Source organism: Tursiops truncatus, chromosome 14 (assembly GCF_011762595.2).
Source record: "Tursiops truncatus isolate mTurTru1 chromosome 14, mTurTru1.mat.Y, whole genome shotgun sequence".
Taxonomy (NCBI): domain Eukaryota; kingdom Metazoa; phylum Chordata; class Mammalia; order Artiodactyla; family Delphinidae; genus Tursiops; species Tursiops truncatus.
The window spans coordinates 4,791,892-4,862,701 of record NC_047047.1 but is presented as its reverse complement, the minus strand read 5'-3'; the positions used below and the strand labels follow the sequence as shown (position 1 = coordinate 4,862,701).

The window sequence follows — 70,810 nt, the reverse complement described above, 5'->3', positions numbered from 1 at the left end:
TCTTGCCCAGGTAGGAGGGAGCCGCGTCCGCTTGCTCCACTAGGGGCGCCATCGAGGTCGCAGTGCCCGGGCTCCTCCTGCAGGACCCATGTTCCTCCGGGTCTCATTTGAGGTCCAAATGAGCACCTTACACGACGTGAGGAAGTAAAATACACGACCAGGTACCCATGGGTCCTGCCTTCAAGGGTGTGCTGATCCCCGCAGTGGGATTACAGTCTTGTTGAGGCCAGTGGGCTGCGTTGAATATTTGCATTTCTTTTTTTTTTTGCATTACGTGCAAAAGAGGCCACTGTTGTGGCCTCTCCCGTTGCGGAGCACAGGCTCCGGAGGCGCAGGCTTGGCGGCCATGGCTCACGGGCCCAGCCACTCCGCGGCATGTGGGATCTTCCCGGACCGGGGCACGAACCCGTGTCCCCTGCATCGGCAGGCGGACTCTCAACCACTGCGCCACCAGGGAAACCCAATATTTGCATTTCTATATAATCTTGGCACAATGCTAATTTGACAGTCAATAGATTCTTGTGGAATTGAAGAGTTTTTAGCCCCTGGTTTTCTCAGATCTGGCCCTATGGGAATCTAATAAAATAAAAAAAATAATAATAATAAAGAACTTCCTATAACTCAGACACCAGAGCTAACTGTGTTATCTATGAATTATCTCCTTTAACCCTCCCAACAATTTATAAGCAGGTACTATCACCTCTTAACCTACTGATGAGGAAATGGACGCTCATAGCAGTTAAATTAAGGGCCCAAAGTCATACAACTGCCGGTAATGGGGCTGGAACCAAACCCGTGTTAGTTCCTTCCTGGATTCTTTTTCCCCTGAATTAATAAATAGCCCTTTATAAAAATGCAAATACTGTAGTAATGGCCGCTCCCCTCATGCCCAAGCTCACCCAGAAGAATTATGGTAAGAAGGAAAACGATATTTCATTGGTAATAGTGTCTTCTGTGTGTACGACTTTGGTTTCAGTTATTTATTTATTCATATGTTTTGGGGGTTATTTTTTTAAACCATTTCAAATGACATTCACAAACTCCATGCTGTTTGATCGTCACATCAGCCTGGTGAGCCAGCTGGTCAGGGAAGGTATTGCTGTGTTTTCTTTGGGGAAGGAGACTCAGAGAGGCTGTGATTTGCTCAAGGACCACGTGCGGGGAAGTGACAGGCTTTTGCCTGAAACAGCAGACTGGTCACTCCCATCCCAGGAAAGCCCAGGGGAGCCAGAGCCCAGGGGGCACTTGTAGGGCTGGGGGGGGTCTCCAGATCTTGGGTTGGGGGCTCAAAGGCTGAGAGTAGCTTTAAGTCAGTCACAAAAGCTTCAGTCTCCTACTTGATAAGAGTCATGGTGTTTGGACCATTTGTTAATTGAGAAGATATACGCATATGGATACAAAAAGCCACGATGGGTTCACCAATGCTCTCAATGAATGTTTTAATTTTATGGGTCAATAACAGAATCTCTGTATCCTTGGTAAGTGGTAAATTATGCGCGTGAGAATGTAATGAATCTACCCTCCTGATAAGTCCCCGGGGGTGGGGGCATGGGGGAGGGTAAGGATTTCAGGACCTCTTGCAATTCCTGATTTCTCCATTCTCCATCCTTGTCCACCTCTGCCCCTCACCACCACCCTAGGTTTGTAAGAAAAGCTGCAGAGGATGATTCGTTTCAGGGCCACCTGCCAAAGTGTTGGAAATGAGGGTCTTCTGGGGTCTAAGGAGAGAGGGGGACCACCCTGAAGAAAGACCTCTTGGAATAGAGTCTGCGTTGCCGGCTATCTGACTCAAGGGGCAAAGTCAGCAACGGGACTGGCATTAGGCAGAGCTGCAGCGGCGACCCAGAGTGGGATTGGGAAAGGTGGTCTTGTGATGAGTTGCCAGGAGGAAGGGCTCAGACAGTGGGATTCTGCATAGGGTGCAGGTAGGTTTGGGAGGCACTGAGGTATTCAGGTGCTTTTTATTTTTATGGGTATACTATTCTATTGACATTTAGATTTCACCAGCAATGAGCTCACATATATGCTGGCCATACGTTCAGAGTTTTGAAATCAAGATAAATGCACGGACAGCTCTAAGGGTGCTGTGTATGTAACCCTGCACGATATAGTCAACAGTTAGACAGTCTAAGGGGTGGTAGAACTATACACTCAGGAACACTTAGGAGCACAAGTATAGGGACAAGCCCTGGCATTGGAGGAGAAAACCCGCCATTCGGGATGGAACAGAGCTCCTTGGTTGCCGACAGAATCTCCCCTTAACTTCAGACTTGAGACAAACCGAGGGAGTCTGTCACGATACAAAAACCCCTGAATTCAGGACAAACAGCCACAGGACAGATTGACCAGAGCCAGTTCGGATTGTGGGGACCAGTCTGAAGCGAGCAGGGTTGGCTGGAGGCTGGAAATGTTGCAGCTGAAGTGCAGGATCTGTAGATTAGAGCAACTGTCTGCTAAAAACTGCTTGTTTCCAAACAGGTTCCTAAGATGCTTTTCCCAAACAGGGCAGGTGCTTCTTACAGGAGTGTCGTGTCAGCTCTGCTGCAGCCCTCAGAGGCTAGGAAGGGATGGGGACTCAATGCGGATCACCTGTGTCCTTGCACTCTTCCTGGGGGACAGGAAGATGAGTGAAGTGTAGCTCTCTTATTTTTGCCTCTGTAGAGAATGAACAAGGTAGGTTTTCTCTGCTCTCCAGTACGTGTGGGCAGGCTGAGCCTTTGGAGTTTGAATTCTGGCGTCTCTTGTTATAGGGGGTAAACAAGTACTTTATAAGCTGTTGGACACAGTATGCCCTTGTGCAAATAAATGAAAACTGCCCACGTGAGAAAAGCGAAGACTATTTATGCAGAGCTGGTGAGAGCGAGGGAGTCAACCATCATCGTTTGTGTTTTGACAGAGACTCAAAGGCAAGCGGAGGAGTGGGAAAGCTTGATAGTGGAAGAGGGAAGGTTTCAGGGGTGCCCTGACTGGAGGTGGTTGACATGAGGAAGCTGGGGGGCGGCTCACTAGAAGCCGGGTGTCATATGAGATTGGCTAGGGGTGTGTATTTGGCTTTCTCTGGCTGGTCCTAAGTTAGAAGTGCTCAGGAGATGGGGACAAATATTAAGGCAACTGTCAGTTACTAACCAAGTCCCGGCCATTTGGGGCCAATTGTTACAGGGATTATCGTTTGGCTTCCCTGGTTGCCGGGCACGCTAGAGCAATACTCTAATTTCCTGGGCTGGTTACTATAGAAAATGGGTGGGCTTCCTGGCCTGGTTGCTGCAGATCGCGGGTCAGAATTCTGTTTGTGTATAGGGTCTGGCCATTGTCTGTCTGTCTGTTCAGCCTCTCAGCCCTTCCCCCTCCAGCAGATCTGAGCCCATTAAGTGGATTCGCCTGGGTTGACCCAGGCGAGCGAGGAATGGAGTAGCAAGGGTGGAGTTTGGTGAGATTTGGTTGAAGAAAAACAAGGTGTGATTCAATGGAAAACTATGCATGGTCTATAGTACACCCTTTGGGGTTGGGTTATCAGAGTCTAGCCCTGTTCATTACCTGGGGCTATTCTGCCACTCATTGTAAGTTGTAAGAAACTGAGAGGCATGGAAATTGGCTCCTGTCCTGTAGAGATGTGACTGGTTTCCCCCTACCCTCTTGGAAAAAACAGTTTTGTCTCCATTTGTAATTCATCCCAACATTGCTTTTTCCACACAAATTGTGCTGTTTTGCCTTTTCCTTTGATCCCGTTATAACATCTGCATGTATCCCTCATGCCTTTTAAATACATGTTTATTTGTATATTTGTATGAGAGTCATGGTTTTACCTTTTTCTCCAAAGTATCTTTTAATTCTATGTGTGTGTGTGTGTGTGTGTGTGTGTGTTTGTGGATGGATGGCCACAGGTGTCCCTGGGTACCAGGTATGAAGCAGCGTGACCTTGAGAGTGATGAAGGGCCTTGGGGCTGGGCTCGTCTGTCCAGAGAGGGTTTTTCGTGTGGCCCCTGGGCAGAGGGAAGATATTGGTGGTGAGGTCCTTCCTGTGGATTCTTGTATGACCCTGGACTTGACTGAGGTTGAATTTCTCACCAGCTCTGACTAAGGTATGTGTGTCTGTGTTTGGAAAGGGGCAGGCTCAGGGCCAGATTTAATTTGGTTTGGAAAAATTAAGAAGTTTGATGTTTCCTGCATCTAAGATGGATGGGGCCAGTGTCTTGGCTGCTGGATCTTGGAGGTTGGTCTGGGCTTGCTAAGAACTTTTGTGTAGCCATGTGTCTGCATAACAGACTCACTACAACTCCGGTGGGTTTGGAGACAAGGCGGGGTTTGGAGACGTTGTGTGCAGATGACTGGTACGGAGCTTCATTAGAAAACAAAAATAGAGCTACCATATGATCCTGCAATCCCACTCCTGGGCATATAGCCAGAGGAAAACATGGTCCAAAAGGATACATGCACCCCAGTGTTCATTGCAGCACTGTTTACAATAGCCAAGACATGGGAGCAATCTAAGTGCCCATCAACAGAGGAATGGATAAAGAAGATGTGGTACACATATACAGTGGAATATTACTCAGCCATAAAAAGAATGAAATAATGCCATTTGCAGCAACATGGATGGACCTAGAGATTATCATACTAAATGAAGTAAATCATACAAAGATAAATATCACATGATAGCGCTTATATGCAGAATCTAAAAAAATGATACAAATGAACTTATTTACAAAACAGAAACAGACTCATAGACTTAGAGAATGAATTTATGGTTACCGGGATGGGGGAAGGGTTGGGGGGAGGGATAGATTAGGAGTTTGGGATTGACATGTACACACTGCTATATTTAAAATGGATAACCAACAAGGACCTACTGTAGAGCACAGGGAACTCTGCTCAATATTCTGTAGTAACCTAAATGGGACAAGAATTTGAAAACAGAATAGATACACGGATATGTATAACTGAATTCCTTTGCTGTATACCTGAAACTAACACAACATTGTTAATCACTTATACTCCAATATAAAATAAAAAGTTAAATTCAAAAGTTATAAAAGATAAACAGTGAAAAATTAAAAAAAAAAAAGAAAGGGAGGGGCCTGGAAGGTGAGTGTGACGATCGCGTTTCATACTCTGAATGACTAAACGCAGCAGCCGTGACCATCACAGCACAGAAACTTTCCGCAGTAAGACAGAATCGAGCTCTGCATACCTGAACCACTTCCTGGAGAAAGAGCACGGCACTGTCATGAGTGAGCATTTGGTCATCCTTCCTGCCCAAGCCTGGGCCTGACTCCCGAGACCTGAGCCAATGCTGTGGGCAGGGAGTGGCCAGCTGGGCTTACAATGATGAGAACGGTGAGCTACCAGGAAGTGAGGGCGTTTTGGGGGGAAAACGTGCCACCTTGGGGAGGAGGCCTGGAACCTTGGCTCGACGGCTCAGCTGAGATGCTGGGGCTACAGCAGCTCTCGGAGGCCGAGAAATCATGTTGCTGAGGAAATGCCTGGGGCTCCCGGGGCTCACGCTCCAGTGTCTTTGGCTGGGTGACCTATCTGTGGGCGCCTTTCAGGGACCTGGTTGTTCTAGCTCCTTTTAAAAACCTTCCAGGTGGGGGTTGAAGTTTGGGATTTGAGATCACTGGGTACTGGCAGAGGTTTTTGGTCTTGGAAATGGAGAGACTGAATACACAAATGGACAACAGCCAGAAAATATATAAAAGCAGAACTCTGACCCACAATCTGCAGCAGCTTGCCCGGGAAGCCAGCCTGTCGTCTGTAAGTTAGGCTTGTCAAAAGTCAGAGTCCTGCTCTAGCGGCCGGCCCAGGAAGCCAGACCCTAACCCCTGCAACGATTGGTCCCAAATGGCCAGGACTTGATTCATAACTGACAACTGTTCGAGTTTTTTTGTTTTTTTTAAGTTTAAAAAAATTTTTTTTAATTAATTAATTTATTTATTTTTGGCTGCGTTGGGTCTTCGTTGCTGTGCGCGGGCTTTCTCTAGTTGCGGCCAGCGGGGGCTACTCTTCGTTGTGGTGCACGGGCTTCTCATTGTAGTGGCTTCTCTTGTTACAGAGCACGGGCTCTAGGCGCGCGGGCTTCAGTAGTTGTGGCTCGCGGGCTCTAGAGCTCAGGCTCAGTAGTTGTGGCTCAGTTGCTCCGCGGCATGTGGGATCTTCCCGGACCAGAGCTCGAACCCGTGTCCCCAGCATTGGCAGGTGGATTCTTTTTTTTTTTTTTTAAAGAAGATGTTGGGGGTAGGCGTTTATTAATTAATTAATTTATTTTTGCTGTGTTGGGTCTTCGTTTCTGTGCGAGGGCTTTCTCTACTTGTGGCGAGCGGGGGCCACTCTTCATCGCGGGGCGCGGGCCTCTCACTATCGCGGCCTCTCTTGTTGCGGAGCACAGGCTCCAGGCGCGCAGGCTCAGTAGTTGTGGCTCACGGGCCTAGTTGCTCTGCGGCATATGGGATCTTCCCAGACCAGGGCTCGAACCCATGTCCCCTGCATTAGCAGGCAGGTTCTTAACCACTGCACCACCAGGGAAGTCCCAAGTGCCCTAGTTTTTGTCCCTACTTCCAACTTAGGACCAACCAGAGAAAGGCAAACACGTATCCCTGACCAATCACATAGGATGCCCGGCTTCTCGTGAGCTGGCAACAGCCTCCAATCAGAGCACCCCTGGAGCCTTCCCTTTCTTCCATTATAGAGCTTTCCCACCCCTCCGCCTGCCTTTGTGTCTCTGCCGAAACCAAGTGACGGTGGATAACTCCCTTGCTATTGCCAGTTCTGAGTAAAGAGCTGTGACTGGTTCTCATCTGAGTGGTCTTTGTTTATGGAAACAAAAGCTTGGATCTGACCCATGGTGAAACCTATCACAACGTGGGCAGGGCCAGCTCAGAGGGCTCCTGACTCAGAGCCCCTCCCGGTTCCTGGAGTTGGAGCGAGATTGGGGTGGGGGGTGACACAAGGCTTGGGCAACAGTTTCAGTGGGTCCTTACTGGGCCCCGAGGGCAGGGAGACAGGAGGAGGTTTCACAAGAGTGGAGGTCCTGACTGCTGCTTTAGGCTCCTGGGAACTTCAGAGATCTGGGAGCCCCTGAAGGCCTGCTGCTGGGTCAAGGGGTCCCCAGAACCCAGCACAGGCCTTGGTGGCTGCCTGCAGTGGGGTGGCCCCTGGTATGTGCAGAAGGTCCGGGACTGTAGAAGGAGAGCCAGGCCCACGAGCAGGTGAGAAGACCAGCCAGGTGTGGATGGGGTTACAGGTGTTAAGTTTTTTGTTTTGTTTTTTTTGCGGTACACGGGCCTCCCACTGCTGTGGCCTCTCCCATTGCGGAGCACAGGCTCCGGATGCGCAGGCTCAGCGGCCATGGCTCACGGGCCCAGCCGCTCCGTGGCATGTGGGATCCTCCCGGACCGGGGCACGAACCCGCGTCCCCTGCATCGGCAGGCGGACTCTCAACCACTGCGCCACCAGGGAAGCCCTCAGGTGTTAAGTTTTAACTTAAAAAATTATTTGACATAATTTTACATTTAGAGAAAAGTTGCAAAAATAGTAAAAAGAATTCCCACAACATTCACCTAGTTTGCCAAATGTTAACATTTTAGTGTTTATTTTGTTCTTCTCCACTGCCTCCCCTACCCTGTGTGTGTGTGTGTGTGTGTGTGTGTGTTTATTTTTTCCTGAACCATTTAAGAGTAAGTTGTAGGCGTATGTTTTTATTCCTAAATACCTTAGGGTGTATTTCCTGAAAGCAAGGAATGCTTTTATGTAACTGCAGCACAGTGATCAAAATCAGGTCCTTTGCACGATATCCTTATCCAATTACAGACCTTGTACCAATTCTCCCGTTTGTCCCAACGATGCCCATTAGAGCCGAAGGCCATTCGTAGCATCTGGGTGTCCTCTCTCTTCAGCCTCCTTCCTCGGGACCAGGTCACTGTCTTTTCTGTGTTTCACACTGTTGACCCTTTAGAAGAGCGTGGGTGAGGCACTCTGTGGAAGGTCCCTGCTCTCTGTCCGGTGTTTGCTTGTGGTTGGATTCAGGTTTGCACCTTTGCTGGGAACCCTGGGGTCAGGCCGACCTCCTCTCATGCCTCACGTAACTGACTTTGAAACCACGTGGACGTCTGCGACTCCATGTGTGGTTCTGAGATGCAGCTGTGCCCCAGGGGCTACAAGAATTCCAGTCAGGAGACCATCTGGCCTTCTGGTAAAAAGCCCCTACCCCAGGGAAGGCTTCCTGCCATCTCTGTGGCGATCAACAACCAACAGAATGTCGGGATGGATTTTCCTGGCCGATAACAGTGACCTACTGACGTGTGTGATGTGATCGAGCCCCGCGCCCTCCTTGCTGAGATGAAAGGCCCATGTTGTAGAGAACGTTCTCCACGCCTGCGTGAACAGGACGTCAGGACTCTCCACAGGGACGATGCCCCACTCATCCTGAGTCCAGCCCAGGTCACAGGTGGGTTCCATCACCTGATGCCCGCCTGGCTTTGGCTCGAATGGATACTCTATGCCAGCTGTGGTCTGGAGCACACTGGCACTCTCTTGAGCCTGCCTAATAGGATGTACGAACGTCCTTTGTCCTTGCTGGCTAATAAACGAGATTAGTTCAACAACGCCTGTGTATGTATGAGGCAAAAGTTGGTCTTAGACTTGCTTTCATTGTAACCTGGTGGCCGGCTGTGGTGGGAGCTGCCGGTGTCACTGGCGACCTGGGAGTCGTCCCTGGCTGACGTCACCTTCTAGGAAGTTCCTTCAGTCCTGCCACAGAACGGCCTTCGTATACATCAGCTCCTTTCCCATGTCTCCTTTCATGGGAACCGGGGTGTGCAGTGGAGCGGATGGCAGGTCATCAGGGTCAGGGATCTGTGGGGAGGGACTGCTTCCTCAGGGCCCCATCCCCCAAGGCCGGGCCAGGCACCAGGGTCACTCTGGCAGGTGGGAGGTTATCTGTGGCAGGGCCAGTGGGGCTCGTTGCACCAGCTCTGACTTACCCCATCCCTCACCCTGCACCCCGTCTTCCGCAGAGGCACTGCCTTCCAAGCATCTGGCCCCGTTTCCCGGCCTCTGGCCTCTTTCCCCGCAGATGCCTGTGCACGGCCAGGAGGCAGGGCCTGCAGGTCCCGGCCTGACCTGGGAGAGGGTTCTGGAAGGAACTGGGTCAGAGGCCTGGCAAGGCTGACTCGACACTGAGCCAGGCGCCCAGGGCTCCCTAAATTCCCTCCGACGGCAGGAGGTAGGTCCCAGCCCCTGGGGTGGGGCTGTGCACGTCTGTGAGGCCAGGAGCCCTGGCAGCCAAGGCTGGGAGCGGGCAGGCCACTCCTCGACCCCCAGACACACACAGCGTTGTTTCCAGGGGGATTTCACCTCCCACCAGCTGTCTGTCTAGGTGCCTTGAGCCCCTGCACTTCAGGCTGGTTTCTCGTGCCCAGGGCGTTAATGAGTTGGGCTTAGTTTTGCTGAAGTCGCCAGCCTTTCCTGGTGCTTTGCTTGTGCTCGGCACTTTGCCGCATGCTGGTTTAGTCCTACAGCAACCCTGGATTGATACTGTTATTGCCTGATGTGCAGAGGAGGAAACAGGTCCAGAGAGATTAGGAGTTGTGCCCAGGCCACCAATGAGCAGAGAATCGTGGCCACCTTCGTCTCAGCTCCTTGAACTCTTAGTAAGTGTGTGTCAGACTCGGTGGGACTAGTGACTGTTACTGCTCCGGGGTTCCCCATCCTTGAACATCCTCACTTGATCTCTAAGGGCTGTTGAAGATCAGGGTGCAGACTCTACCCCCGGGGCAGGGCGGGGGCTGAGCTTCTGTCTGGCACCCAGCACTGTGCTGTGCTGAGCCTGGGACCCGGCGTCGACCCTGGAGGGCGACCAGGCGACCAGGCATGGGGGAGTGGGTTTGGAGAGAGCCTCTCACCTACCCGTCCTTGGAAGGCATTTTGCCTTTGGCCTCATTCCACCTTGGCAAGAGTAACAAAGCAGGTTGCTTCTTGATGGAACGTGATAGGCTCAACCATCAGTGTGAACTACGGGTTAGCAAAAGAAGATGGTAAACAGACACGTCCCATTTCTTCAGGGACATGACATTCTGGAGTGAAGGGTTCTGTTGCTACATGCTGGGAACTTAGAGGATGGTTTCAGTCTTGTTGGGGATGTTTGCCATCTTTCCTGGTGTATTTTAATCTTCTGAGGATGTGGGTGGCCATCGGACCCGCGTTGCCGATCCCCTCCCGGTGCAGTGCTGAGCTACCTCCTCCAGCCCCAGGCACGAGGACTCTGCCGTGTCCCTCCTGGCGCTGAACTGGCAGCTGCCCTTCCAGCCTCCCTGGGCGGTGGGGATGGGATCATGGGCTCCGGAACCACAGGGCCCAAGGTGGAGGTTCGGCTCCAACGTGAGCTACTACTCTCGGGTGGTTCAGAGCAACGGCATTGAGTGGTGTCACAATTCTGGTGGCTGGAAGTCGCAGGTCAAGGTGTCCACAGGCTCAGGCTCCCTCTGGTGACTCCAGGGAGCCTCCGTCTTTGCCTCTTCTGGCTTCTGGTGTCACCAGCCATCCTTGGCATCCCTCAGCTTGTAGGTGTGTCATTGAACTCACACAGCTGTCTCCTACTGGTGTGTCTTCACATTGTCATCCCTCTTGTGTGTCCATCTCTGTGTCCAAATTTCTCCTTTTTATAAGGACGCCAATCATATTGGATTAGGGTCCACCCTAAGGACCTCGTTTTAACTTGGTTGCCTTGGTAAAGATGCAGTTTTCGGCTCAGGTCACATTCTGAGGTGTTGGCGGAGGGAGTTGGGACTCCAACATGTCTTTTTGGAAAAAGAGAATTCGACTCCTAACCTGCGCTCTTTTGACAAGTTACTTGACGTCTGCATACCTCAGTTTCTTTATCTGCAGAACAGGGCGGCTAGTACATCATAATACTTACCTCATAGGACTGTTGGGATGATTAAGTAAGTGAATATGTAAATAAAGTGCTTGGAATAGAGTCAGGCGCTTAGGTGCTCTGGGAGAGAGAGTGGGTCTGATCATGACCCCTCTTCACACTCGCAGAGATGCAGGTGGTGTAGACGCTTACCAAGGGTGTGGTAAGTTGGATTAGGAACCAAAGTCAGTCTGGACCCAGGGATGGCTCCGGGGGAGGCCGGCGGGGAGACCAGCATCACCCTGGGTGGCTGATTGCACCCGGAGAGCACAGAGCCTGGTCTGGAAAATGACTTTCTCCTTCTGCTTTTTCAAAGAATTGTCGTCTAAGCTGGCGAGGCTTGGATACTCATCGGGGAGCAGGGGAGGGCTTCAGCCCTTAGTCTTTAACCGGGTGAAATCCCACCACCAGGGCTTCCTCATCTACAAAGGGAGGGGGTGCCCTGGGGGACCCCAAGCGTCTTCCCACTCCAACAACCTGTGGGTCCATGGATACCCAAGAACAAGGGCAAAACCCATGGTGTTCTGACCAAACAAGCCCCAATGCATAGTTTGCTTGGTTCTACTAGAATTTGGCCCAAGATGGCCCCAAAGCTTGGGCGGCTCCTCGGGCCTTGTTAGAATGGTCCAGCTGCCTCCTGTCTTTCAGGGTCTGGAGGAGACAGAACTTGGGACTGTGGAGCCCCTGGGGTTCTAAGATTCCCAGAGGATGAATAGCGGATTGATTGAATCCTACAGCACCCGGCGGATTCCTCTCCCCCCTCACCCGGGGCTGTCATAAAGTCTGGAGGTAGAATTCCTCTGCACCCCTTCCTGGGCTGACTTCTCTGGGTATAGGCCCAGGAGGGTAGGTCAGGGGGGCATGTCTGCCCGTGTGTGACCCTAACACTGTCTTCTTAGTCACTGGGAGAGTGGTCAGGACGCCTGTGGGTCATCTTCCTCTTGAGCCGTTGGTGGGGTGAGGGGTGCTTCCTTGGAGTATTTGGGAAGGGGGTCTTGCTTCTCCATTCAGACGCTGGAAAGAAAGGCATGAACCCGTGATTCAGGTAGGAGACCATTTACTGCCCTATTTGATTCTCAGTCATTGTTTTGAGAAAGACATGAGCTTGAAGTTGTGGGAGAAGGCAGGTATTTAACGCCGTGGCAAGTCTGTCAAGTCCACTCCGGAAGTGGACCCAGGCTAACAGAGTGTTCTGAATAGAGAAATAATTACGACTTGTTATCAATGCATCATCACTTTATGGTACATGACTAGTTTTCCTAAGTTAGTAACATGTATTTGCTGTAATTTTGTTTGTTTTTTACTTAGCAAGCCTTTTGGATACAGATGGGATCAGAACAAACGTCACCCTAGTCCTGTTTCAGTTGCCAGCACTACTGACGCCCCTACTTTTACTGCCTTAATGTAGCTGGATCAAGCCCGAGACATCGCAAGGTGAGGTGCCGCAGACTCTGTGGGCGGGGACTGAATCCAGCAAGAATTGACCTTTGACCCTACCTCGTGGAGGGAATTCCCCTGTGCGGAGGACCTTAGCATCGGTTACTGGTTCCTCAGCATCTCGCTTGTTGTAAATTGACACTCCTTTGTTTACTCCTTCATTTTTGTCATTTTCCTCCACTAGAATGTGAGTTCTTGGGGCAGGTTTTCAAAAATATATTAGAGACATGAATATGAATGAATGGGCTGCCGACCCAGACCTTGGTCTTTTCTGAGCTTGGTTGCTGTGAACTGAAGTCAGCTTCCCCTGGTTGACCTGAGTAGATGCTGGCCATTAGATCTGGAAGGTCAGTTGTCTGCGAGGCCCCTTTGATGAAGTCTGGCAAACCCAGGCCTCACCTGTGTCTTCCTTAGGGCCTGTCCTCAGTGAGTGAGCCTTGGAATTTTCTTACTTGTTTGTGTTTTCTCCCTGCGGCAGCCAAAGTCAGGGCCCTGGAGGAGGTGAGCGGCCCGAGGCCTCAGGCAGCAGCTCTCAGTGCTGGCAGCCGGCCCAGAGACCACAGGGGAACTTGAGAGTATCGCCTGAGCCAGCCCCATGGCTCCCACCTGCACTCCCCGGGTCTCATTGGTGAGAGAGTGGCCTGGCGTGGGTATTTGTCAGACGTCTCTCGTGGGCACTCAGAGGTGAGAGCCACTGGAATAGCCCTTCCCACATTTTGTCCACATCAGAATCATCTGGGGGTGGGGGGCTCGTCAGACCCGAGTTGTTTGCTTCCTCCTCTAGTTTCTGACTCAGTGCTCTGAGGTGGGAGCTTAGAATCTCTGTTTCTTCTTTTGGGGGGCAGATGTGCCACGTGGCTTGCGGGATCTTAGTTCCCCGACCAGGGATCGAACCCGTGCCCCCTGCGCTGGAAGCTCGGAGTCCTAACCACTGGACCGCCAGGGAAGTCCCAGAATCTGCATTTCTAACGAGCTGCCAGGAAGCGCTGCTTTTGTCCGGGCCGCACTTTGAGAACTGCTGCCCCAGGGCTCCGTCACAGCCACCCTGATTCTCGCTGACCCAGGGCTTTCTGCTTCCTGCCCCTGCTGCCCCGCCTCCCCCCTTTCTCCAGCTGGGGGGCTCTTGCTTTGCCTTCTTTACTGGTCTGCCCTTTGCTGAGCTCTGGGTTCGCCCCGACAGGATGTAGAAAAAATTGTTTTTATCCACTTCTGTCAAGCCAAAGGAGATGGGAATGCTTCTAAAGGCGTTCTAAGTGGGGGGGAAACGGACTCCCCAGATGGGGAACTGTACGCATGGAAGTGGACGCAGTTGAGGGAGGCTGGGGTGTGGGCTCCGGGCTGGTTGGTTTGTGTTTGAGAGGCACACTTACGGGTGAGTCGTTTGGTATCTCTAGGAACGGGCTAGTCCTTGGAGGGGTCAGCGAGGCCCCAGACGTCAAAGCTAGAACACAGACGTGCTTAATAAAAGACTTGGTTAATCCAGGGCGGTTTGCGGAGTAAAGGGGAGGTCTTGGCTCTGAACTTCAGATCCGTTTTACAGTGTCTTTCCTAAGAGCACTGTCCAGTCCATAAACTATGGATTGGTGTGTCACTGCCCCTTGTCCTCCAGATTCAGCCGGTCTCTCCCATGCCATGTTAGGGGCGACCGTCCCCTTCCTTTTCCTCTCCGGTGGGCTGTCCCTTGCTCACGGTTCATGAACTGAGGCCAGCTACAGCCGTGTGAGGTCACTGATCCCACACAGGCTCCCTGGGGCAAGTGTAATAGCTCCGGGAGCGCTGGGTGAGGTGGGGTGACCGGGAACCGCACGGAATGGTGCCTCCTGTGAAAGCTGGAGTGCCAGACCCTGACGGGACATTGAGGAACCCGCTTCCTCTTTGTGATTCGCTTCACCCGAGGTCCTCAGCCCAGCAGCCAAATGCTGTGGAGCCTGCCCTTGACGTCCTGCCCTGGGGGCCTGGAGTGTTCTGAAGATGACACATCGGAGTTGGCTCAGCCTGAAGTCTGCATGCCTGTCGGGAGGGTTGGCAGGCGCCCATGCCCAGGTGCGGTTTTTTACATGACATGACACACGGATGAGAAGGCCGTGGGTGCATCTGGGGCCTGGCGGGGTGATTCCGGAACCATCACTGCTTCCCAGAAGCATGGCGCTTGGGTGTCAGCTGAGCAAATGTTCTGTGTGTCACTGAGATTATTAGAAAGCAGAGAACCATCCCATGACTTAGTGGAAGCTGGGGGCAGGGGCTGTACATAAGCTGGAGGGTTATCAGGGCCGGAGGAGGTGGGAGGTGTGGGGAGGGCGGCCAGATCTGGAAACTTCGCTTCCCGTCTGGATAGACGGGAAGCCGCGGGGACTGTTGGCAGGCACGTCTTCCTGGCCACCCTCGGTGATGGGACACGCGGCTGGTTCTCTGCAGCAGAGTGATATCAGCATGAATAATCCTTGCGTTGCTTCTCATAGAAGTCAAATCTCTAGGACAAGGAAATGTTGCTGTTTCTCGTTCTAAAGGAATGGAATGTCTCTACACCCCTCCCACCCATGGATGGCATGGTCCCATCTCCACGCGTGGCCTGGCAGTGCCCTGGGAGGTTGGCTTCTAGGTTTGTTCTTCTGGATGGGCCACGTCCCCAGCACCGGCCCCATGTCCCCGGCCCAGAGGTGGAGGATGAGGCAGAGGGAAGCAGGGGCACAGAGAGGGACAGTGGACCTCGAATCAGAGCAGCCTTCTGGAGTCTCCGGAGCCCACGGCAGAGGGAGGGCTTGGTTTGTGGATGCAGGATGCAACGGTGCGTGTGTGTGGGGGGAATGGGGAGCTCTGCGGCCTTCAGTGGGGCTGGGTGCCCTGGGGACGGGGTGTAGGCACGACACGGGCCCAGCGTCCAGCTGGCCTCTGTCCACGCCCCGGGCCCTGTGGGCAGGATGGGGGAGAGTGGGCAGTGGCCGTTAGAGTTCTCATCCCTTCGGGTGTCTCTCACTGGAACCAGGGTTAGGAGGAGGAAAGCCAAGGAGGAGCTGGAAAGAACTGAATACTAAACAGAGTCTCTCCTGCAGCTCTGGAATCTCTGTGCACGCTCTCTACACCACGCCGTCTAGACAGCCTTGACCTTGAGGTGTGGCGGGCACTGCGCTCTTCCAGTCCACACTTATGCAGACCCATTCCCGACACTCTGTAGCATCGTCAGGCACAGGCTCTGAGAACGGGAAAGGAATCTTCGAGCTCGTCAAGGCTGAATATAACAGTCCCCTAAGCACACCAGGCTCCCCCCTGGAACCTGTGGTTTGGGTACCTTATACGGCAAAAGGGGTTTTACAGGCGTGATTAAGTTGTGGATTTTCAGGTGGGAAGACTATCCTGGATTATTTGGGGGGGCCCCACATAGAGTCACGAGAGTCCTCCTAGGAGGGAGGCAAGAAGGTCAAAGAAAAAAGGCCACGTGCTGATGGAAGCCCGGGGGAAAAAAGGGCAATGTGCTGGGGGCCGCAGTCAGGGCATTGAGGACAAACTCTAGGACGTGGAAAAGGTAAGAGAAGGATTGTCCCCTGGAGCCTTCAGAAGGACCTCAGCACTGCCAACACCTTGACTGTAGCCCCTTGAGACCATGTCGGACCTCTGACCTCCAGAACTGTAAGAGGATCCGGTGGTATTGTTTTAAGCCATTGTTGGTGGTAATTTGTTACAGCAGCAAAAGGAAACTAATACAGAACTCATTGACCTCAGCCCTCTCTTTTTACAGCTGAGGAGACTGAAGCCCATTTGTGGTAGATATTTTCCTTTTTAGTTTGCTAATTGGTAAGTCGTTTATGAGAAGGGAATGATTTTTCTCCTGCCTCCGTGAATAAGACCAAGTTTTTTTCTGTAATTGTCCTGTTGACGAGAGCAGGCCTTAGAATTCTCAGTTTTATGGGGTCTGATTGCTGTATTGATTCTGTAGGTTCGATGACCATATTTTCTTGAATCAAAATGAAAGAACTCTGATCTGATAAGTATGAGTGGGCTTGTGGGGATAATAAGACAGAGGTTATTCCATAAAACCAGGGACAAATAGCCCGCGCTGTAATACATGGCGTAGAGGCCAACCCACGCCGTCCTGGCCGCCAGCTCCCGTCTCACCTCCCACACCCTCTGCCTCCACAGCACAAGGAAGGAAAGGGGGTGGAAATCTTGACACGGGGTTTTCAGAGGATGCTGCTGCTGATTTCTGAACCAGGACAGACTTTGAAAAGTCCTCCTGAGTCTAAAAAACGAAGACTCATTGCTTCAACCCTTGCAATAGACATCCTGGGCGACCTTCACCTCAAACCTCAGAGGATTTCGAGATACTACGGAACATTCTGTGCTTTGTTTATTTCCCATCAGTTGGTGGAGAAATTGAACCAATGCACTGGTGACAGTGGGAACAGGTCAGTGTAGGCCCTGGAGGGGAAGGAGGGTGCAGAAAATGTAGCCCTGGAGATATTGCAGGATTGGTTCCAGGCCACCACAATAATGCGAATATCGCAATAAAGTGAGTCACATGGAGTTTTTGGTTTCCCCATGTATATAAAAGTAATGTTTACACTCTACTGTAACCTATCGAGCATGCAATAGCATTATGTGTAAAAAAGTACATACCTTAGTTAAAAAATACTTTATTGCTAAAAAATGCTAACCATCACCTGAGCCTTCAGTGTGTCATAACCTTTTTGCAATCATGTCAAAGGTCACAGATCATCATCACAAATACAGTAATAATGAAAATGGTTGAAGTATTTGGAGAATTACCAAAATGTGAAACAGACACGAAGTGAGCAAACGCTAATGGAAAAATGATGCCAATAGGCTTGCAAAGAGCTCGGTTGCCACAAACCTTCAATGTGTAATAAATGCAGTATCTGCAAATGGCAATAAAGCGAAGCCCAGTAAACCGAGGTCAGCCTGCACTGCTGCAGGCCGGGGGACTCGTTCTTGGGTGGCTGTGAGTCTGAGGCGTTAGTTATTGAAAGGACGATTCAAAGATTCGAACAATTCTCGCGGCTTGAGGATCAAGGTTTCCCACAGAAAAAGCTGAGGTTATGTAAATTCCTCTTCATGGATCACAAGATCAGCAGTTACCCTTCAGCAGGGCCAAAGGCACATGGCACGATTTCACTTCCTTTCTTTGGCTCTATTAATGTGGGCTGTCCTGTGCTATTTAGTGACGAGGATCTCAACCAAGGCAGGTCAGCTGGATTAATGTGTTTGGTGGACTACAGAGACCGTGTGGAGAGGACTCAGTTATTGACATGCCCTTCATCCTGGGATGACGATGGTATTTGGTGAGATTTACCTGCTCGGGTGAATTCACACCCTTGAAACTTCCTTGGCTTGACCCCAGATGTATAGCTCACTCTTCAGTCTTACCATGTCAAAATTATGGAACAGAAACAAATATTCCCCCTTCAACTGGTCCTTGGAAAAAGAATAAACACAGATACAAGGTAACATTTACTCTTTGCCCAATAAACTCCTTTTGGGGGTATTTCCAGCTTCCATAAGAACCCCATCATGAAGTTATACACACACTCAGTTAATCCAGTGAACTCACCTGTGGTCCCCCTATGTGCCTGGACCTCAGTTTCATCTCCTTGAAACTGGAGAATGGATTTGACCATCTCTAGGTTTCCATCTTGCTTCAGCATTGTTTCTCTCAGATATTATTTATCCATCTGAGTTGTGACCCTTGAAAGTTACCTTCCTTGTTAGCAAAAGGATAAAACTGATGCCGGCGGGCCCTTCTGACTGTGAGCCATTTGCTCTGGGTATGAAATTCCTAAGATTTCTCTAAAAGAGTTTCTGTATCTGCCTTTTCACCTGTAAGAGCCTCAGTATCTGAATAAATCAGACAGAAGATGTCATTAAGGTTGGTAACAGGGATTTTTAAGGACATTTGGAAAAGTCCTTCCTCTCCATCCAACAGCAGGGGTCCAGGCTCACCCCCTGGGGCTCTATCCTCTCTAGCTCCACGGGGAGCTCCCTGAGGGGGAGAGGCACATTCAGTGTCACCTTTGGGGCTGCTGGGTGGTTAGGAGACACTGGTTTTGTACAGACATGAATTTCCATCCCTAAACTATTCAGTTAGCCAAATCCCACACACTATAATAAATACTTAGAGAATCACCCCCTTCCTTTGCTAACAACTAAAACATCACGTAAGACTGGCAGTGGGGGTCTCCTAACCCTAGAAGGACTTCATGGGAGGGGGGGAAACGGCACCTACCTCGCTGGTTAAAGCCCCAGAGTCCTCCTTTTCTCTTTAATGGGGCCGTGGTTGGGCAAAATACACATCACTTTAAAACCACCTCACAGCTGGAAGTATGTAACTTCTAGCGAGTCACAAAAAATAGGGAAACTTACACAGGGTTTCTCTGGTCACTTCCCCATCTGAGTGATCACGCAGCCGGCGCTACAGCTGAGACGGCGCTCCCAGTGAGGAGGGGAAAGGTGTGTTCACAGCCACCCGGTTGGAGGAGTGACACAAGCCCGATTGGGAAATCCCTGGACGTATAAATTCCTGCCAGACCGCTGAGCTCCCACTGAAGGTGAAAGGCCTGGCAGCCATCCCAGGAGACAGCACCAGGCGAACGATGCAGAGCTGCAGGTAAGAGGGGACAAGGGCAGGGGGGGCGGTTGACCTGGGAGTCAGGACACCTGGGCTCCATCACTTGTGGAGGGCACCTCAGGAGGCTTTCCTGATGGCTCCAGACCCCCGGCGCCTCCTCCGTGTGACTTTCCTCATCTCTGTGACCTTCTTCACCTGTGTGAAAGTGACCTTGACCTTTGGGGGCTTCAGTTTCTCTGTCAAAAAAGGGGCTGGATTGGAGGATTTCTAGGGACCTTCTCTGATTGGAAGTGACCGGCACAACTGCTGTGGAATCAGTGAGAGGAAAGGAATTGCTGAGAGGGTCTGTGTCCAGCTCAGGGGAGGCTGTGCCTCTGAGACTTCCACTGAGTTTAGAAGCTTTCCTCTTTGGAAGGATCGTGGGACGCTCTCTAAAGTACGAGAAACACTTCCAATGCCTGAGCTCCCCGTGCTGGCTGGTCACCAACCCTCACAGCCGTCTTGGAGGAGCAGCAGGCAGAGTGTGGCTAAGTGTGAGTCCCAGAGGCTAAAGCGTCCGGGTTCCAGTCCAGCTGTGCCTGTTACTGGCTGTGTGATGTCACGCACCTGTTCCTATAGTAACTGTCTTTTAAAAATCCTGCTCTCCAGTGAAAAAGTATCACTGACTAGAGATGGTCCACCAGTAATCAACCACCAGGAAGTGTTAAGCTTATCTTTATCCCTTGCTTCATTCCTGTGAAGTAATAATACAACTGGGTGCGATTCTTTAAAGAAATCATTTTCACCGCGATTATAATTAAGTAACCCACGCAGTTTATCTTCACCCTCCCGGCGCCCCGGTCTCCCCGTCTGTAAACCGTGGTGCTGATGGCGAGGCTCACAGGTGGAGGGAAGGGCGTACGAATCCGAATCACACGGAGCTTTAGCGCAATGCTGGGCTCACGGGGTTGCTACCTAAATGGTCCAGCGGTTAAGACTCTGCGCTTCCAACGCAGGGGGTGTGGGTTCGATCCCTGGTCGGGGAACTAAGATCCCACATGCCGCACGGCACGACCGAGAGAAAAAAAGCTTGCTCTCTGTATTAGATGCCCTCCCTCTCGATTCCCACTCCCCTTTGGAGGCCTTGCCTCTTCCTGGCGCCCAGCTCCCTTGGGAGCCCCTGGTCCCATTCTGCCCTAATGCCGTGTGATGCTATTCGGGGCTTGTCATCCTTCTGAATTTCCTCTTCTGTAAACTGAGGCAGTTGAGTGACTTGACCTTCTGAGTCCCTCCGGCAGCTCGACGTCAGCGGTGGGATGCTGGGGCATCCCTCCCGGCAGCCCATCCTGCACCCCCACCCCCACCCCACTCACCCTTCCCTGAGCTCCCCCTCCCCAAGAGAGAGGGGGTCCCTCTTCACCAGCTCGAAAAGGGGGGCTCCTCCTACATGCATGGTAGAAGGGGCACTTCCCCTCAAACCTCATGACAGTTTGCCCATATTTTAATTGTATGTTCCACTTTCTAGCCTGTGTGGTTATCGTAACAGGCAAGAAAGGGAGCTTGGTCGGGGTCGTGGGACTGTGAGGATGGTCCCCGCACCATTTGTTGTCAGCCGGCCCGGGACGCCGCCCCACCTTTCCACACCTGCCACAGCCCTTCCCCTCAATATCCCCACTCCGACCGCACCCTCAAAGCCCAATTGTTTGACAGTCGACACCTGAGTGAGCAGGACGCACAGACCCTAGGGTGGCAGAGTCTAGTGACAGCACAGCTGGAGCAGTGCGAGTGTATAGTGTCGGGTGGTCTTTTTATGTCACCATCACCTGCTCTCTGTATGGGGACACTTGATCGTGACTGTCTCCAATCAGTGGTTCTCAGACGTCAGCCTGCGTCAGCATCACCTGAATGATTTACTAAAATGGATGGCTGAGCCCACTCGGAATTTTGGATTCAGTAGATGTAGGGCAGGAGGGGCTGAGGACTTGCCCTTCGAATGAGTTCCCAGGTGATGCTGAGGCTACCGGTCTGGGAGAAACACTCCCTTAGGAGATGAGAGGAGGTTTCATGTCCAGAAGCAAATCAGCAGGAATAAGTGAGTACCTCAGAGTCTGAAACTAGACCTCAGCTTCCCACCAATTTTGCTCTCTACCCATGAAGGACTGCTGCTTAAAGAAGGAAGGGAGAAGGCAGCAAAAAGATGAAAGGGACGTGGAAGCTTCTGTGACCAGCTGATGAGCCAGACCCGGTGGGGTCACAGGAAAAATAGTGATGGGGGCGATGTTGGTCTTCCAGAATCTTCGAGTCCCTGCTCCGGTGTTCTTAACCTGGTTGAGCATTAAAATCACCTGGAAAGCTTTAAAAACAATCTCCGTACCTGGGACCAATTACGTCAGGAACTTGGGGGTTTGGGGCCCAGGCAGCAGTCGTTTTTAAAGCTTCCCGGGCAATTCTGATGTGCAGCTAGGGCTGGGATCCACTGCTCTATTCTACCTCTTATACTCCTCCCTGTTCCACTTCTATAAACTATTTAGGGACTTCTTTCTCCCTGCAGAGCCTGTGTTCTAAACCTGTCATGTATCTGATGCTTCTCGTTAGATAAATGGGCATTTGATCAGTAGCGTGAGAGTCTGTATGAAACTCCATCTGAACGTTTCTGGAGCGTACGTTAGTTAAGAACCTCTGTTGCATTTTGAGCACAAATAATTCCCTAAACACACGAGGTAAGTTGTGGCACTTGATTGTGGGCCAAAGGAGGCCAGTTTAAAACCTGGATATTATCTTGCTATGTGACTTGGACATAGAAGTTTGTTTCTGGACGTTAGTTTCATTCATCTGATGAAATGGATGGACTAGAGAACAGGGGTTCTTTGCTATTTTAAAGAATTTCTGGGAAGTATTCCACTCAAATTTTATTTATTTATTTATTTATTTATTTTTTATATTTATTTTTGGCTGTGTTGGGTCTTCGTTTCTGTGCGAGGGCTTTCTCTAGTTGCGGCGAGCGGGGGCCGCTCTTCATCGCGGGGCGCGGGCCTCTCACTATCATGGCCTCTCTTGTTTCGGAGCACAGGCTCCAGACGCACAGGCTCAGTAGTTGTGGCTCACGGGCCCAGCCGCTCCGCAGCATGTGGGATCTTCCCGGACCGGGGCACGAACCCGTGTCCCCTGCATTGGCAGGCGGACTCTCAACCACTGTGCCACCAGGGAAGCCCTCAAATTTTTCATGAAATGTCAAGAGGAAATTTAAGAATGCTTGGACTTAACTGGGGATTGCTAACCTGAGTGTATTCAGGGGCCAGGCAGTAAGTCAAATGTGTGAGGCTGTGAGTGACAGGGCCTATGACCCGCTGGAATGAGTTTGTCCCTCGGAAAAGACATTCAGTGAAAAATAACACCACCACCCAAGCTGAAAAAATGCATATCCACAAGTTGAACAGGGCTGTGACCCCCAGTTTGTGATTCCCAGATTAGCTTTGACTCTTTGTGACAATCTGATCACATCACCCCTAAGTTAAAGGGATGAGGGCCGAGTCCTGGCCCCATCACTTCTATTTGTATTTCCTTGGAGGAGTTATTTAACTTCTGTGAGCTCAGTGTCTTTATCTCTAAAACAAAAATAATAATATCTAGTTTGTAAAGTATTGGGAAAATTAAAAGAAATCATGCATGTCAAGACTTTGCCCAGTGCCTGGCACATGGTGGATGTTCAATAAGTGTTAGTTATCCTCACCATCCTCACCATCCTCACCATCCTCACCATCATCCCCATCATCATCACCACCACCATCATCACCGTCATCATCATCACCATCACCACCACATCATCACCGTCATCACCATCATCATCACCATCACCATCATCACCATCATCACCATCATCATCACCATCACCATCATCACCATCACCATCATCATCATCACCATCACCACCACCATCATCACCATCACCATCACCATCATCATCAGATTATGAGGTTCTGACCTCAAAATTTCAGGAACCACCCTGAGAGGGCTGGGGTGATCCGGGTACAGGGATTTAATAGCGTCCCCGCTTTTAGTCCCCGTGGGTATCTGCCTACTTTATTTAAGAATGAGCCAGTCCTTACGATCAATGCTTCTCAAATCACCTGGGGGTCTTGTTAAAAAGCAGCTGTTCTGATTCCCTAGTTCTGGGGTGGGGCCTGAGATTTTGCATTTCTCGCAAGTGATGTCCATGGTTCTGGTCCAGGGACCACACTTTGAGTAGGAAGGCTTTAGAATATTCGAGACGAGGTTTTCTTACTTGGGAGCAAGGAAGTCAATGTATGGCTTTGGATGTGTCCTGAATTTTCTAGAGCTGGTATTCATCAGCATGTTTTCTTAACTGTCTGTGGTTGGCAGAATTCTAAGGTGCCCCCCACTGAGCATGCCTTGTGCAGCCCCTCCCCTTGAATGAGGGTGGGTAATATAAACAGGATGGGATGGCATTCCCATGATTAGGTTACCTTATACAGCAAAGGCGAGGGAATTTTGCAGATGTATTTTAGGTCCCCGGTCAGTTGATGTGAAGTTAATCAAAGGGAAGACCATCCTGGGTGTTCCTGGCACAACCAGCTGGGCTCTTTAAAAGAGGGTCCAGGGGTCAGAGTCAGGAGGTCAGAGAGATGTGAAGTAGGTGGTCGATTGGCCCTGAGGAAACAAACTGTCCCGTTTTATGGAGGGGGCCCCGGGGCAGGAAACAGTGGTGGCCTCTAGTTGCTGAGAGTGGCCTTGGCTGACAGCCAGCAAGAAAGTGGGCACCTCAGTTGTATAATACCTAAGAGATGAATTCTACCATGGCCCCAGGGACGTGGGACAGGACCCCAAGCTTTGATGTCCACCCGTGGGACCCGGAGCAGAGTCCATCCAAGCAGAGGCCGACCTTGGGCCCACAGTGATGGGAGCTAATAACGGGGCTTGGTTTCAAGTCACTGGGTTTGTGGTCCTTTGCTCCAGGGCAACAGAAAACGAACACAGTGTCCTTATTCTTCTCTTTGATTGCTGTGCATGTACGCTCCGGGTTCCACTGCAACGATAACCTACAACATCTCAGTAGCTTAATCCATCACCTCGCTCACGTCACATCACTGTCTCGGGGCAGCTGTGTCAGACCGTGACGGCCCCTCACAGCTACCTGAGGCCATTTTCAAAAGAGAATTTTGTAGACTACCTGTCTGCCTCAGATTGTTTTGACACAAGTGCTGGTGTGGAAAATCTGTGGAAGAGCAAAGCGTTTCTTAATGGGACTTTCTGGGTCTGTGGAAAACCCAGTCAGTCTGGGATGTCTTCAGGCTAATGACTGGGGTTTCCTGTGCCCAGGGATTTCCCCACACCCTATGACTCAAAATCGCTTGGGCTTCCTATCGTGGTTGGCTTTCTTGGTTTTTTAATCTGCTCTTGTGGCCATGTTGGGCCCAGGGCTGGGGAAAATTGTGCCTTCTGTGACCCTCAGAGGACGAGCCATTCCAGGTGGACATATTTTCCAGGGAGTGAAAGATGATCTTTCAAAGCATAAAAAGAAAATCTCATCTGTTCTGACAACTTAATTTTGGGAAGAACTATTTCTAAAATATATGTATCGTGGTGCAAATTTGTAGTCACTGCAACTCGATGTCACAAAAATTTGCCTTTAATAACTTCTCTAGTAAGAATCTCGTTTGGCTCCTGAGGCCTCCTTCCAGGAGGAAAGGGGGATTTAAGCTGCCGGCCCATGTCGTTCCAGTCTAGGCTGGTCCAGCTCTGCCTCTCTTGGATTTATTTGGTCTCTTTCGGGTAGATGCTCAGTCTCTTAGAGTTTCTGACTCTGCCACCTACTTCTAGCAAGGAGTCTGAGACCTGGGGAAGCCATGTCCCCAGGGCATGGTGGGGGGGGCGGCTGGCCCACACTCGCTGGCCTGGGGGGGTCTTCACGGGTTTCCATGGAGGTGTCCCTGGACCTGGCTGGTCACGCAGTGTCCTGCTACATCGGCTGCTGCGGTTCCTGGCTGGGAAAGCCGGGGTCTGGTCTTTCAGGGGAGGCAGAGCCGGTGCAATGGCTGATGTGGCCCCACTATGCCCCTTGCTGGCTCCACGGTCCTCTGCATCCCTTGGCCACGGCCTCACTTCTCCCCTGGCTTAGACTGGCCACGTGTGCAGGTGGTAGCCCAAATATTTACCAACCCGCACGGCAGGAGTACCAGCCAGTCAGAACAGGTGCTACCCTACGTTGCTAGACCATGAGGATCTCAGGGGAGCCCCTGGAAAGGTAGAGGGTGGAGAGTTCAGGGCTTAAGTGGGTGGTTATTTGCCAACTGGTAAAGACATGTTTCCACAGTTGGCCACACTGCTCCTTAGGGACTGGATGTCCTGCATCCTCTAGGTCACCTGTCCATCATGGCAGCCCCATATCAGCTCAGATCTCAGTTTAGCCCCCCCTTCTCCACTGGAAGCACAGGGGAGATCTGAATCTCCTCCCAATCAGCAAAGAACTGAGGCCAGCAGGGAGCTAACCCTAGCATCCCTCTACCTGAATAGGCCATGCCATTATCTCCATCCTTCCCCAGAGCCCCCATCTGGGCAATGGCTCCTTACTTTACCCTGGTGGGATTCCTCTAGGGACCTAATTTGAAAGCAGAGGAAAAGCCCCTCAGCTTTCAGCTTCCCCCTCTCTCTACCCTCTGTCTCTTTGCACTCAGGTTTTGAGCCCAGAAGTGGGGGCAGAACGCGTTTTCCCTACTTAGACGTCCCCTATGTCACATCCACTTCCTTCTCTCCTTTCCAAGGAGGCCTTTGCTCTTCCCCTTTCTTGGGGCCATAGTGGCTGAAGACTCAGAGGCAATGAGCAGGGAAATACACTGGAAGGTAATTAGCATGTTAGCCTCATCACATACATTACTCACTGTCGCATCCTCGAGAAAGAAGATCCTGTGCAAAATTTCAACTGTTCTTCACGATTCAGGGAGATCATTACGGACATCACCTGTTTTGTGCTGGAACACCTGGATACCCTCAGTAGGACACAGAGAGGTGGAGGGGACCGTTTGTGTCTGCTCTTAAAGGCCTCTGATGGCTGTGCTCTTTGGTTCTTGCATCTGTCTCAGTAGTTTTTCTTCTCTGTTATTGGGTAATTGGCTGCCACGTCTTTGTGGGTGTGTTTTCCCACATCAGCTCTCTCCCTCTTTCTGATTTGCTACCTCTTCTCTGCTTCTGATAGAACATTCTGGTCACCTATCACTGCGTAACAAACTGCCCCGGAATTGAGTGGCTTACGACAAACATTTTATTGTAACTCACATACTCCACAGGTCATGAATTTGAGAGGGGCTTAGCTAGGCAGTTCTTTTGCTCCATGTGTTTCACTTGAGATCAATCAGTGGTACTCAGCTGGTGAGTGGACTCATCTGGGGAGCCTAAGATGCTTCACTCTGGGGAGCCTAAGATGCTTCACTCATATGGCTGGGGCTGGGCTGGGACGGTCGGCCTGACCCCCTACATGTAGCCTCCCTCCCAGCAGGTCTCAGGGCAGTTGGACAATTCACACGGTGACTGGCGTCTCCCAGAGCCAGCGTCCCAAGGAAGCCGGGTGGAAGCTGCGTGGCCTTTTCTGACTTAGCTTCAGTGTTCGCTCAGCACCATTCTGTTGGTTAGACTTAAGTCACAGTTGGCCCACATTCAAGGGACCCCTTGACAAGTTGGACTCCACCTTTTAAAAAAAATATTTATTTATTTATTTTGGCTGCGTCAGGTCTTACTTGTGGCACGTGGGATCTTTCATTGCGGTGCACAGGCTCTTCCTTGCAGCGCACGGGCTTCTCTCTAGTTGTGGCACGCCGGTTCAGTGCTTGCAGTGCGTGGGCTCTCTAGCTGTGGCACGTGGGCGCCAGAGCGCGCGGGCTTAGTTGCCCCACGGTATGCGGGATCCAGTTCCCTGACCAGGGATTGAACCCGTGTCCCCTGCATTGGAAGGCAGATTCTTAACTACTGCACCACCAGGGAAGTCCCTGGACTCCACTTTTGATGGCAGAGTAGCCTGGTCACATAACAGAAAACAGTAGGGAGATATTGTTGTGGCCATCTTTACAAAATACGATCTGCCCCTCTGAGAAGCAATAGTCACATTCATGTGAATAAAGAGACAGGTTCTGCAAGAGAGCTTCACATTTCTTCTGTGAGTCAAATAGACATGACTTGGTGCCAGGATCAAATGGACTATCTTTCAGCCGTTCAGGATTTTTTTGTCCTGGTTTCTTTTATCTGTGTTATATTTTAGATGGTCATGTTTTCTGGATAACTGATCATTTCAATGTCTGCGACATTTATTACTCTCAGATTACAAGGGTTGAAAGCAACATTCATTTCAAAGGGTGTGCATCTGCTCATAACCAGTCTCCTGTCCTACGCCAGCACGGGGCGTCCAGATACTAGTTAACATTCCCCGGTGAGCAGCCCCACAGAGCTGAAACTCCAGTACCCAGGACAACTCGGGAGTCTTGAGTCCTGGTTTGGCCAGTTGCTAGCTATGGGACCTTAAGCTGGTGGGTTGATCCAATTCAGGGGTTATCTGACTGAGCCCCTGACTTGGTGCTTTAGAAATTAAAGGTGTGCCCAGGAATGAAGCCTAAACTCAAGTTCAGACTGACCTTGACCCTAGGATTTTACACCTGGGAGGGACCTGGGAGTTTCTGGCAGCCCAAAGCGTTATTTTGGAGATGAAGAAACTGTGACCCAGGTTGGGTAAGTGGCTCAGTGGTTTGCCTACGATCACATAGCAATAGCTGATGGTCAAGTGAGGACAGGAATCCAGCTTCAATCTCCCGTTCTGTGTGTGCTTAAAAACTCTTGTGCTAAGATGTCTGAATGAAAGCATTAGCATCCCATAATAGGCCTCGAATGTGTGTGTGTGTTTATGACTGTGTGTTTGCAATTTAAGCACACTTCTATAATATGGGCGTACGCACACGGGCTCATTGATTCCTTTAGGTGAAGTTGCACACCTCTCTAGAATAGCACCTGGTGAGCTATTAGCTGTGCTGTTGACTAGGACACCAGAACATTCTCTGGCTGTGTGATGGACCTTTAGCTGTAGTGAGGCAGAATGCAGACTGTGGAAGCTCTGACTTCTCACTCAGGTCTGCCAGATGTGTGCGCCTGAGCAAGTTACTTGCCTCCCCAAGATTCTGGGTCTACTTCTGGAAGATGCTGAAGAGAGCGACCTGTTGTCGAGGGCTTTCTCCGCGTCAGCACTGTGCTGCCCTCTTTATATAGCAGATGCCCTCCTGTGATGCACGTCACGCTGCAGCCACTTTACAGACTAGCAGACTGAGCCTCACGGAGGCACTGAACCCTCCGCCTAGCCCAGAAGGAAGGGAGGATTGACACTCGCTCTGCCAGACTCTGAGGGCCATGTTGTTCCCTCGGCGCTCTCCTGTGTAGACTCCCTAACCCTCAGGACCCTTGGAAGATGCAGAAGGACTTCTTCTGAGCTGTCCCCAGGGGGGAATCTGGCCAGTGAGTGGAACTTAGGGGGAGGAGAAGCTGCATCCTAAAATGACAGAAGTTTCTGATCATGAGTGGTTTCCAAGACTACAAGTGTCCATCTTACAAGGGGCAAGCGTGGCCGTCTATGGAGGATGCTGGTTTGGGTGGGCTGCTAAACTTAATGGCTCCTGGAGTCCCCTCTAGGTCCAGGTACTGATGCTCCTGCAGGGCTGAGGACCAGTACCGAGAATGTGGACTGCGTAAACTCAGGCTTACATCCTACTTGACGATTCCATTAGCTCTGCGACCTTGGGTGACCTACTGAATGTGTCTGAGTTGGTTTCCGTTGCTTCATGTTTATGATGGGGTTGACACGCTCTACCAGACCCACGGCCTTTGCCCTCTGGAGTTGTTCAGAGCGATGAATCCCTGTCACACAAACATCAGGCTGGGAGAATTTGAAGCTTGGTGGATTCGTACCGTGGCTGCCGAGGGTCTCACGCATCGAGCTTCCCTGTCTGTCCTGTTGGGGAAGGACGGCGACTGTTCTGAGCTAGAGGAGTGGTCTTGTTGGGGGTTGGCCTGCGGGAGGGGCTGATGCAGGAGGAAGGTGACGGAAGGGTCTTTGCTTGATGGTCCAACCCGCCGGGGGCTCTGAATGACTTGGGCTCGCTGGGAATGCAAGGTGTGACTGGAGGATCTGACGGAGACGGAGCGTGAGCTGGGCTTATTTGCTGAATCTCTTGGTTAAGGGTTCCTGGGGCAGAAGCTGGTCAAGTTCAAAAGGTTTGACAGCAAAAGGGTGATTTTATTTATTTTTTATTTAAAAAAATTATTATTGATGTAGAGTTGATTTACAATGTTGATTTAGTTTCAGGTGTACAGCAAAGTGAATCAGTTATACATATACATGTATCCCCTCTTTTTTAGATTTTGTTCCCTGAGAGGTCATTACAGAGTACTGAGCAGAGCTCCCTGCGCTGTACAGCAGGTCCTTATTAGTTATCTATTTTGTATATAGTAGTGTGTGTCAATCCCAATCTCCCAATTTATCCCTCCCGTCTCCTGATAACCATAAGTTTGTTTTCTACATCTGTGACTCTATTTCTGTTTTATAGATAAGTTCATTGGGAAAGGGTGATTTTTTTTTTAACATCCTTATTGGAGTAAAATTGCTTTACAGTGGTGTGTTAGTTTCTGCTGTATAACAAAGTGAATCAGTTATACATATACATATATCCCCATATCTCTTCCCTCTTGCGTCTCCCTCCCACCCTCCCTATCCCACCCCTCTAGGTGGTCACAAAGCACCGAGCTGACCTCCCTGTGCTATGCGGCTGCTTCCCACTAGCTACCTATTTTACATTTGGTAGTGTATATATGTCCATGCCACTTTCTCACCTCATCCCAACTTCCCCTTCCCCCTCCCTGTGTCCTCAAGTCCATTCTCTACGTCTGTGTCTTTATTCCTGTCCTGCCCCTAGGTTCTTCATGACCTTTTTTTTTTTTTAGATTCCATATATATGTGTTAGCATACGGTATTTGTTTCTCTCTTTCTGACTTACTTCACTCTGTATGACAGTCTCTAGGTCCATCCACCTCACCACAAATAACTCAGTTTCATTCCTTTTTATGGCTGAGTAATATTCCATTGTATATATGTGCCACACCTTCTTTACCCATTCATCTATCGATGGACACTTAGGTTGCTTCCATGTCCTGGCTGTTGTAAATAGAGCTGCAATGAACATTGTGGTATATGACACTTTTTGAATTATGGTTTTCTCAGGGTATATGCCCAGTAGTGGAATTGCTGGGTCACAAGATAATTCTATTTTTAGTTTTTTAAGGAACCTCCATACTGTTCTCCATAGTGGCTGTATCAATTTACATTCCCACCAACAGTGCAGAAGGGTTCCCTTTTCTCCACACCCTCTCCAGCATTTGTTGTTTGTAGATTTGGAAAGGGTGATTTTAAAGAGAAAGATACTTGTTGGCAGAAAGTAAAATAGAAAGAGAGTGCATAGCCCTTGGTGGACCCAAGTCTGAACCTTACCAGGTTCTCCCTGGTCAGACATTCAGCCCAAGTGGCCCAGTGCCTGGTTCTGCTAAAGATGGATCTTCCTGTGCCATGGGTTCCGGTAAGCGACTCTGTTCCCACCCCCCCGCCAACCCCCCGGCCCCATCAGGGTCAAGGACATGCAGGTGCTGTCCTTATGACACAGCCATGCAGACCAGAAACAGTCCCACCGTGCTGCCCCTAATTCCTTTAATTCTGGGGGGAAAGCGCTAGCTTCTCTCTTTTCTGTAGAACAAAAATAGTTTGTGGACTTCTCTCAAGCATTCTGCTTTTGCTTTGAGCCAGTACATTTTTCAACAAAATCTGCCTCAAACCTGGTCATGTATTTCCCTGTATCTGAAGCTAGAGGATCTTCCCTACCCCTCAAATGCCTAACTTCCTGTGCTTCCCAGAGACTTAGTTCCAAATACTTTTTATTTTGCTTCAGCTTTGAATTAAAAAAAATATCCAAGCTTAATTTTGATGTAAATATTTATTTCGCCATAGGTTCCAGAAGGTTTTATACCACACGCCTGAAACAACATGTTCAGTTTTTTAGGAATCTATTTTGCAAACTGAATGTGACTCAGCAGTTGGTATAAGCCTGGAGAGTTATTTGTCTTCCTTAATAGTCGAGATCTGTCACCTTGCTTTTGTGTTTTGGATGACTGCCTGACTCAGAGATGGACAGTTGCCTGAAACCTTCTGGGAACAAGGTGAAGATAGAAATAAAGAAAAGTTTCATCTTCTGGGTGAATGAAGAGAGAGACTCAAATATACTAGAGAATCAAATTTTTACTCCTTTTAAATGCCTGAAGATTTATTTCTGGAGCTATCGTTTACTTATTTACTCTCAGTAAACTTTCAGGTGTTCAGGGGAAAGTGTGTGTGTGTGTGTGTGTGTGTGTGTGTGTGTGTGTGTGTGTGTGTGTGTGTGTGGCCCAGGTGGGGCTGGGATCCAGGCAGGTGGTTGGGAGGCCCAAGCCCCACTTCTTGAACTTAGGGGGAAGTTACTATTTACATCAAACTTAAGCTTGGAAATTTTTTTTTAATTCAAAGGTGAAGCAAAGTAAAAAGCATTTGGAACAAAGTTTCTGGGAAGCACAGGGATGGGGGACAACAAGGGTGTCCGGGGCCCAGAGAGAGAGAGAGAAACAGACAGACAGAAAGAAAGAAACAGAGAGAGAAAATGAGAATAAAGCAAAATGTTAAAAATTGGTGAACCGAGGTAAGACTCATACTCGTGTTATTATACTATTCCTGCAATCTTTTAGTCTGTTGGAATTGTTCAGAATTAAACTAAAAGGTGAAGTAAACACCTACACACCCTTAGGCTCCATGTGCCACCCTTGAGCAGGAGGCAGACCCAGGGTCACAGGCAGGTACTGTCACCTGGGCCTTAGCGAGGGCCAAGGGGGATGCTGCTCAGGTGCTCTCCCCCTCCCCTCCCCTCCCCTCCCCTCCCCTCCCCTCCCCCTCCCCTCCCCTCCCCTCCCCTTCCCTCCCCTCCCCTCCCCTCCCCTCCCCTCCCCCTCCCCTCCCCTCCCCCTCCCCTCCCCCTCCCCCTGCCACTGGCGCCCCTGGCTCAGGCTGGGCCATCAGCAGTTTCCACCTTACTGCATTATTTTTCTTCAATTCTTCACACATTTTTCGGGTCATTTTCTTATGCCTGGCCCTGCTTCGCCTCCTATTCTTCTGTGCGTTTACACTGAGTACTGGGAAACACGGTTATCTGACAAAGGAAAACATAAAGCCAGAATTGTAACTCAGATGCTTGGAACGAGCTACCTTTAAAACTTCTTTCTTCCAGTAAGAAGGTCACCTCAGATTCAAGCAGAAATGTCAAATTGCCTGTCATTTAAAGACACGTTTAAAGAAAATAGGGCAGGAAAATAGCATTTTGCTTGCAAACTTCTGCAAAACGAACTTTTCCCTCTGGGCCTGCAAAGACCGACCGTCTCCCTCACTATGGCAGTTCTGGGTACAGCCCGCTGCTGAGGTTTCAGTTGTTGAAAACGATCACTGCTATGTGCTTGTGGTTTAATCCTCTGAAGCCACTTCCTGGAGAGGTTGCAGTAAAGCGGCTACTGTGCCAAGGTTCACAGAGAAGAACCGAGAAAACCGCCTCGGCCTGGGATCTGGCGCGGGGCGGGGGGCGGGGGGGTGTTGGGAAGCCCGGGCGGGGCTTGGGGGTCCAGGTGGGGCTGGGGGTCCAGGTGGGACTTGGGGGTCCAGGGCTGGGGGTTGGGAAGCCCAGGCGGGGCTTGGGGGTCCAGGCGGGGGTGTTGGGAAGCCCAGGTGGGACTTGAGGGTCCAGGTGGGGCTGGGGGTCCAGGTGGGACTTGGGGGTCCAGGGCTGGGGTTTGGGAAGCCCAGGCGGGGCTTGGGGGTCCAGGCGGGGGTGTTGGGAAGCCCAGGCGGGGCTGGGGGTCCAGGCGGGGCTGGGGGTCCAGGGCTGGGGGTCGGGAAGCCCAGGCGGGGCTGGGGGTCCAGGCGGGGCTGGGGGTCCAGGCCAGGGGGTTGGGAAGCCCAGGAGGGGCTGGGGGTCCAGGTGGGGCTTGTGGGTCCAGACCGGGGTGTTGGGAAGCCCAAGTGGGGCTGGGGGTCCAGGTGAGACTTGTGGGCGGGGGTCCAGGACGCAGCTCTGAGCTCCTGTCTTCTGATGGTTCCCCATTGATGGGGAGGGGGGTTTCTAGAGTGCAAGGGTTACTTCCTCTGTCTGCCAACCCTGCCCTGGCCAGTTAAGAGCCATGTGGTTTTACTAGGAGACATTCAGAACTGCATCTGTGCCAGGAACAGGGAAAATGTCAGACTCCTTCAAGGATGTGGGGAGGAGGTACAGGTAAGGATGTTTTTTCTGGATTCACTCATCACTCCCAACTCCCTGGTAGACTTTCAATCGTACACATTCCCTGGTAACTTCTGGAACTGGGCACTGTGTAGTCCACAAAGGCTGTGAATAAGACCCAGCCTCTGTCCTCAAGGCCGTCCCCACCCGTGGGATCCAGACAAGCCACAGGTGTGCTGGATGGCCTGATGGCTCCCACTTCATCCCCCTCCTGGTGTAACTTTGCAGCTCCTCCCACTCCAGGTGGGGGTATTTCCTGGTCCCACAAATGGCAGTTTGGCCACGTGTCTTGCTTTGGCCAACGGAATGTGGGCCAGAAAGAGTGAGCTAGTTCTGAGCGAGTGCTTTCGCCCACATCGTTTGAGTTTTGCCATCACATGAGAAGATCATCTCCCAGGAAGTCACTGGTCCAAGGAGGGCGAGACACCCATGGAGCTGACGTGGGTCCCACCTGAAGCTTGGAGCCGAGACTAACCCAGCGTAATCTAGGTCAGCCAAGCTCCCTCGGACACACAGACCTGCGAGCAACAACAAACGGCTGGTGTCGCATGGCATTCAGTTCGCGGCTGGCTCGTTAGCAGTATTGTTGTGGCAGCAGCTAGCGTACAACAGGCGACTGCGATAAAGCGTGGGAGGGACCACGGGGAGATGCCGAGGGACCACGGGGAGATGCCGAGGGACCACGGGGAGGTGCCGAGGGACCACGGGGAGATGCCGAGGGACCACGGGGAGATGCCGAGGGACCACGGGGAGATGCCGAGGGACCACGGGGAGATGCCGAGGGACCACGGGGAGATGCAGAGGGACCACGGGGAGATGCAGAGGCATCTGGTACTCCAGCCTTGGGGAGGTTGGTAGGGAGGAATGCTTCGTGAGCTTGTATAAATTATTCACTTTTTGGCCCTCATTTTGCTTTTCCCTCGGGGATGCTCTAGCTCAGAGGGTCTGCTGAATCCCTCAGCGCGTGTCAGAATTGTATGTAAACTAAGTTAACCCATAAAGACTCTAGGAAGAGTTCTCTGACCAGTAAAATATAAGGAACTTTCGACTTCTGGTGATGCATTCACTCATCCCTTCACTCAACGAGTAGGTGTTAGGAGACAGCGGTGAATAAAATAAAGTAGGGTCCCGAGCACATGGAGCTTACATGCTGGAGAGAAGAGACATAGTTAAGGATAAACGCCATCGGCAGCAACAGAGCAGGAAAGGAAATAGAGCACTGGGGCAGAAGGTGGTGCCACTTTACGGGAAGGTCAGGGAAGACCTCACCAAGGGTGATGCCTGAGCCCAGACCCTAGCAGTGGCCTTAGGTGACGAAAGAGCCTATCAGGCCAAGGGGCAGGGAGTGCTAAGGCACGCTTCAGGAGAGAGAAACACTTAAGAGACAGACTCCTATTCCAGTGAAAGTTGCTGTAGAGGAATAAATTCAAATATTTGAGTTTTCTTGTTAAAAAATCCAGGCAAAAGGGTTTTGGTCACCAGGGGAAACCTCCGGAACCCATCCCAGGGACCATCCTCAAGGGGTTCTCTGTTTGGGCATCAGTGGTTCTTGGTGACCCCTCCTCTGTGTCCTCCTCTAGGCTGCGGGGTGCTGGGCCTGCGGTCTCCACTTCCTGTGTCCTCCAGAAGTTCCCGGGAGTGATGTTCACCTGGTCCATGTGGTTGCTGTGTGTCTCTGTCTTCACCATCCGGCCTGAGGAACACATGGGTAAGAAGTGACTCAGCTGGAGGGGACGTGCCTGCAGCTTCTCTGGGGAAAGGAGTTGCTTCTCTAGGGAGGTTCTGTTGTCCTCAAAAAGCAAGGTGTTGGTAGGTGACGGAATCTTCCTCTTGCCCGTCTCCTCTGGTTCACGAGCTTGCCCTGGGCATCGGTCATTCCTGCCAAAGGAGCAAACCGAAGAGACCCTGCTTTTGCCCTTGACAAAAGGTGCCTTTGGATTTTAACCGTACGACCTGCTGCAAGGAAGCTGAACTCAATCAAGATCGACTTTGAATGACAAAGCAAAAATAAGGCCAAACTTTTTTTTGTCATCGTGTGAACCTGACTTAACTTTTCCAACAAAATGTCGATGGGACTTGATAGTAGCCCTAACCTTGTTATTTGGGGGTTTTGAGATCTCTGTGAGAGGAGGGGTTCATGGGGCCCCCACGTTGTCCGGGGCACGTGGCTTCCTCGGATGGACCCAAAGCCTGACTGTGGGTTCTTTGTCATGCAGTGGCTGCAGGAAGCTGCCAGTTTCATGGCAGGCATCCCAAAACCAGGTTCAAGGTAGAAGGGGAGCCTGTGGCCATGAGGTGCCCCCAGGGGCCATACTGGGACTCTGCTACCACCCACGTCAGTGTGACATGGCGTAGAAACAACTCCGCCACGATGGTCCCGGGGGAGGAAGAGCTGCGAGTGTGGGTCCAGGACGGCAGCCTGTGGATTGTACCAGCCTCGCGGGGGGACTCTGGCACCTACATCTGCACTGTCAGGTCAGCCCCTCTGGGATGAGGGTGGGAAGGGGGGCCCTTGCGGAATGGATGCTTGCATGGCGTTTCCGTGACAACCTGGATTTCAAAACCCGGCGCACAGGTGGGAGCCCACCTTACGTCCGCTTCACTGTCACTGAAATACCTCCTACCTGAGAGCCTGTCCACAGATGTCCTCATGGCGCCCTCTCTCCCTTCACTTGAAGTCTCTGCTCAGGTGTCCCCTCTACGGAGAGGACGTCCCTGGCCACTTTATCTAAAGCAGGACTCCTGTCACTCTCCCCTTACCCTGTGCTTATGTTCCCTCATCTGTCACACACATATGTGTTTTGTGTACTTAAGGTTTGTCTACCCTGTTAGAACGTAAACTCCAGAGGACAGGGACTTGGTTTGTTTTGTTCACTGCTGAATCCACAAGGACCCAAGAAATAGATGTAGAACGCTGAGTAGAACAGGGGACCCAGGTGAGACTTTAGGAAGAAGTTAATCCAACTGGTTATTGCACACCTGGGGGGACCAGGCTCGCTTACAAAGTTCTCCCAGGTGGTGGGTGTGGAGGTGAGGCTGGAACCCACAGCTCCTGACCTGGGGCGTAGCCCCCTTCCTCATTGCCCTGTTGCTTTTTTTCCCCTTTAATTGTGGTAACATAAGCATAACATTAAATTTACCATTTTAACCCTTTTTAAGTGTACCATTCAGTTGTGTGAAGTACATCCACATGGTTTGCTCCAGAACTCTTTTCATCTTCCCAAGCTGAAACTCTGTCCCCACTGAACAGCTCTTCAGTTTCCCCTCCCCATCAGCTCCTGGCAACCCCCATTCTACCTTTATTCTGTCTCGATGAATTTGACTATTCCAAGTACCTCATATTCCAAGCACCACAGTCTTTGTCCTTTTGTAACTGGCTTATTTCACTCAGCACAATGTCTTCAAGGTTCATCCATGTTGTAGCAGGTGTCAAAATGTCCTTCCTTTTTAAGGCTGAAGAATATGCCGTTATATGTACAGTTGACCCTTGAACAACGCGGGGGTGAGGGGCCCCGACTCCTAAAGTCAACAGTCTGCGTATAACTTACAGTCACAGCCTTCAGTGTCCACAGCTCCTCAGGACCCTCAGTTTTGTGTCTGTGGATCCACCCAACATGGACTGTGTGATGCTGTAGTATTTGCTATTGAAAGAAATGTGTGTGCAAGGGGACCCACACAGTTCACACCTGTGTTGTTCAAGGGTCAACTGTACATACCATATTTTGTTTATCCATCTATCCATCAAGGGACACTTAGGCTGCTTCTGCCTTTCGGTTGTTGTGAATAATGCTGTTTGTACATGGCTGTACAAAAATGAGTCCCCGATTTCAATTCTTTTGAGTATCTACCCAGAAATGGAATTGGTGGATCGTATGGTTGTTCTATATTTAATTTTGAGGAACTTGTATTGTTTTCCACAGTGGCCAGACCATTTTCCATTCCCTCCAGCAAGGTACAGGGTTCCAATTTCTCAGCATCCTTACCAACACTTATTATTTTCTGTTCTTTGATAGCCATTCTGATGGGGGTGAAGTGGTATATCACCGTGATTTTTTTTAACATCTTTATTGGAGTATAATTGCTTTACAATGTTGTGTTAGCTTCTGCTGTCTAACAAAGTGAATCAGCTATATGTATACATATATCCCCACATCCCCTCCCTCTAGGTGGTCGCAAAGCACCGAGCTGATCTCCCTGTGCTATGCAGCTGCTTCCCTATTTTATATTTGGTAGTATCCCTGTGATTTTGATTTGCATTTCCCTAATGATTAGTGACCGTGAGCATCTTTCCATGTGCTTTACTGGCCTTCTGTGTATCTTCTTTGGAGAAATGTGTATTCACGTCGTTTGCCCACTTTAAAATCAAGTTGCTTGTTTATTTGTTTTTGAGTTGTAGGAATTCCTTATGTATTCTGGATATCAATGCCTTACCAGGTATATGACGTGCAAATATTTTCTTGCATTCCATGGGTTGCCTTTTCACTCTGCTGATAATGTCCTTTGATGGACAAAAGTTTTAAATTTTGATGAAGTTCAATTTATCTAATTTTTCTTTGGTTGCCTGCGCTTTTCATGACATAGCCAAGAAATCATGTCTAATGCCATGAAGCTTTCCCTCTGTGTTTTCTTCTAAACATTTTTATAGTTTTGGCTCTTATGTTTTGGTCTTTGATCCATTTTGAGTTAAATTTTGTATATGGGTAAGTTCACGGGCCAACTTCATTCTTTTGCATGTGGCTAACCAGTTTTCCTAAGATCTTTTATTGAAAAGACTGTCCTTTCCCCATTGAATGGTCTAGGCATACCTTGCTGCTTCTTGAAGGAGAAAGTTGCAGGCCTAGTGTTGGCAGCCTTAAACATTTCCTAAGTTAGTTCTTCTTTTTTTTTTTTTTGTGGTATGCGGGCCTCTCACTGCTGTGGCCTCTCCCGTTGAGGAGCACAGGCTCCGGACGCGCAGGCTCAGTGGCCGTGGCTCACGGGCCCAGCCGCTCCGCGGCATGTGGGATCTTCCCGGACCGGGGCACGAACCCGTGTCCCCTGCCTTGGCAGGTGGACTCTCAACCACTGCTCCACCAGGGAAGCCCGAATTAGTTCTTCTGAAAGGATTAGGGCAGACCATTGGCGTGACTGGGAAATACTCTTCTTGGCCTTGTTTCTTCAGCTGCTGCCTCTCTTCCACCCCAAGGCTCTAATTATCCTCACCAGCCAGCTTCAGAGTCTCCCCAGATTTTATAAATTCATTTGACTTAAGGAGAAACTGTGCCCATGAGTATTTACATTTAGAAAGACAGCCAAAGAAAGGACATTCTCAGCACAAAGAAATTACTGGTGAATGGGAGAATTTCAGACAATATCAACCCCAGTCCTAGATGGTGTGTGTGTGTGTGTGTGTGTGTGTGTGTGTGTGTGTGTGTGTGTGTGTGTGTGTGTGTGTGTGTGTGTGTGTGTGTGTGTGTGTGTGTGTTTTCAGTCCTGTCAATGGAAGCAGGCAGACAATCTCATATTTTCATATCAGAGAAATGTGGATATCTGATTTTTTAAAAAAATATATTTTATTAAATTTGATTTCATCTGTATTTTTCACTTATTATTTTTTATTATTAAAACAATTAATCAATATATTTATTTTTAGTTTTGGCTGTGTTGGGCCTTTGTTGCTGTGCAGTGAGCAGGGGCTACTCTTCGTTGTGGTGCACGGGCTTCTCATTGCAGTGGCTTCTCTTGTTGCAGAGCCCAAGCTCTAGGCACATGGGCTTCAGTAGTTGTGGCACGTGGGCTCAGTAGTTGCGGCTCGTGAGCTCTAGAGCGCAGGCTCCATAGTTGTGGCGCATGGGCTTAGTTGCTCCACCACACGTGGGATCTTCCCAGACCAGGGCTTGAACCTGTGTCCCCTGCATTGGCAGGCGGACTTTTAACCACTGTGCCACCAGGGAAGTCCCTGGATGTCTGATTTTACAATAGCTATAAATGCATCATTTTTCTTTCTTTTTAGTGTCAAAAATTCTAACGTTTTTCTAAGGAACACTATGAGGAAAACTTAATAGCATGGTAGAAATAGGATGGAATTTGGAGTCAGAATGATAAGGATGTGAATCTTAGCCCTCATTTGCTACCTGGTAGGACCTTGGTCTTATTATTTGATATTCATGGGCCTCAGTTTTCTCCTTTGTAAAGAGGTTTGTTGGGAGGGTTCTGTGAAATCACAGCATATGAAGCATAGAGTATGGGGAGCACCATTGTAGGTGTCAATATGCACATGGAAATGGCCTTTCCTTCCCCAAATGCAAGACTTATTTACTACTGAAGTGATAACATGCAAAAATGAGGGAGATGTGAGCTGAGTCATATTTGCCTTAAAGTTTGTTTTTATACGTGATTAAAAAATTTCTGCTTAATACCTTATTTTGTTTTGTATTCTTGTAGAAAAAAGAGGTCAGAGATTGAGAGGCCAGGGAAACCCGATGTGGGTTAATCTTTTGCAGCTCGTGGGAGAGTTCCCCTGGCTGACCTCTAAAACTCTCTTCCAGCTTCAGGATTGGGGTCTAATAGAGCAAGAATGACCAGCAGCTGCTATAGTGCCCTTTGGCATTTACAGTCACAGGGCATAAAATGGCCCTGCTCCTGTGCTGTTTATAATTTTGTGACCTGGAACCCACATAGCTGTTCTGTCCATCAGGGTGGGCAAGGTGATGCTGCTGGGCTACGCAGCCCCCAAGTCTCAGTGCCAGGACCTGTAACCCCACCGTCTGCTCTGGATGGGGGACAGGACATATCTGGTGGATGGCACAAATGACAACCACCTCTTTGCTGTGGGGCTGCCACACTACATGGGGAATATGAGTGGTGATCGATCAAATGATTTCCCCACCCATCTTTCTTTTGAGTTATTTCCACGGGGGGGTCTGTTGCCCAAGGGGGATGACCAGATCAGTAATGCGAACAGGTTTGTAACTCTCAATATGTCTCGTAAGCTTGGTGTCTGGATGTAATGCCCTGATTTACAGGTTTTCCCACAGCCCTACTGGCTTCTAACCTTGGTTTGACCTCTTAGAGGCTCTATAGCCTTAGGAATTTACTTACTTTCTGCACACCTAATTTTCCTCATCTAAAAGTGATACAGTAGTGTCACAGGGTTGGAGAGTAAATGAAATGATGTATTGCAGAGCACAGAGCCTGGCATGCTCTCCTCCCCAGGAGCTGCTGGGAGGACTATTTTCAGGTGTGCTCTGTTCTTCAGACTTGCCTTCATTAGCATTTCTTCGATTTGCAGTGAGATTATGCATTCTTCAAGGTGATAGCTGTCTGCATTTCTTCATGCATAAAATGTTTTTCGTCTTTTTCCTTTCTTCAACCAGATATGAAGTAGAAATTTGAATTAATTTCTTTTTGCTTTCAGGTAGTAAGCATTTATCCCTTACTACCTTCACATATAATTTTCACATTTTGCTCCTTCTTTGGGTATAGAATTTTTTTACATTTTGCTGTACCCCTCCCTCCCAACCCCATAAAACACACATGTTCATTGTCTGTGTTGATGTCCAGTGTTTCTTAGGTAGGTCACCAGCAGCTTAGCTGAGCCAATTATATCTTTATGTTTTTCTACTTCAAAAAATTGTTTGAATTAATATCCTCTGTCCTTCCCTCCACATTGTCTGTGTTTCTGTCAATGTTTTGCCTCTGTCCTTTCCCCAGTTCTAGGGTCTTGATAGAATGATGCTATTGCGATTATAGTTAGACCCACCAAAAAAATAAATAAAAACCAAACAAACAAATTTACCAAGTTAATTTCCCCTGTGCAGTATTGCAAAACTCATTTCTAGATCTTATACAAAGTGCTCAGCAGTTTTCTGAAATTTGACTTCAGTTGATAATGATTTCCAAGGGAAGTGAAGACGATTTTCTTTCTATGGAAACAGTGGCTCTTAGGAAACAATATCTCCATCTAGATAAGGTTGCCTGGACCAGGAATTTGGAGCATACTGGGGCTGTGATCAAGAACCTCCCCCGGAACCTGGAAGGGTTTAGGCCCCTTTGAAGAGGACTTGAGGGTTTTTTACTGGCCCTCAATGGTCTTGAAATCAGGCTTGTGGAGGGTCCTTTGTGGAAACATGCAGAATATATCACCATTTCTATATGACAATTATGTTTTTTTTTTTTTTTGTGCTCCAAAGATTCAAAAGGACAAGGGACAAAAGTATTGCAATACAGAAAATACAGAATGCAGAATTTAATGAGATTGGGGAATTATTCTTAATTTCATTTAGTTTTATTTTCATTTTGCCTTGCCATTTATTATTCCTTTTTTTCCCTTTTAAATCAGGAATGCCTCTTACTGTGACGAAATGTCCGTTGAGCTCAGGGTTTTTGAGAAGACAGAAGCTTCCCTGCTTCTCATCTTCTACCCGCAAATTATAACCTTGTCAGCCTCTGGGTTATTAGTTTGTCCTGATCTGAGTGAATTCATCGGGAACAAAACTGATGTGAAGATTCGATGGTACAAGGTACATCTTTAAGAATTGCCGTTTAATGAAAAGGTGTTTGATGAGCCATAGGAAAGATATAAAATATTCATTTGAAGACAACATATTCACTTTTATATTTCTGTTTTTTTAAACCAGCGATTTTAAAAAGGGCCATGATTAATATGCTCTGTTAGCCTTGATAGGGCTTAGGTAAGTGTCCTCAGAGGGTGATTAGGAAAGACAGAGTGGAAATGAATGCAGAATAAATAACAGCTGAAGACAAGAGCTTTTCACTCTGTTGCTTGTCTATAGAAATTTTTAGAAAGAACTATTTAACAACTTGATACACATATTGATAGAGTTTTTTTTGTTGTTGTTGTTTTTGTTTTGTTTTGTTTTTTTTGCGGTACGCGGGCCTCTCACTGCCGTGGCCTCTCCCGTTGCGGAGCACAGGCTCCGGACGCGCTGGCTCAGCGGCCATGGCTCGCGGGCCCAGCCGCTCCGCGGCACGTGGGATCTTCCCGGACCGGGACAGGAACCCGGGTCCCCTGCATCGGCAGGCGGTCTCTCAACCACTGCGCCACCAGGGAAGCCCTGATAGAGTTTTCTGAAAGCACATAAAAATCAGCCTTTGAGTTAAAGGAGTAAAATATAAACACAATTTCGTGTCCTGACTGGTTGAATAAATATCTACTATCATTGGCTCCCTTGTTTAGACCAGGTGTGGGCAAAAATTGAGCTGCCACCCATTTTTGTATGTTCACCAGCTTAGCTTTCACTTGTTTAAATGGTTAAAAAAAAGAATAATATTTCATGACCCGTGAAAATGATATAAAACCCAAATCTCCGTGTCTATAAGTAATGTTTTGCTGGGACACGCTCATTTATTTCTGTGTTTTCGTGGGGCAACGGCAGAGTTGAATAGTTGAACAGAGGCCACGTGGACCGTAGGCCTAAAATATTTACTCTCTGGCCCTTTACAGAAAAAGTTGCCGACTCCTGATATACACCATAGATTGATACTGAAAAGTACAGTTATTTGTTTAAAAATGGATAGAAACTAACCTTTTAATCAAAAAATAGGTTGACCAGTTGACTGGTATTCTAACTACAAGATAGTTCTAGGATGTCAATTTAATATTGGGAACTTTTAAATGATTTTCGGAGAAAGTGAACAGCCAGCTCCTAGGAGTTCACCTGCCCAATTATGGAGCTCTTGGTTTTGTAAGAGCATAAAAAGGTCAAGTGAGGGGTTTTACCGTAGAGGAAAGAGCACAGGTTCTGGGGTTGAGCAGTCTGGATTGGAAACCCTGCTTCTTCACTGACCTTTTGCATAGCCTCGGTCAGTTATTTTACCTCTTAAACCTGTTCCCTCTGCAAGACGGCAGTTCGTCACTCCCACTGCCTGAGGCTGTTTTGAGATTACATGGAGCACAGTGTGGGAAGCACCTCGTGCAGTGCTTGATTTGTAAATGGTCCTCGATAAATTCGGGTGGACAAGGGTATCATGGTGGCGCTTAATAATAATATTTGTTCCTGTCCTAAGAATGCTAATCATTACTGAGCACGTTCTGTGTACAAGTCTGTTCTAAACTCCCTGACATGAACCCAGTGCAATAGGGGTTGTTAATATCTCCATTTTACAGATTAGGAAACGGAGACCGGAAATGTAAGGAATGTGCTGAAGGTCATGCAGCTGGTAGAGGGTGAAGCCAGACCTCTGACCCCAGAGGCCAGAACCCACACATCCCTGCCACACGGGGGAGACCTGGGGGCTCGTAGGCCCTGCAATAACTGTGCTGCCGGGCCCTGTTTGGCTTTTTTCATATTGATCACTCATGTTGGGAACAATGAAATCTCTTTCTTTAATTAAATACATTGTACAGTTAGACTTCATGAGCTATGTGGTTGACAAACTATTCCAGTTATGCCTGGGTTCTCATTCAGAAAAAGTCTCTGCAATGACTCAAGGTTATATATGACTATTGCAATCATCATTTTTTTAAAGGCATTTCTTTTTTAAAAAATTAATTTATTTATTCATTTTTGGCTGTGTTGGGTCCTCATTGCTGTGCACGGGCTTTCTCTAGTTGCGGCGAGCAGGGGCTACTCTTCATTGCGGTGCGCGGGCTTCTCATTGTGGTGGCTTCTCTTGTTGCGGAGCATGGGAGCTAGGTGTGTGGGCTTCAGTAGTTGTGGCACACAGGCCCAGCTGCTCCGTGGCATGTGGGATCTTCCCGGACCAGGGATTGAACCTGTGTGCCCTGCATTGGCAGGCGGACTCGCAATCACTGCACCATTAAGGAAGCCTCGCAATCATCATGGTTTTGAAAGAGATGTTCCTGAGAACATTTTGTGCTCATGAGGGTGTGTTCTCTGTTACTGGAGACTTCCCTCTTGAGGGTCTGCTCTGTAGAACGCACAGTACCTTTTGTCCATACAGGAAGTATGGCCTCATGTCTCACATTTATTTTTTATTATTATTTTTAAAAATAAATTTATTTGTTTTTGGCTACATTGGTTCTTTGTTGCTGTGCTCAGGCTTTCTCTAGTTGCGGCGAGCAGGGGCTACTCTTCGTTGCGGTGTGTGGGCTTCTCATTGTGGTGGCTTCTCTTGTTGCGGAGCGTGGGCTCTAGGCATGTGGGCTTCAGTAGTTGGGGCACGTGGGCTCAGTAGTTGTGGCTCATGGGCTCTAGAGCACAGGCTCAGTAGTTGTGGCGCACAGGCTTAGTTGCTCCACGGCATGTGCGATCTTCCCAGACCAGGACTCAAACCTGTGTCCCATGCACTGGCAGGCGGATTCCTAACCACTCTGCCACCAGGGAAGCCCCACATTTATTTTTGTCTTACAAATTTTTCTCTGTCTCTACTGACTCCTAAAATTGAGATGATGTTTAAAGTGATTACTGCAATATCAACTCTTCTGAGCCTTGTTCTCCAAGTTGCCATGACTATGTCATAACACCCCTTTCTGGATGTTTCCCAAGCACTCCTTTCTGGATGTTTCCCATAGCACTCTTTTCTGGATGTTTCCCAAGCACTCCTTTCTGGATGTTTCCCAAGCACCCCTTTCTGGATGTTTCCCACAGCACCCCTTTCTGGATGTTTCCCAAGCACCCCTTTCTGGATGTTTCCCACAGCACCCCTTTCTGGATGTTTCCCACAGCACTCCTTTCTGGATGTTTCCCAAGCACTCCTTTCTGGATGTTTCCCAAGCACTCCTTTCTGGATGTTTCTATAGGCAGCTGTTATGCCGTAAATATATTTCTATTTTAATCGCCTACTTTGTCAAAGAAGATAGTTTCTTTTTTTCCCATTGTGCCAAAGCAAATGTGCTTTAAACATTCTGGTTAAACAAACCCAGCCATCCCGTGTTATATGCTAACAGACTCCCCCTCCTAAAAATACAGTTAAAAGCATGTCCCAAAGGACAATATTTGCAAAGTAAATATCAGAGTGGTTCTTGGATTGCAGATTCAAGAGTGACGGATAATACCAATGCTGTTCATAGTTTTTGAGATGTCAATTAAGATATAGCCTAACTTTGAAAAACATTTTCTCTTAAGGATTCTGTCCCTTTGGATCAAGACAACGAGAAATTTCTAAGTGTGAGGGGAACTCGCTTACTGGTAAACAATGTGTCTCTGGAGGACGCGGGCTATTATCAGTGTGCCATGACGTTTGCCCACAGAGGCAGGAAATACAACATCACCAGGAATATCAAACTCCGTGTTAAGAGTGAGTACTTGCTATCAAGGTACCTCTGCACCCTGGTTCAGCAACAAGCATGCAAGGAAAAAATTAGGGTTCCTGTAGAATTCTTTGAGTGTCTTTGGTATGAAAGGAAAACAGATATGGCAACTCTCTAAGCATCAGGCTTCTAAGATGTGTAGGACACTTGGAAAGAGAGGAAGCAGGGTGTTTTTATGAGGAATGGTGAATCCCTGGGTAGTTGACGGGGTTCCGAGTCTGAGGCTAAAACATGTACCACTAGAGGGAGCCAAACAGTGGTTCTCTTGGAAGGTCTCTTTGCAAGGTCCCCTTGGAAGGCCTGCACCTCCAGGGCCACCTATCAGGACACGGTTGCCGTAACTTTGTGTATAATTCTAGGTTACTAGGATTTTATTGGATTTTTCAGTGAGAAGGCTATGCGTTGGCATATGTGGTGAAAATTGCCCTTTTCTGGTCTTTCCCAAGCAGGTCTAGTTACCCTTGAAACCAGGATTTTAAATAGTGAGGGATCTCATTGGTTTAAATGAGTTCTACCTGAAAATAATGTTGTGAACAGTACCAATTAGCATGTCAAGTTTATCCACTGTTTCCTCCATGCCTCCTACATGTGGGACATCAAGCTTGGTGCAAAGGGCACACAAGTGAGGCAGTTCCAGCCCCTGCCCTGGAAACTATGGTGCTTTTCTTTGTTTTATACACTGAGTAACTACACAACTGGAGTCTTTTAAGGACGTTTCAGAGAGCATTGGAACTGTATTAAGGTTACATAATTGGTCTGTGAGAGGAAAGACTTCTTTCTCCCAGAGAATCAGAGATTCAGTTTTACTACAGGGAAAATCGTGTCTCCCATGAATGGAAATCTCTAGATTATGTTCTTTTAACGTCTTGTGAAGATTCAGTCACATCAACCCCTTACTCCCGCACAGCGGGGACCCCTGAGAATCCCGTGACTTTGAAGGGGGCCCGAATTATCCTGTTCATGTGATACTGCACAGGAACACTAGGGGGCGCCAACCTACATATAATCCTGTGTCCGGACCACACTGTGTCTCAGCCGTTCTCAAAGGGTGGTCCTCGGCCAGCGGCAGTGGCATCACCTGGGTACTCATCAGACCTGGAAGATCTCAGGCCCCAACCCAGACCTACTGAATCAGAAGCGATTAGCAGCCTGTGTTTAACACTCCCACCACCCTTGTGTCGGTGATGCTGATGCAGCCTGGAATTGGGACCCACGGATGCATTAACGTCTCGTCCTTGGGGCGTTCTTCTCCCCTCTCTGCTCCCAGCCTCTGTGCAGCAGCCCTGTGACCGTGAGGGGAGGGAAAAGCTCCCGGTCTTGGTGGAGAAGCAGCTGCTCCCCGGGCTCTCCTGGGATGCTGCATAATGCTTATTCCTGTTAGGGTTTCAAATGCTCTTTAGTGGAAGAGGTGGGGATGGAGCAGAGCTCTCTGTCCACCCCCATCAACTGTCCTTTCTGCTCCAGTTCAGATGCCCAGTTTCTTCCAGCTGCTGGGGGACCTGCCTCTCAGGGAGCTGGGTTCCAATTCCCACCCCCCCCCCAAAGGGTCAATCACCTCAACTAAAAAGCCCTGGTGACCAAGCTGGGTTACTGAGTTTATCACTCAGTATGGGGTTAGCATCACGAACAGGTGGTTCTGGGGCCCCTGTGCCTTTTTTATTTCTTCGGAAGCGACTCCAGGGTTCTGTGGCAGGCGCATGGGATGGTAGCGAGGGAGTGGGGAGAGACACTTTAGGGCGAAGAGCCTCTGGAGTAAGACCTATCCTGTGGACATGGTGAACGCTCCTGTTAAGGATTCATTCAGGAAGCCGGGGAGCGGAATGGTTAATTGTTACCACAGAGCAGAGAACATCTGTTCGTGGAATGTGTGTTTAACTGTGGCTTCTTCCAGTCATCTCTCTTCTGGGAAAGGCATTGGCCAAAGAGGCTCAATTTCGTGGAGAGCCGGTTTCCTTTGCCAGAAAAAGCCAAGTCTCACAATGGCTGGCCCTGCTGTAAAAGATAATTCAGTTAATTAGGTAAACAATAGACCCTGACCCTCAGCTTGCAATGAAGGCTTTCCTAACTGAATCTCTTTTCCTCATATCTTTCTCAGAAAGAGAAGAGGAGACGATTCCCGTGATCATCTCCCCCCACCAGACCATCTCAGCTTCGCTGGGTAAGGACCGTGTAACCCACCTGGATGGCTGCAGTCCCAAAGCTGGGGCCCCAGGACCCCTGTGTCACCGACTGTGCCTGCCGTGGGGTTTGCAGGTCCCGCTACCCCAGCGGGAAATAGCAAATGAGAGGGAACGTTTCCCTTTACCAAATACCGTCAGTAATGGCATTATCTGAAAACATGTACACTTTGCTTCTTGAAAACCCTGCCTACAAAAATCTCAGTGCAAAACTCAGAACGTTCTAGTAGCTGTTGTTAACTGCATGAAAGGATTAAGGCATGATGCCTCAGAAAGTCAGCACCTGTAGTGTATTTAAAATAATTCACTTTACCAATACTTGGCCGACGCTCAGCGTTTCCCCAAGACTCCGACTCTGCCCCTGCTGGTTCCCCCAGAGACAGTTTCTTATCGCCAACATAGCTGGTCAGCGGGTCAAGGGAGTTAAGGAAAATGCATGACAGAGGTTTTCACCATTTTTCACCATCCTGGCCAGCACGCACTTTCTTACTGAGCACAGCTAAGTCTGATAAGATGCCATTCAGGGCTTCCCTGGTGGCGCAGTGGTTGAGAGTCCGCCTGCCGATGCAGGGGACACAGGTTCGTGCCCCGGTCCGGGAAGATCCCACATGCCGCGGAGCGGCTGCGCCCGTGAGCCATGGCCCCTGAGCCTGCGCGTCCGGACCCTGTGCTCCGCAACGGGAGAGGCCACAGCAGGGAGAGGCCCGCGTATCACAAAAAAAAAAAAAAAAAAAAAAGATGCCATTCAATGCCAACATCAACCCTGTGGGGAGGTCTTATTTCTCCAAATTTCCAGAAGGAAAAGCTGTCCAGGGGGTCACTGGCTCAGTATCTGTCAAAAAGCCATAGTCGGGTCTGGCTGGGATTCAGACGCAGGCCTGTGTGTCTGTGAGGCCTGTACCTTTTCTGTGTGTCTGTTTTTATATAGTGGTTTTGTAGGTCTTATGCTCATTTATTAAACCCTGGCTGCAGAGTCCTGTCTATCTACATATCATCTATCTATCTATCTATCATCTATCTATTATCTATCTAACCACCCATCTATCCATCTATCATCTATTATCTATCTGTCATCTATCTATCTATCGTCTATCTATTATCTATCTAACGACCCATCTATCCATCTATCTATCTATTATCTATCTGTTATCTCCCTCCCTCCCTTCCTCCCTCCCTCCCTCTTTTGTCTGGTGTTTGGGCTTACATTTTTAACTTTAATTGGCGGTCATGGAGAAGGAGGGCTTTTGCACAGACACCGGGATTGCTGCCTGACACCTGAGTTGCAGCTCCCAACAGCTGTCTTGGCTCTCAGAAGAGCCTCCCGGAAGCTTGGGGAAGTGGGGACCCGGGTTAGCGCTGACTAGCGCCCCAGCGCCCCTGCTCCTCTGTGCTCCCCAGCCCAGTGGAGCTGAGTCTCCAGCCCCGTTGCTTTGCATATGCACTGATGTGCCTGGCAGAGTCATATGAGGCCAGAACGAGTGGGCTGTTTTTGGCTGAGAAATCTTTAAGGTCATAAGGGATGTGAAGGAGGAAGAAAAGTGGGCTTTCTGAGCCTGACGTGGCCCAGGTGCATTAAAGCACACACCCCGGGGAGGCACGTTACCCGCGAGGAATTTATTCCCCCTCCTCCCCTTTGGTGACTAAAAAAAACCCAACATAGCGATTGAGGCAGGGGACCTCAGACCATCATATCGCACAACTGTAGAAGGCACCATTCATGGAAAACACAGTGGCTTTTGAAAGGATTAATCCTAAATGAACATGACCGGGGATGGAGAGCTCCTAGGGGAAGCAGGAGAGCAGAGGCCAGCAGTGGGCAAAGAGACAGAATCCTCTGGATTCTGGATCTGGAGTTCTGGAGGCAAGAAGAATAAACTGTGGGAAGAGGCAGCTCTGGAACTCAGAATGCTCTGTAGGGGCCGAGTGGCCTTGGGGGAGCCATTTGCCTCCGGGTTTCCATCTGCCCTGAGGACCAGTGGAAAGAGCTGGAGACCCTTGGTAAATCCTGATGCTCTAGGTGAATGGAATCGCTTGAGGGAACTAAGTTTCCTTCTAAGAAGAGAATTGCTGAGGGTGTCTGAAAAGAGGGGGGAGGATCCACCGCTCAGATCTGCTGATGTGACCCCCGTCCCCTGGCTGGTTCTGACATTTGATGTGCTGCGTCTTGCCGTCACAGGGTCGAGACTGACAATCCCGTGTAAGGTGTTTCTGGGAGCTGGCATACAGGCGACCACCTTGCTGTGGTGGACTGCCAACAACACGCACGTAGAGGATGCCTACAAGGGGGGCCGCGTGACCGAGGGGCGGCGCCAGTAAGTGGGGGAAGATCTTCCTCGTCCCCTGGGCAGAGCTGTTGTGAACCCCCTGCAGACTCCACTTCCTTGTAGAGACAATGTCCTAGCCAACCCATCGATATGACACACACACCACATTACAAATGTATATTTTTTCTTCTTCTCCGTTGGATTTTTAGAATCTTAAACATTGGCTTTTGCTAAGTATCACCACCTGTTCTTGAGAATCAAGCCTTCTCTCTAAATCTATGAGCTGCAGCCTACTACTTGACATTGGTGTTGCCTCTTCTAGCTGTTTAATTAGATCTTTCTTCCTTGAGCATTGCAGAGTCAAACATCCACAGCCCTTAAAACGACTCTGAAACTTAGCCACGGGATCCGAGAGCCGCCTCTGCTTCCTTCCAGTCTCTAAGGAAGGTTACTCTGAAAGAAAGCGAGGATTCTGTCCTCATAAGCCTTCATCTCCGGGAAATATTTTCTCACTCTGAAAGTAGAACAATCAGGCCTTGTAGATGGAAACCATTTGCATGTGAGGAGGCAGACCCTTCAGTGTTCCAAATTATAAAGTGTTTTTAAAATCACAGTTTCGGCACTCTGAAGTTGCCTGAACTTTTGCTGGCCCAATTTTTGTCTTTTTGGAAAGGCCTATCCAAAAAGGTCTTTCTGGATGCAATTTAGTGGATAGAAATTACGTGTAGTTAGTGCGACTGTTTGCTTGAAAATTCTCGTTGTGAAAAGCTTGGGCAGAACCCACATGCCGCATGTCAGCTTACTCGTACTACCTGTTTGCTTAAAGGAGCCTATTTTCCCCCCATAGATTAAAAAAAAAATAGTCCTAGTGGCTCCACACCCATGATATTTTTATTCATACTAACAGATCATAGTGAAGCATCTTCGGATTCCTGCAACATTGCACATGGCAGTGCTGTTGATTAGAGACCCCTCCGCTGTGGCCCATCTGCAGCCCTTGGGTCTGCACTTGAGTTTCTAGAGTGAGGGTTGGCAGTGAGCGGGGCTGAGAGTAGACACCGTGGAGGACGGGATTCTAGGAAACTCCCTGCCCTCCAATATGCAAATGATTTCTTGGTGATACGGTCCAATTTCCCAAAACTAGACATTTCTATTCCTACGACTGGTTCTTTGTTCATCAAGGGCCTTAAAAAGTGATTTCTCCCCCATTATCCAAACTCAACTGGCTTCTGCAAGCTCCTTGTTACAAGTAACCTATCCCAGTGACCAGCATCTTCAGGGTCCCTCTCACCTTCAGGAACAGGCTTAGAAATTCTCCCAAATACGTAACAAATATAATGGCAAGTGCCTCTAACTTGGTAAATCGAGACATCCACTCAAGCACAGTGGGGCCTTGAGAATGTGTAGGTGTCTATGTTGAAAAGACTTGATGTTTAACTAAGTGTCTTCTCACCTAGGGAATACTCGGAAAATAACGAGAATTACATTGAAGTGCCCCTGATTTTCGATCCAGTCGTAAGAGAGGATTTGCACACGGATTTTAAATGTGTTGTCCGTAATACAATGAGTTTCCAGATGCTTCGCACCACAGTCAAAGAAGGTATGGATTTGGGGACATTAAAGGGAAAAGCTATGTGTTGGATGTTCTGTGGACGCTAAATAAAGCTCCTGACGCTCTGGGTGATTACTTAGGAGGGCCCGTGAGTCTCCCGTTAGCGGAGCACAGAAAGCAGATCTCTCATTTTTTATGACTTTTTTGGTAGGGTGGAGGCTGCCACCTCACGGGCTCCAGAGCGCAGGCTCGGAGATTGTACTCAAAGAAAAATTTAAAGAGGAAGCTGAGGGCTTCCCTAGTGGCGCAGTGAGAGTCTGCCTGCCGATGCAGGAGACGTGGGTTCGTGTCCCGGTCTGGGAAGATCCCACATGCCGCGGAGCGGCTGGGCCCGTGAGCCATGGGCGCTGAGCCTGCGCGTCCGGAGCCTGCGCTCCGCAACGGGAGAGGCCACAACAGTGAGAGGCCCGCGTACCGCAAAAAAACACAAAAAAAACAAAGAGGAAGCTGATTTTTTTGGAAAAAAGATAAAATGGTTCTGCGATAGATTTAAAAAAAACCTGTGTCCTCTAGTGGTTCTGCCTGGATTGGCAGGACCAGCTCTGCTTTCATGACCCCTCAAGGAGGGTGGGATGCTTTTTATCCCGAGGTTGAGAGATTTCATCCTCCAAGAGCTGGGAACTGGAAGGTACGCAGGGCTCAGGCAGCTTCAGGGTTAAAGCCATCGGTCATCAGGAGATAAAGGATAAGGCTGTAGCCAAACCAACGCAGTGCTCACGGAAGGACATTTACAAAAAAAAGAAAAACCTGACTTACCATTTTGACAAATCGATTTCTTCTCAGTGTTTGAGCGCTGAGCAGGAAAGGGAGACGTGGGTGATGTGGTCTGTCGACAGCCCGAAGGATAAGAAGGGAAGAGACAAAGCGATCCCTACCGGGAAGAGACAAAGCGATCCCCACCGGGAGCCTTACCCTGCCTCCTGGGCAGTCTGCACAATCAATAAACACAAACTGCCCCACATATTCCATGTTTGCAGGGGAGGCAGCTGCAGACGAGCTTCTAATTGGAAAGCTGAGAATGTGTGTAAGCCTCAGGGCAGGAACGACAGCACAGTATAACTTCTCTCCAACTGTGGTCCATGCATACCAGCATCCCTGACTTGAGCCACTAGTTGAAAATGCAGATTCCTAGGCTCACCCCCAGATCTACCCGGTCAGATTCTCTGGGGTGAGGCCAAAGACTGCAATTTAGCGAGCTCCTTTCATGTTAAAGTTTGAGAACCGTTGCCCTAGGACACACGCGAAGGCTGACGTCCCAGATCATTTCCATGAGCGGGTTGGTGGTGGTACAGACTTGGAAGTGGAGGATTCCACAGAAAGTGGGATCCGCTGCTGGGCTTCAGAATCGTGACCCAAAGGAAGCCATGGTTTGTCTGCTCCTGATGCTGGGAACCTGCAAACATTTCTAAGACGTGAGCCCTGACCCTGCCTGTCCTTCGCTGGGTCGGCCATGACTGATCACAGAGGGCACAGGTCAAAGCCTTTCACCAGGGCTGAGAGGCGCCCCCAAATGGCTGCTCCGAAAATTAAAACTTCACTCGTTTCTAAGCCTTGAGGGATTTTAAGGTGGAAGAATCATCTGGAGAAATTGTCTGAGACTGTGTCGATTCCCGAACGCCTGCACAGACTAAGATAAACAGTAGCTTAAAAATGTAGACTTCTAGCCTCATCATCCGTGTGCTTGTTAACTTTTTTAATTTAGTTTTTATTGTATATTATAGTTTATTTACAATGTTCTGTTAGTTTCAGGTGTACAGCAAAGTGAATCAGTTATACATATACATAGATCCGTTCTTTTTCAGATTCTTTTCCCATATAGGTTATTACAGAATATTGAGCAGACTTCCCCGTGCTATACAGTAGGTCCTTGTTGGTTACCTGTTTTATATATAGTAGTGTGTATATGTCAGTCCCAAACTCCTAACTTATCCCTCCTCCTCAACACTTGTTAACTTTTTATCCATACTTCCTATATTTTCTAAAATAAATTAATTTTTTAATTTATCTTACTTTTGGCTGGGTTAGGGCTCTTCGTTGCTGCGTGCAGGCTTTCTCTAGTTGCAGTGAGCGGGGGCTAGTCTCCTTTGCGGTGCACGGGCTTCTCATTGCAGTGGCTTCTCTTGTTGCGGAGCACGGGCTCTAGGCACATGGGCTTCTGTAGTTGTGGCGTGCGGGCTCAGTAGTTGTGGCTCACGGGCTCCAGAGCGCAGGCTCAGTAGTTGTGGTGCATGGGTTTAGTTGCTCCACAGCATGTGGGATCTTCCCGGACCAGGGATCGAACCCGTGTCCCCTGCACTGGCAGGCGGATTCTTAACCACTGCGCCACCAGGGATTGCTTCTTATATTTTCATAACACAGAGATACCAAGGAGTAGAATATAAAATAACTGGATCCAAGCGATAATCTTGACACCTAAAGCCCCTTTCTTCAAAGTTTTTCTTTTCCTTTGTTACTTTACTGACTCCTCATGACACCCATGCTCACGGAAAAGGGCAGATTATGTGCTGGCTACGTCACAGTCAGCTAGCAGAGACCTAGACCGGCATCTCATTGCACACAGCCCAACGGGTAGAACAAAGTTAGACCATCGACACCTGCCCACCCCCCCAGCTCTGCGTTGCTTCTCTCCAATGGATATTTGTTCTACGTTGCTTGTTTGCCTAACGCACAGATGTCATCCTCAAGTATCCTTGACCTCAGTGTAAGACATACTTTCTGAAAATCAGTACCTGTTTATTAGAAGTGACAAACACCACTTCCTTCTCTGTAAAGTGCGCGGCAATGTCCTATTTGGTGGTAGGAGCGTGTTCACCCCTCACATGTCTGTTCTTCCTACAGCTGCCACGTTCTCCTGGGAGATTACACTGGCCCCCCTTTCCCTCATCTTCTTGGTTTTGGGGGGAATATGGATGCACAGACGGTGTAAACGCAGAACTGGAAAAGCCTATGATTTGATGATGGAGTTAAAGACCAGCCATCAGATTCTCAATCCTATCCGAGTAAAATAAAGGAAATAAAATACTTCAAGTCAAACGATGTCCTTTCTTCCGCAAGCAGCCCTGGTTTTTGAGGGACGCTGTTCTTTTCCTCCGTTGTTTAACAGAGCTGCTGTGTTTATAGTGGGTTTGTAGTAAAAGACTGAAGTGGACATGTAAAGTTTATTCTGAAACTGAATCACAGGGGCCAATGTGCACATGGGTGGGCTTGAGGTGCTCTTTGAATAAGAGGTGAAAACACCTAAAGGAGTTTTGGAATTCATTCATCCATTTCACAAAAACGTGTTAAAAGTCTCCTTTAGCGATGCTCTATGGCAGGTGTTATAGATACAAAGATAAAGACCTGGTTTTCCTTTCGGGAAGGTGGAATTTCATGTTGAAACTGGAAAGGATGGTTTAGAAATACTAAAGAAGAGTCAGCAAGAATTGGTAAATGCTTTTTAAAAGGACGATCCAAAAAATAGTAGTTCAAATAGGTGGTCAGAAAAATACGTCAGAACATACTAGCAGACTGAGAAACGGATTCGCCTTCATAACGAAACTTCTGAAAATAAAGAGAATGGAAGAGTATTGAGATAACTGCATACACATTGAGAAAAAAGTAATCAGAGCCTCTTTTATGTAATATGCCAAAACGAAATTCCAGCTAAATTAATGAGTTAAATTAAAAAAATCAAATGGCAGGAAAATTGGCATGACTCACTCCTTCACCTATTCAAGTCTTTGTTCACATGTGACCTTCCCAGAGGCCCTTATGAGTCCCTTTCCAACCCTCTCTGTTCCCCCCAACTCTGCTTTGTGTCATTATAGCTCTTATCACCACCAGACCTTCCATTATATATTTGCTTGTTCATTTTCTGTTTTCCCCACCAGAATGGGAGCTCCTTGAGGGCAGAGATGTTATTTTGGTCACGGCCATATCCCCAGTACCTCAAGTCAAGCCTGTCATCCACTGGGCACTTAATAATTATTTGTAGAATAGACGAAAACAGGATGAATTCTCTTGTGTTCACTAGCAATAAAAGTATCACCAGAGTAAAGATGGACAGGGTTCATTATGTTACAATTTCTGCATAGAAAAATAAAATAATAAAAGCAACACATCAAAGAAATTGTGTCAAGCAAGGTCAAGGCATTAATAACTATAACAAAGGTATTCAAGGTTTTTTTTTTTTTTTGCGGTACGCGGGCCTCTCACTGTTGTGGCCTCTCCTGTTACGGAGCACAGGCTCCGGACGCGCAGGCTCAGCGGCCATGGCTCACGGGCCGATCTTCCCGGACCGCGGCACGAACCCGCGTCCCCTCCATCGGCAGGCGGACTCTCCACCACTGCGCCACCAGGGAAGCCCTATTCAAGGTTTTAAGAAAGGCATCAGAACCAAACAGATGAAAGAACATGGGTAGGGAATTGGGAGAAGAAACACCAAGGGACCGTGGTTTCAGTAATAATCAGAGATATCAATTAAACAACATTGAGATACCTAAGCACACACGTACTATCCAGTGTTAAAAGGTGATACCAAGGTCATTACGAAACAGTCACCCTCACTCCCTATGATCCCACGTGTACACACACTGGGAGGTGACAGGCATATATGTGAAGCCGGTGGGGTGCTGGGACCAGCGGGCACCTTCTTAAAGAGCCGAGGGTGGCATCTCTTCCCGACTCTGTTGAGTGATGTCACGCTGCAGCTTAAAGTCAGCTGTTGTGGGAGTATTTACACCACCGAAATCGGCAAATGCCCAAGTCTCCCCTTTGCGGTACCCCACTACAAGGGTCATAGCGACGCCCAGCACTGCTACTCCTGGGGATTTAGGACCTGATTCAATAAAAGATGATGATTAGACACGTGAAAGAGTTCAGTGAAACTCATCCCCCTGGTGATGAGAAATTATGATCAGCTGTAAATGATAATGATCAAGGCTGTGAGACCAGGATATTTGTAATGTTAAGGAAAGCTTTTTATATACAAAACAACAATTGTTTTATACAATTGTTGGGCTGCACCCCACAGGCCTACAAGCCCTGTAATTGCCCAGCCTCGAGACCCAAGAAAGCCCGGAGACAGCGACAGAGACGTCAGTGGTTTGTTGGACGGGGGATCTTACACCTCAGAAGCAAAGGGTCCTGGAGCGACACCCACCACAGATGGCAGATGGCACACAGGACACAGCAACCGTCTTCCTTGCTCCGGGGAGAAAGGAGGCTACAAGTTATAGAGAGAATTGACGTTAGGGAGGCTCATCGGTTACCAGGGAAACCAGCCGCCGGGGCATGGCCCTCCAGCCCCTCAGGTTAAAGTTGTTTCCCTTTAATAAACTAGCAGGTGGAACCATTCTGGCCTAAGGATTAGAACCATCGCTAGCTGGAGCAGAGGGCAAGCTTGTTGGTGTCAGTCGGGTGTAGGTGAGGCAGGGGCTACGTGAGCAGCGGTGGAGGCAGTGCCGGGTGGTGCCTCTGTGATCCTGGACATGTCCTTTCATCTTGTAGAAGGTCAGTCTTCTCATCTGAAAAATGGGGGTAATAACAGGACTGATCCTGGAGTGCCAGCTCTTTAATAATCAAAAACCATAGGAGTGGGAATTCCCTGGCGGTCCGGTGGTTAGGACTCCGTGCTCTCACTGCCGTGGGCCCGTGTTCGATCCCTGGTTGGGGAACTAAGATCTTACAAGCTGCACGGCGCCCCACCCAAGAAAAAAATAGGAGGAATAGACAGAAATAAATATAGTGGTATTGTTTAGACCAAAGGTCAACAAACTAGTTTTCTGGCAAAATCCGGCCTGGCCTCTGTTTCTATAAATTGAGTTTTATCAGGACACAGCCAGGCCTGTCTGTTCACACACCGTCCACGGCTGCTCTGGCTCTCGGCAGGCAGAGCTGAGTAGTGGGGCCATGGCTGGAGTATTAACCTGGCCCTTTACAGAAAAGGTGCTGACAGCTGGTCTAGACAAGGAAATTATGGGCAGTTTTGACCCTTAATGTCTGTATTCCCTGTTATTATCTTCTCTCCTCTTTTTGCCTGTTTTCCAAGCAGACGAGGAGAGAAGGCAGTAAGAAGGGGCAGACAGAGGCCTTTTAGCATCAATCAGGAACTTTAATGGGAAGGAATGGAAAGCAATGTTGGAGATGGAGGACAGCTGGGGGCTTTGTAAAGAGCCGCTCCAGGTGCTTCTCCCTTGCTGGGGCTTCAGGCTTGGGTGTCACGCGGCGTGTTCACCGCGCGGCGTGTTCACCGCGCGGCGTGTTCACCGCGCGGCGTGTTCACCGCGCGGCGTGTTCACCGCGCGGCGTGTTCACCGCGCGGCGTGTTCACCGCGCTTCTTTCCCGGGACCCCCCCTCCAGGGCTCTTCGTCCCTCCTTCAGATTTGGGCGGCTTCATCCGTGACCCAGAAAAGAAGTTGACTGCGGCCAGAAGAGCAGCCCCTGCCTCCAGACCCCACCTGGCTGCTGGCTTACGGATTTCCTCCCAGAGATTTGGAGCATGGGTCCCACCGTCAGAAAAGGTAGGAGACAGTCGGGGAATCTGGGGCACTGATTTGTGATACTGTCGCAGAATAAGTGTGATACTGGGATGGTTACATTTTGAAGGAAGAGTCTTTATCTTTCTAAGAGACATATAGAGATACTGATGGACAGAGTTGAGATTTGCTTCACAATAATCCAGTGCTGGGGGGAATGTGGGTGAAATAAGGTCGGCCGTGTAGATCATTGTTGCTAACACCGGTCATGGCGTGTGGGGCGTTCCTTACACCAGTCTCTCTATTTTTGAGTACGCTTAAAAACTTCCATGATATAAGGTAAAAACCAACACACACAAACAGCCCAAATACCCACTAGACAAGACAATAGGTACATAAATGTCCTAGCACAGTGGAAGCTTCTGCAACAGTGAAAATGAATAAACTACAGCTACATAAAGGAATGTGGATGAATCCTAGAAATATATTATTGAGTAAGTAGCAAGTCCCAGAAACAGTGATTTATCGTATGATGCTCTTTTATATAAAGTGAAAGACAACTAAAACTAAAAAAACTAAAACTCTCTAAACACACACATGTACACGCATTAACATGTACATATTTAAGAACACATACGTGATAAAACCATATTTTAACTGAATGTGGATGCATGTATCTGTAATTAGAGGACACATGTGATGTTAAGGGTTTAAAGGCACTTCTATTTTAAGGAAGCAGGAGAATGAGAAACCGAAGTTTCAGTGAATTCATCAGGTGACAGGTGGGACCAGGGTTGAGAAGATTGAGGAAGATGTAAGTTTCCTCAGGTTCTGGATCTCATGTTGGGTTCCTTTCCTTAATGTGGCTGATCTCAGGCATTTTATGTTGATTCTGTTGGTTTAACTCTCTGAAGGTGAATTTTTTCACCTCCTCCTACAAAATTGAGGGGTGGGGATGGGCAGTAAATAGCATCTTTGTTGCCCATAGGAAAAACAATCCCGATGTCATCATATACCACCTGCCCAAGAACTGACTGAGGATGACAGTGGACACCAGGAACAGGTACCAACAATAATTTATGCATGAAAAACTAAATTTGATGTCTCAAGTATTTCATACGCGATAGGAACAGATGGGTGCTTCTCGGAGAAGGTGGGCTTGTCTATCTACCGTGAGACCTTTCAGGGCAGGAGCATTCTTGCTCATGATGCGTCCCCAGCGCCTATAGGTACCTAGGAAGCGCCTGCTGAGGTGATGGGTAAATTGTGTGTTACCTGGGTTTGGGGGGACTCGCCAGCCTGTGTGAACAAACGGGACGCCGTTAGTGGGACCTTTCAAGTTTCCCTTTCCTGCCCCTCCTCCCAGACTCTCACTGGTCATTTCCATGACTCCAGCCAGGAGCTCACTCGGACATGACACGGGCCTCGTGCTTTTGTGGTTGCTTTCCTGTTCTTGTCATCCCACCATCCCCACTGGCATCTGCCACCCATGCCATCTCCTCAGGGCTCCTCGATACAGCTGCTGTCACCCTACACCGTGTCCCAGGGTGTCTGGGGGACAAGCAGCCCAGCTGCCACCCTGGGCAGGAGCTGCCTTGTACGCTCACAGGAACGCCCCTTCTGTGGCTCACGTGGTCAGCCAGGCATCACGGTGGTGATGGTGGTGGACCAGAGGCCTCTCTCCCTCGGGCCCAGCCACGGAGCTGCCCTCCTCCTCCCTGGCACGCTTGTGGAAACCACTTCCTCATTCCTCTGCAGACCGAGCAAAGCAAAACAAACCCTCCTACGGAGAAACTCCCAGAGGCGCTGCCCACTGGTTCTTTAGAAATGACACAGCCTACAGCTTCCAGTCTTGGCCTGTGAGACTCCAGCCAGGACACTGCTGGTCCCACTAGGATGGGAGTGAGCATTCCACCAGTACAGTCCCACTCAACCTTTCTGGGGATGCTCACCCAGGAAATACAGGTGCACTTTCTGGAACTTTCTGAGCCTGCTGTCGGGCAAGATAGATTTAGCCTCCAGAAGGCTCAGAAATGATTAAGAACAGTATGTGAATTAAATTAGCTGCAAAACTATGCTCTACTCAAGGCTGGAAGTTCACCTGGTATATGTCCTGTCCCAAAGCACCATTTTAAAATGTAGGTTTTATTATTATTCAGGTGTGGTGAGGCCAACAGATCAGGAGATGACTGTTACTGGAAAGATGGTGTGTTACAGATCCCAAGAGGAGGGGTGTGCTGTGTCATGTAGGGCCACACAGGCAAGCACCGGGGCGGGTCAGGAGTGAGGGGAAAGCACAGCCTTTATCGTGGTTTCTGTGGAAGGAATGGGAGAGGCAGGGGAAGTGGGCTTAGCATTGGCTCGTCTGAATCATTTCAGTGGGCTCGGGGGCGCGGGGCCTGTCCCTGGTTGTCTGGTGACTTGGCTCAGGGCAGGTGGACAGTGGCCCAGCATGTGGGAGCTGATAGAGGAAGTGGTTGGGGTGTGGACAGATTTGTTTGCATTTGAAAAGCGTGTTCTGGGAATTGGCTAGCCTGGGGAGGGAAATTTCCTACAGGGCCAGCAAGGCCTGTCAAAGCCTCAGAGACAAGTGGTTCCTACAGTTATGCCCAGCTTATCTGGCGTAGCTCATCATAGCACGAAATCAAATGGCCAGAAGTAAAGAGCCAACAACATAGGCTCCCAGTTTTATATTTTTTTCAAGGAGATCATCAAATATCCTTTATTTATTTTTTCAGTTTTAATTTTTTTAATTTACGTAGAGTTGATTTACAATGTTGTGTTAATTTCTGCTGTACAACAGAGTGATTCTCTTATACATATATATACATTCTCTTTTTAAAATATTCTTTTCCATTATGGTTTATCATAGGATATTGAATATAGTCTGTGTGGGCTTCCCTGGTGGTGCAGTGGTTGAGGGTCCGCCTGCCGATGCAGGGGGCGCGGATTCGTGCCCCGGTCTGGGAGGATCCCACATGCCGCGGAGCGGCTGGGCCCGTGAGCCATGGCTGCTGGGCCTGTGCGTCTGGAGCCTGTGCTCCGCGGCGGGAGAGGCCACAGCAGTGGGAGGCCCGCGTACCGCAAAAAAACAAACAAACAAAAAAATGAATATCATCTGTGCCATACAGTAGGGCCTTGCTGCTTATCCATCCCATATATAAAATCCTACACCTGCTAACCCCGACCTCCCGCTCCATGCCTTCCCCACACCCCTCCCCCTTGGCAACTGCAAGCCTGTTCTCTATGTCTGTGAACCTGAATAAGTTCATTTGCCTCGTATTTGAGATTCTACATATAGGTGATATCATATGGTATTTGTCTCTCTCACTTCACTTAATATGATAATCTCTAGTTGCATCCCATGTTGCTGCACATGGCATTATTTCGTTTTCTTATGTCTGAGTAGTATTCCATTTTGTATATACACAACGTCTTCTTTATCCACTCCTCTGTTGATGGACATTTAGGTGGTTTCCATGCTGTGGCTGTTGTGAATAGTGCTGCTATGAACATAGGGGTGCGTGTATCTTTTTGAATTATGGTTTTGTCTGGATATATGCCCAGGAGTGGGATTGCTGGATCAGATGGTTCAAATATCCTTTATTAAGAACAGTCAAGGCAGTAAAGCACTCACCATAAACCCGGCGAACATTAGTGGGAAAGTTAGTGCTGCAGAGAAATGGAGGCTTGTGTCTGTGGTCTTGGCAGTACCCCCCCTCCCCCCAAAAAGTAAAATATTATTCCCAAATTTGATTTTCAGCCCTTTCCCATTGTCAAGCTCCTAAGGAGACATTGAAGTTCAAAGATTAAATTATTTTGCCCTTGTAAGTTCAAGTACAAAGAAACCAAACTTCAAAAATGTTGAAATTGTTTCCCTGGTGGCGCAGTGGTTGAGAGTCCGCCTGCCGATGCAGGGGGCGCGTGTTCGTGCCCCGGTCCGGGAAGATCCCACAGGCCGTGGAGCGACTGGGCCCGTGAGCCATGGCCACTGAGCCTGCGCGTCCGGAGCGTGTGCTCCGCAATGGGAGAGGCCACAGCAGTGAGAGGCCCGCATACCGCAAAAAAAAAAAAAAAAAAAGTTGAAATTAAAGTGTGAGTTTCCTCCTCATCAATTCCTTCCTGCTCAGTCCCAGCAAGGAGACTGCTCTGTCCAGGGCGGGGGACTGTAGTCCAGGCTGTCTTGTCTTCTGCAGGGAAGGGTGTGGCTCCTTGGGCCTTGAACACCAATTGGCTTCTCACACGCCCCTTAAATCTTGTTAGTACAAGATTATCACAGCCCTGACCCCACCTGCATGGAATTCCCTGGCCTCTGGGGCAGGTTTCCCAGGCAAATGCTGCTCCCAGAACCAGGTACTGAGTGTCAGCAGAGCCTCAGGGTTGCCTGGGGGAGAAAGGGAAGAGGGGTGCCGGCACAGAGCTTGGACCCCAGCATCAGCACCCCTGGGAATTCACCAGAAATGACAGAGCTGCTGATGGGAGACAGGCTGGGTCCAGGGCCCCTGGTTCACAAGCCTTCCAGGTGGTTCTGGTATTTGCTCGAGATCTGAGCCCCACTGTGGTCTGTGTAGACTCCACAGCCCGGGAATGTAAATCCGGTTGGGCCAATTATTCCAACGGGCGTGAGTGACAGCACCATGGTGACCATACCTGGGAAATCCCACCTGGGCATCTTAGCTCAGCATCTGGGTCCTGATGCTTTCCTGAGTAACGCAGTCATCTCCAGGGGTAGCCCCCAGCCTCCCAGGCTCCGGGCCGTTTTTGGTGACTTTCTTTCCCAGCCAGCATGTTCGTAACTTCTTACCGGGTCTTTTCGCGAGTTGTGTGTTGTGAGCCCTGTCTGGTGACAAGCTGTCCCTGGTGTGTGGTCAGCAGGGACAGACAGTCCTGGGCCAGAGTGCCGAGGACCATGGCCTCCTGTGCAGAACTTTCTAGGCTTCTGTACCTTGCCCAAGGGAAGGGCTCTCTCCCAGCCCCACTTCAGCTGCAGGATCACCCTCAGCAGACCGTGGACCTTGCTGGGCCCCTGGGCCCTGTGAGGATGGCCCTCTGACCACGTGCTGGGTGTTTCCTCGGTGTTTGAATGGTCAGGACCCCGTGCAGCATTTCTCCCTCGTACATGTGGTTCTGACGTGGAGGGATCTGCTTCGAGCCTGTGGACCAGGCTTGGTGGCTCACAGCGACCATCTGGAGAGATGGAGGCAATGCTGCTGCCCTTTGACCTCACCGCGCAGGTCCCATTGCCAGCGGTCAGGGCTTCCGGGGCCTCCGAGGCTCTGCCGGTGACTCTAACGGGGGCCCAGCTGGAGCCCTGGTTTAAGTTCTTTTGTTTTCTAGTGACTTTTTTTTTTCTAGACAAAGTGCTTTTTCTAGACCAACCAAACATAGAAAATGGAAAGGCCCTGAAAGCCTTCCTTCATTTAGCTTTCTTTTGCTTTCCAGGCCTGGCTTTCATTCATTTATTCACTCACTCATTCATTCATCATCCTAGCAAACTCCTCTAGATCCTGGACTCATTTGGGTCTTCTGCAGAGAGAGCTATAACATCGGTCAGTTTGGCCTTGTAGGACGCCCCCTGCCCGCCGTCTCTCTCTGACTGGAACACCCCACCGCATGCTCTCTGTCTGACACCTACCAAAGGCCAGACTCAGTACGCTGTCCTCATGGCCCCATTTTCTGTGCCACGTGTATGCGGTTCCTTCCTTTACTACTGTCACATGTGCCACAGTCTGACTGCTTCCTTAGGCCTCAGTTACCTCCCAAGTTCATGTCCACCTTGACAGTCTCCTAGCCCGGGATGCGGTCCTTCACGGCGTCGCTGCCTCCAGGCTGGCCCCCTTCCAGCCCATCCTTAACAGAACCACGGCACCGCCCTGCTTTACACATTCGAATGGCAGCTGTTGCCCACTGGCTAGAGCCCAAACTAAGAGGCCCTTCCCAGCCTGCTTCTTGATCTCGTTGGTTTTGTCTACTTCTGTCTTTCCCCGTAAGGTAGGCTCTGTAAGGGCAGGGCTTTGCATCTGTTTTGTTTGCTGCTTCTAGAAGAGAGCTGGGCACACAGCAGGTGCCCGGCAAGTGTCTCTGGAGTGGACGGACGGGTGCTGAGTCCTCTGCTTCATCTGCCGCCATCCTCTCCACCCACCCACCCACCCCCGCCGGCCAGGCCCCACGCCGGCCAAACTAAAATGCCCACATTTCCATTCAGGCCACTGTTCTTTCTTGGGTCAGGGCCTTGGCATGAGCTGCTTCCTGGGTCTGGAAAACCCCTTCCCATCCTGTTCAGTTGGCTGACTCCTCCTGACAGCCCGGAACCTGGCAAGGACACCTCCCCCATGTGCCCCGATGGGCACCAGCAGCCGTCGTGGTTGTCATTTATCGATGACAGGCCAGCCTCTTCCTAAGTAAGTTTTCAGATGTGATCTCATTCCTTCTCCTGAACGTACGCGCCAGGTATTACTGACGCCCCTCATTTACACACGGGGACACTGACGCTTGGTCAGCTCGGGTCCCTTGCCGGGTCACTTGGGTTACAGAGGCAGGAGAGGGCAGAGGCGGATTCCAGCCCTGTCGTCTAGCTCAGATGCTGCATCCCGAGCCCCGGACTCGCTCTTCTCAGGGCACTGAAGTTGTCTGTGTCCTTGTCTGTGTTTTCTCATGGATCCTGGTCCTAAGCTCCTTGAGGGTGGGGTCCTTATTTTTTCTTTTTCAAAGATTTTTTCTTTTTTTGGATGTGGACCATTTTTCAAGTCTTTGTGGAATTTGTTACAGTATTGCTTCTGTTTTATGTTTTGTTTTTTTGGCCGTGAGGCATGTGGGATCTTAGCTCCCCCACCAGGGATTGAACCTGCACCCCCTGCATTGGAAGACGAAGTCCTAACCTCTGGACCACTAGGGAAGTCCCCGGAGTTAGGGTCTTTACCTTGTACACCTTGGCTTTGTCCCGACGACTTATGCTTAGCACACGTTAAGCATCCACTAGATACTTGGTGAATGAATGAGTGTGTGAATGAGCAAAGGACAGTGTGAGGGGTCCGGGCACATGAAGACGAGGAAAGCAAAGCCCCCATTGCCACCCCCCGTCATGTCCATCCTGGAAGCTCACCACTGATTCCTGGAGTGTCCAGAAATCAGCTCTTCCCCACGGGCCCATTTATCTAGCTGTCCCTGAGTGTACCTGCATGCTTCAAATGAATCCATCGTCATAAATGTTACTTAGAAAGCAGAGGTCTGCAGATTTCCTCATGTCAAAGGCATCAAATGAATGAATGAACGGACTATGCTGGCTGATTGCTATTCACGGGAGATGGTTTATTCTGAGTGCTAACAAGGAGGTTTTTCTCTGATCCAAAGAGAAGATTGGAATCTGATTCCAGGAATCACTCCCTCCTGAACTCGGAGGTCAGAGATGCTCTTTCTGGAAGAGCTAACACTGCCAGGCTCTGTCCCTTCAGCCCGAGCCCACTGTGAAAAGAACCGTCAAATTCCCCCTTTTGTTTTAGGTTTAACATATCTTCTGTGTGAGTGGGGAGGGTGACTACTTTCTGAGTCCCTGGCAGGGTTCTGAATGTTTTCTGTTCTGTGGACTTAGAGGTTCCTGTTTTAAAGTTCAAGAGAATATCGTTGTCGGACACAGGGTACTTGCTGGACTCTGACTAATAGAAGCCTATGATTAAATTATTTCAGAGTCTAATAAAAATATTTTTAGAATGAAGTCCTTTGGGAACTATGTCGAGTGCTGAGCACACAGTTCTTGGTAAACACTCGGAACTGCCAGGTCTTTCTGAGTAGCTTTCGCTCAGCGGGGCACATCCTGAGGAATTTCAGGAGACTTATCTTCAGAGTCAAAAGCTGGGGTTGATTTCAGAAGCCTCCTGGAGAGAAGGGATCCTGACGAGATATCTCAGGGGCAGTGCTTTTGGTTTCTGTACGTTCTTTCTCCTCTCTTTAAATACAAATTTCCCGTAACACACTTGAAATGACAATCTTTCGGGGAGAACACTTATCGAGATGTTGCCCTCAACTTCCTTTTCTTTTTCCCACCCTCCCCTGCACACACAGCGTCGGGTGACAGTGGGCCATGAGCCCCTCGACCTGCCTGTGCTCACTGTCAACACTGACTCCAGTGTTCCCTAAGCTACAGTTTTTCTCCAGTAGCCCAAAGCAGACTCTCTATTTCTTCCTGCTTAGAAGGAATTTATTTTTTAAAAGTCTATTAAACGCCCACCATGAGTGAGATGCTGTCCCAGGCGAGGGTTTGGGGGGAGGTACATCAGTGGTGAAACAGCATTTCCTCGCCCACTGGGAGCTTGTGGAACAAGTGTGGGCGTGACACTTTCGTAGTTTATACCTGCTCCTGCAGTCCACACAAGCCCCAGTGCCACTGGCACACGGGGACAGATGAATGGCAGCTAAAAGTCTTCTGTAGCTCTAGATCTGTGTCCGTTAGGGATGCCTTTGCTTTGCAAGTAACAGAAAACTCAATAGAGAGTGATTTAAACAAAAATGGTGTTTATTTTCCCCCCACATTGCTGGAAGCATAGAGGTTTGGCAGCTCAATGATGTCAGGGTCAGTGACTCTTGAAGTTTTGACCTTTCCCCATGGTCACAAAATGACTGCTGGAGTGCCAGACATAGTGCCAACACTGATTACAGCCCAGTTTCGTAAGAAGCTGGTACAGTGTTTCTGTGGGCTGGAAGCAGAATGCTGGCATGGCAAAACCAAAGAGGGGGTGGTATCCCTCTACTCTCAGCCCTCCGCAGGTATCCCCAGACCTGGATCCTGTGTCCAACCTTCCTTTCTTCAGGGAAACTCCTTTCCCCAGTGGCAACATTATTTTGGAGGGGCAGCTAGTCATCCCTGACTTGGGAAGGTGTGGATCTGGGGTGGACGTTAGCCTCTCCTTGCGGTGTGGTAATCCAGGGAGCTCATGCAGGCAGCTCCCGGGCTGGACTAATGTAGACATGCCTGACATTCTGGTGAGCAGTGAGTGCACAGTTTAGGCCTTGATGCTGGGACTCTCAGGAAGGAAGGGAGGGAGGGAGGGAGGGAGAAGAAAGGAAGGAAGGCTGGAAGGATGGAAGGAAGGAAGGAAGGAAAGAAAGAGAAAGGAAGGAAGGAAGGAAAGAAGGAAGAAAGAAAGAGAGAGAGAGAAAGAAAGAAAGAAAAAAAAAGAGAGAAAGAAAGGGAATCAAAGCAAAAACAACTAAATTGTACTACAGAGGAGAGCATAGTAGCCACACATTAGGACAGCAGGCTTTGGGAACACAGAGGGGAGGAATGACCTCCAGAGCGGTGGTGTGTGTTGCTTGGTGCGAGGCTAGTAGGATGAGAACAGGGTGTGCGTCACAGAAGAAAGACTATTTAGTTCCTTCGTTTATTTATTCATTCATTCAACAGATATTAGCTTTCCCTTCCTTAGCCAGACATGTCCCCTGCCCTGCAGGCATTTAAGCCTCATGAAGAAGGCAAACAAAGATCGCGTGGTGAGTCGGCTAAGACGTAACCTTGTGGGAAGTGTAAGGAAGGAGCGAGATGAGGGGCTATAATCGAGGGTGTCACCCAGTCAGGGAGGTCAGAGAAGACTGTTCAAGGGTGAGTGAGGTTTCGGCAAGGCTGGGGGAGGGGGAGGCATCCCATCAGAGGAACCGGCTGGCCAGCGAGCAGGGATTGGGGCAGTGTACACCAGGCTCTTTGCCAGACGTTCTGACTTGAGTTTATGCTCAGAACAGTCCTGCAAGGTGAGAATTCCCTTAGTTTTGGTTCCCCTGAAAGTAAATTCTGAGACAGAGTGTTGGTTGCTGGTAGTTTACAGGGGAGGAGATTCCAGGGAGCAGGTGTGAGGATCCCAGAGAGCGAGAGAGGAGTTAAGAAACAGCCGTGCAAAGGGTAGTTCATGGAGCTCACCTGCTGTGGACAGTGTGGCTCGTGTCCACCAGGGCCTCCTGAGAGGTGCATAGAAGGTCTCGCACAACTTTTTCCTTGAAAGAATGACACAGATGGAGTGAGGGCCCCTGAGACATCTGCTCCAGGTGTTATATGCAGCCCAAATGTTCGCTGCAAATAAACGACAGGGCAGGGGTTTGAACAAGGTGGGCTGTGACTGCAAAACTTAGATTTTGCCACTGTCCTCTTCACTGTACATTAAAACATAATTATCAAGCATGCAGTGAATTAAAATGGATGTTAAGGTCAGTGTTGATGTGCTATTTTCCTTTTTCATTATTTTTTAAATTGAAGTATAGTTGCTTCACAATGTTGTGTTCATTTCTGTTGTCCAGCAAAGTGATTCAATTATACGTGCATACAAATATATATATGTACACGTTCTTTTTCAAAATATTCTTCTCCATTATGGTTTATCATAGGATAGTGAGTATAGTTCTCTGTGGCTGTGATATTTTTCTAAGCGCCGTTAATCTCTCCAGGCCTAGCAGGGATGCTGAATCTGTGGTGCTGCTACGGTACCAGCAGAAGAGGTATCGCCACCCTGGGTGGTAGTGAGGGATGACGTCACATAATCGACAGAGCGAACTAACTGCCCAGTGAGGATTTAACCCAAGCATAAAATAGTGAAAGGGGTGGCAGTAGGATCTCTGGGAGGTTAAAGATGGTCGCAAATTCTTTGCTGCTTCTCCCAACGAGAGGAGGCATTGAACTCTCCTCCCCTCCACCTGGTCTGGCCTTAGTGACTGGCTTGACCAGTAGAATGAGGCAGAAGTAACTTTCTGGGAGCCCCAAGGCTTGCAAGGGGGTCCCTGCCACTCGCAGGTGGGCTGCTTGGATGGGACGCTTGCTCTCGGAGCCCTGAGCTGCCATGGGAGCTGTCTAACTACTCTGAGGCTGCTTGGCTGGAGAGGCCCCAGGTGAGCGGTTCTGGCGAGATGGACAGGCTCCAGGTGAGAGTTTCAGCCAAGTCCAGCTGTCCAGTGTCTCTGCCAAGGTGCCAGACACGGTAGAGACCCACCAGACCAGGCAACCTTCCGCTGGTACCACCAAGTCAGCTCTACTGACGCCACATGGGATGCCCATACTCTGACCCACAAAACTGAGATCAAATAACATACTTGGTATTTTGAGGTTTCGTTGCTCAGCCAGATAACTGGAACACGACCTCTGCTTTCCATTTCCTGTAGTCACTGCAGTCTTACTCTTCTTAGAAGGATATGTAGCATCTTTAAATGGCAGGTTGAAATTCAGCTCTTTGGACTAAGCTCTAATCTACACACCTGTAGAAGTCAATGGGGAATTTGGGTATCTCTGTGTCTCTCTCTCTCTTTCTTTCTGTGATTCATGTGTGGGATTTTGGATCAAGCATCTGTGAACATGCCCCAAGGGGGTGAAAGCACTTTCCATTCTCAGCTCTGAATGGTAAGTGGCAGACATGAGCCTTGGGAGCCAATATGTAAACACAAGCATGCAAAGCAGTAGAAACCCCACACAGCGTGGGGAGCCCTCCCTGAACACATGTAAGTAAAGCAATGATTACGGATGTGCCTTCTGAGAGGAAGTAGAGTAAGTCCCCTACACACGCATGAGTTCCATTCCAAGAGCTCATTCGTAAGTCTAATTTGTTCGTAAGTCCAGCAAAGTTGGCTTCAGTACCCAACCAACACAATCGGCTATATAGTACTGTACTGCGATAGATTTCTAATACTTTTCCACAAATAATACATAGAAAACAAACAAAAAATCAAACATGTTGAATCTCACAGTACAATATCTTGAAAAGTACAGCAGTCCAGTACAGCAGCTGGCATCCAGGGGCTGGCATCGAGCGAACAGGCAAGAAGAGCTACTGACTGGAGGAGGGAGAGGAGGTGGGAGATGGTAGAGCTGAAGGATCCTCAGCAATAGGAGACGGAGGGCAAGCTGCCATTTCACTCACGCCTGACGCTGACGGCACAGGTTCTGCTTCCCTGCTGGATTCAAGTCTATCTATCCTCTTGCTTCCGGACACCCTGGGCTTGAAATAAAGATACTGTACTCTATACAGTACTGTACAGTAAAGCACACAAAAGCACAAGCACTTGTAGAGGAGGCACGCACGTGACAATGTACACCAGACACGTGAACTAACTTACGTGATTGGACGTGTGAACGCCATGTTTGCCTCTTTGAAAGTTTGCAACTCGAAGGTTCGTATGTAGGGGACTTACTGTAATGCAGAAAGTAGAAAATAAAACTTGGGGAGATGCCCATGTTTAAGACACCAGGAGTCAGAGGAGACCTAGCTGAGAGTTGGTTTGCAGAGTTCGTGTCACGCCAGAGGAGGATGCCAGCAGAAAGCACTGGTGTCCTGTGCCACAGGGAAATCTGGGAGACTGGGGTGCAGACACCATCCTCACAGCTCCTCGTGACCTCAGCTACGTATCTATTTTTGGAAGAAAGACATCTTCTTTCACTAACTGTGCGAGTAATTTAGTGAGGTGTCCCACCTCTTTGGGGGCCAAGGCATGACATGGTCTTATCTATTTTTTCAGTGACCACAGCCAGCTATGTCCTGAGCAGCTCCTTTCCCACTGGGTGGGGAATCTCCCTAAAGACTCTGCAGCCATTCCATAACTTTCCAATAACGCTGGGTTACTGGGAGAGTCAGGTTCTGATTTCTAAGACTTTGTCTTGTTCATATAAATATTTTAATCTCATGATATATTTCTACCTTTTATCCACTCTTGCGAGTCTGTGTGTGTATGGGTAAGTATTGGTATGTATGTGTATGAGTGTGTGTTGTGAAGAGTTTGTGTCGTATATGTGTGTATTTGTATGTGTATGAGTGCGTGTTGTGTATGTGTGTGGTGTGTGTATGT

The 70,810-nt window shown here is 49.2% G+C and overlaps 1 protein-coding gene across 2 annotated transcripts; it reads left to right on the top strand.

Annotated features, from left to right (window-relative positions):
- The first annotated feature begins 14,651 nt into the window (after positions 1–14,651).
- On the top strand, positions 14,652–54,574 carry IL1R2 (interleukin 1 receptor type 2). 2 transcript variants are annotated; one of them, XM_019931236.2, is made up of 9 exons: positions 14,652–18,959; positions 34,861–34,988; positions 35,497–35,755; positions 41,601–41,781; positions 45,310–45,481; positions 47,590–47,652; positions 49,848–49,983; positions 51,393–51,535; positions 54,386–54,574. In XM_019931236.2, the coding sequence occupies exons 1-9, from the start codon at positions 18,946–18,948 to the stop codon at positions 54,553–54,555; spliced, it is 1,266 nt and encodes a 421-aa protein (XP_019786795.2). In that variant the 5' UTR covers positions 14,652–18,945; the 3' UTR covers positions 54,556–54,574. The 2 variants fall into 2 exon arrangements, with proteins under 2 accessions (XP_019786795.2, XP_073647070.1); XM_073790969.1 differs by lacking the exon at positions 14,652–18,959 and adding an exon at positions 33,094–33,274.
- Positions 54,575–70,810: the final 16,236 nt, after the last annotated feature.

Excerpts from the sequence above, each read along its gene's own strand:
- IL1R2 (XM_073790969.1), top strand. The coding sequence starts at position 33,237 with ATGTCAGACTCCTTCAAGGATGTGGGGAGGAGGTACAG. Across the intron at positions 34,989-35,496 it reads CCGGCCTGAGGAACACATGG|TGGCTGCAGGAAGCTGCCAG; the intron begins GTAAGAAGTGAC and ends TTTGTCATGCAG. Across the intron at positions 41,782-45,309 it reads TGAAGATTCGATGGTACAAG|GATTCTGTCCCTTTGGATCA; the intron begins GTACATCTTTAA and ends TTTTCTCTTAAG.